The following is a 66,963-nucleotide window of genomic DNA, read 5'->3' as shown; positions in this document are numbered from 1 at the left end:
TAGAGTATTAGCAAGGAACGGGTTTCTTTTTATATTATGTATATATTGAAACAGTTGCCAATCTTGTAGAAATGTTGATTTTTTTAAACTTTGTATTCATACAATAATATACATGTGAATCGTTTGTAGAATCTTGTCATTGAGAACTTTTCAATACTTTAGCATAATATGTAAAGAAATGGTCACAGAGAAATGTAGTGGGAAAAAGGTCACAATAACAGATCAAAAATGATCAGAACAGTGAAGATCTGTCCTAATCTGAGACAGTCCTAACTTAGTATCTATTGTCATTCAGTTATGGTCTGTACATTAGAGTTACCTGTTATTCATCTATTACCTAAAACTGCTATAAATTACTTAGTATCAGCTGAAATTTTAGTCAAGTACCATTTTTACCTGGCTACTTGGCTACTTTTGTTACTTTTTTAGGGTTCCTTCATGCTTGTGATAAAATCGCACAGTTTTTGAGCAATGCGAGAGTGAGTGAAAACGTAGAATTATGAAACCAATGATTTTCAATGGTTTCATTCCCATTTGAGATGTTTTTTAAAATGACGGTATGTCCTATTTTCTGCGTTTAGCGATTTTTCTTTATTACCTTCCATGTTTCCAATGGGGCCTCCTTTTTATTGCATTGCGATTTTCGTGCGATACAATGCGCTTTTAAATTTGAAACTCCTGTTGACTTTCGCGCAAGAAAATCACGGACGGCAGCAATGCGTTGCGAGATTATTCTCAGGAAAAAGCATCGCTGATACTCAAAAATCGTGGGAGCAAAGAGACAATTTTGGTGTGATTTTCTCATGGCGATATCACGATTGCCAGTGTGAAGTAGCCCTTATGTAAAGACTAGTTATATCATACATGCAAATATGGTAAAATATAATATCATTTTGCCATGTAGTCTGTATAAATATTGTAAACGTTTGCATAGTATCATGTTTCACAGAACCTCTCCACAGTCTCTTAGGATGGACTAACTTGGGTGGAGCGGATTCTGCATTGAGGAGGCCCACACCGGACTCCAGCTATGACCCCTCAGGCGACCCTGTGTACCTGAATTTTCTGTAATGTGGATGACCGCCGTTGGTCATGTGCAATACAGCTTTATTCTTTTTAATATTTGTATTTTCGCGGGTACCAGCAGCCCATAATTAATTGCGTATGAGTTGTGGGTCGGACGGCCTCTATTGAATTCAATGGAGGCTGTTGACGCGGAGCCCCCATGGCAATATAAAGCATGCTGCAATTTTTCTTCTGTTTGTGGAATATGCAATTCGTATCTGTGAGTGTGAACAAAAAAGCGAAAGTTCATCCTTTTTAATGGCTGCGTTTTGCTGTGGATCCTCCGCGTGGACATGGATCGTGGATTCCGCAATTGAAATCCGCCTATGTGAGTCTGGCCTTAGAGAAGTACATGCAAGGTGGGTAGTAAGAAAGGGCTTTGGCCTGCTGTCCTTGAAAACAAATAGTTACTAGCAAAAGCTGCCTGAAGATTCACCCGGAGGATGATGGTTGGCTCAAGTTTTTTGTCACAAAACAGTCATGTTCCATTGGAACACTTTGATTCACACATATGAGCAATGACATTTTTATTCTTGATGCAGCTAGATTTGAAGAAATATGCAGAACTTTCTAACACTAAGGTTATGTTCACATGTAGTGGAAATGCGGTGGATTTTCCGCAGAAAAATCTGTTTGGCTAACTTCACTCAAGCAAGCGCGATATGGGGCCCTGAATCACGGCCCGATATCGCGTGTCCCACCAAGTGAATTCCCAGCGGATGTGAGGTGTTTTTATGTCAAAACAGCGTCACATCACTTCGGGGATGCAGGGAACCTCCGCCGCGGCTGTCAGCAGCACCGGAGGATCGCAAAGTTTCTCACATTGCTTTTAATGGGAAAGGGAAACCTCGCATCGCATGCACCTAGCATGTGGGGTGATGCTGCTGCCAGCCCCACTGAGAATAATGGCCACTGCGATTCGAGAGCAGAAAGATAGAACATGCCGTGATTTGTTTCCCGCTAAGCATCACGGTGCCATGCAGGAAAACATCGCTCATGTGTATGGCCTCATTCAAAAGAATGGGGTTCATATTTGTGCAACGCCCGAGAGAAGGCAGCCTCACACAAATATGAAGCCCATTCTTTTGAATAGAGTCATATAAAGGGTGTGGACAAAAATATGGAAACCCCTGACCAATGGAACCATGTTGCTCGGGTAGATGTTCCCTTCTCTGTCATATTACCTCCACTTAAAATTGGTTTCTACTAGAGATGAGCGAGTATACTCGGTAAAGGCAATTGCTCGAGCGAGCATTGCCTTTATCGAGTACCTGCCTGCTCGAGATGAAAGGTTCGGGTGCCGGCGCGGGGGAGCTGTGAGTAGAGGCTGTCAGCAGGAGGGAGCGGGGGGAAGAGAGGGAGAGAGAGATCTCCCCTCCGTTCCTCCCCGCTCTCCCCCGCAGCTTCCTGCCCGCCGCCGGCACCCGAACCTTCAGTCTCGAGCAAGAAGGTACTCGCTAAAGGCAATGCCCGCTCGAGCAATTGCCTTTAGCGAGTATACTCGCTCATCTCTAGTTTCTACATGTCTTATTGATATACTTAAAATTTTCTGCTAGTATTGTGAAATATGATTTCTAATCCCATGTAATTTAAGGCATGCATTTCATGCGGTATTTCCATATCTTTGTCCACCCCTTTTATATGAGTGTCGTTTCGAGGCATGTCCTACCTTTTTGCATTCCTCTGAGTACATCACCCATTGCTTTCCATGGGGCAGCAAAACACATTGCACGGCATGCAATGTGCAAGTGAGTGCGATGCGAGGTTTCCTATTGAAAACAATGGCGATCCTCTAAAGCGCCTGAAAGCCACACCGGAGGATCGCTACTTCACAGAGGTGATGGGAGGCATATTTTTTGCCAGAAAAGTGCCTCACATTGGCGCTTGCCCGTATATAGGTAGTCTAACTTCACCTGCTTTTTTACCCATTGCAACATTTTTGTTCTTTTGAACCTTTCTCAAACAAGCCATAGATTGCTAGAAAGCTTCAAGAGAACTGAAATGTTGCAATGGGTGAATAAAAAGGTCAAGTTACATGAATTTGCAGTCTCTGTGGCCTTCTTGCAGTGATTGGTTTCATCAGAAGTCGTAGATCAGATTTGTTTGGAGACTTGCACCAATATTTTTGAACTTCAGTGCTGCTTTACTGGCTATTTTAATTTTTCAATATAATACTTAGTTCTCCACTGGTATCCAATAGTTATGACCTGTATGCTCCGCTGTATAGTTGTGAATGTGCACTCGTCTGTAACTGGTAATGAGGCATTGTGGGAGATGTAGTTTTTAATGGAAATAAGTGGAAACGTAAGGGAAATTTAGAAAATTTTGCCCAGTCTCCAGAATACTCCTTTTAGTAAATTAAATATCTCACGTAATTGAAAATTGCACGCTCTGCCAAGCTAGAAGCTGTTACTAACTTTGGAAATGAAAGAATCGGATGGCCCAAGTCTTAGGTCAACATGCCTTACCAGAGTATTTGAGAAGAGAATACCTGGAAGTGATTTTATGCTTTCTATCAGCGGTTCTGGTATTTTTCATGGCAAGAGTAGCGTAGTCTGCAGTACTACCCCTAAAATAAGACCCTGTCTTATATTAAATTTTGTACTAAAGGAGGCGCTAGGTCTTATTTTCAGGGGATGTCTTATTATACTTACCTAGCAGGCTCGGTCTGGGTCCCTCCCGCTGCTCTCTGGAACCCTGACACGCTTCTTGCAGTCCTCGGCCACCCACAGAAGATCACTTCCTGGTTACGAGATTCATAAATCCTCCATGAAGCAATGGCTCAAATTGGTTCTCGAGTGCTGCTCAGTCAATCAATGCAGCGCTCGATGAACCAGTGTGATGGCTGTGATTGGCTCATCGAGCGCTGCATTGATTGGTTTTTCAACCGTTGGTCAGCCAATCACAGCCATCGCATTGTGGAGGCAGAATTTATGAATTGGCTGATTGCTAAAATGAAAAATTCCCATAATACAGATCAAAATTTAGACAGATTGCCTATTGGTCATCAGTAATGTCCATGAGAGATCATGAGGTCCAGTTAATGGCAATTGGGGAAAAAACTGTTTAAATTTACAGAGACAAATATAGGCAGAAGGTATCCTCTGCAAGAACAGTATGTGTACCCCTTGCTACCTGTCATAAGTTATAATAGATTTGTAAGTAATTGTGAGCCAACTCAATAATTAACAGACATTTATTTCATGCCCGTAGCCAGATTTGGAGGAGATATTCTGATAGATGTAAAGTCCATCTTTCTCTTTGTGCTGGTCTCATTTATTATTGTGTTCAGGGTAAAGGAGGAGGTCAGTTTCAAGGCCTTTCGCAAGAAATAGGGAAGCATATAGCCTGGTACTTCTAGGTAGAGATACGGAGAGTGATAAACACCAGATGCTTGCTACATTCTTTATCTGTATCCTAGTCATCTATGAGTTTTAGGATTATTATTAGAAATATTCTCTTTTAGACCGCTTTCATAAGAGTGTGGTGCCGGCCTACTTCTATGTGTCCGACCCTGTATTATAGATCTAGAGCTGCTGTTACTTAGCGGCTTTCCACTCTGGCTCATTAATGGTGCTTCTGATCAAGGTCCCAGTTTCTGTCTTAGCATATTGATAGGAGTGAATATTGCATACAACAAGGTTTCCAGAGCATATTTTGAAGCTAGTTAACTGGAGTTTGTGCATATCGCTAAATATTTGAACCCCCAAATCGTGGAGCATTCTGAACCCAAAATAAAATAGCTTAAAATTGCTTCTTTTTATGTTGATTTTCAAAAATTGTAATCCTTTTGACTGAGTGAAATTAAATATTTCACATGTATGGCTATGTCATCCCATGTAGATGTACAGTAGATTATGTTGTAATAAGGTTTATGATATTAGATATGATCATTTTCCATAACTGGATGAAATGGTATAAGACACTCAAAGGATCCTTCAATAACAATAAAAAGTTATATACATTTTACTATTGTAAAAAAGATTTAGCCCACAGAAGCCAATCACTGTCAAATCATCACTTTTTTCTACTTAAAAAGCGTTATACAGTAACTATATCACTTACTGGAGGATAGCTTGAGAAATAGCAATACTGGTTTTCATATAGCCAATAATGAGAAAAATAACCTACACCAAAAATCCACAATTTGTCTGAAACAAGGCTTAAAGGGTTTATATCACAATCTCACTTTTTTTCACCTATCCATAAGTGATCTCAAAGCTGTGATCCTGACAGATCCCAAGAATGGGGGTGCAGTGTCCTCCTCTTCTCATCACTGTGGGCTTGCTGCACCCCTCCACCCAGCCCCATTAAAATGAACTGTGCACTGTGCATGCATGACTGCTGCTCTATTGAATTTAAGATCACTGAGGATGGGTGCATCCAGCCCACAATGATAAGAGGGAGAGACCCCTATTCTCGGAATAGGTGGGGTCTCAGACTTATCACCTATATTATGGATAGGTAAAAAAAGTTAATTGTGCTACACCCCCATTAAGGATAGAATGTGAAATGTCTTGGGTTCAATCTGGGTTGGGGTATTGGAATTGACAATAATATACAATCAATCAAGTGTGGGACATTGAAATTGGCAATAATATGCAAAGAAATCTCTCCAAAGGAACAACTCTTTCATAAAACCAAGCCCCATTTAGACCAGATTTATCTACATATAGTTTACAAATAGAGATGAGCGAGTACCAAAATGCTCAGGTGCTCGTTATTCGAGCCGAGCTTTTTGTAATATTTGAGAGCTCTGTTCGAGTAACAAACCCCATTGAAGTCAATGGGAGACTCGAGCATTTTTGCAATGGACCCGCTGGGTGCCATGTGGTTTTTTTCTCTTTCTCTCTCTGCCTCCCCCAGCCAGACACTGCTGCAGACGTGCGCACGCTGGCACATCACAGCAGGAAGTGGTAAAGCAGGGAGGGGCTCAAAAATTTTCTCAAACACGGCGTGGTACTCGCTCGAGTAACGAGCACCATCGAGTATGCTACAGTACTACTCGAATGAGTATCAAGCTCAGAGAAGCATGCTTGCTCATCTCTATTCACAATTTTTGAGAGGACCACCCCTCCAGAAGACCACTTTTCATGGTAATTCTGGGGGCAATTCAATTATCTATCCAGGTAACCGACTTTCCATAATGACTCATTCCAGAAAGAAGAGCAGCGTAGCCCATTGTTCTCATCACTTTAACATCTAAAAGGTTCATCATAACAGTGTGAAATTTCAAGATGAAATAGTTCTCATGTTTTAGCACGTTCATTGGTTTTAATATTTAAAGATGCAAGCTTATTACTTCTACTGTCACACAAATCTTTTCTCATTGGGTTTTACTGGCTGCGTGAAGCCTGATCTGGCCCACGTGAGGTAGCACTGGACCTGTTGAGATCTGTTATCTAAAGAACTTGGAAGAACATTTCAGCTTCCAAAAAGTTTATCAAGGTTTACTTTTAACTGATGAATACTTCACTGAGGGTAATGAAGGCAACATGGACAGGTCCCAAATACCATCCATTGTTTGCCAAATATATTCTCCATTGTTCTGTTAATCCATTGAGCGATGTGTTTTCGTTTGCCTTTTAAATGAGGATGCCATGAAAGTAATATGGAGCTATTATTTTACACAGAAGGAAACGCCTCTTGCCAATGCTGCTTTCTGGGCCGCTCGTAAAGGAAACCTGGCGTTACTCCAGCTGTTGTTGAACAGTGGCCGTGTCGATGTGGACTGCAGAGACAGTGTATGCCCTTCACTTGTGTATGCCAAGAATTCCTGATCACTATCTTCATCATCAGAATGGCACAGTGGCCAGACAACAGGCCTGTTATTATTCCTTCAGCGTCAATATTATTCAAGGCTCTAGGATACTGTAATAGATTGGTTGTTTGTATGTTAAGAAATGCAAAGTGCAATCTAGTAACTGAATAAGGGAAACGGCTAAAGGAACGTTGAGACAAATGCTGAACATTTTATGTATAGTCCAGGGCATTCCAGAACAGAACGCATGCCATTTTCAATTCCGTTAGTTGCTCCTTATACTGTACTAAAACATGTTTGTTTGCAGTCTGTTTCTAAGAAGCATCTGACAGAATTGTAAATGCCAGCTGTTACTGGGATTTCCAATGAAAATTTGTTACTAAAATCCCAAAAAATTAATACACTATAATCAGAGTCACAAATAATAATTGTATGTTTGAGCAGCCCTGTGGCTGTGTAGCTCTTAAAGGGGTTCTCTGCTTTGGACAATCTCTAGTTAGAAGAGTCCCTTGACTATAAGCTAATCACAAAATGATCTAATGGGACCCCCTGCGATCAGCTGTGGGGAAACCTGTCAGTAAGTGTTCAATTTCCCAGCAGTGAACTACAGGGGAAATGAAAGAGGATGTCTGAGACTTTGTGGAATTTTTCTATTGATGACCTCCCCCAAAATAGGTCATCAATAGATGATCGTCAGGGAGTCGGCCCTCAGTATCTATTACAATCAGCTGATGTTTGGCACCTCTGTCAATGTGGTCAGCAATGGAAGCAGATATCGCTGCCAACATTGCAGCAGTCCAGATTGGGACTGCAGGCACAACTCCCATTGAATTCAATAGGAGCTATACCTGCAATACCACCTTGGGCCACTGAACTACAAACAACGTAATCTGCTATCTGCGTTACCAGTACTGACAGCGGTGCAGGGAATCAGCTGGCGAGTGGGGATCCCAAGTGAAGGACCCCAAAGCCCCAGATAAGCCCTTTAATCTTTACAAAACACTGAATGACATCAGTGAGTTGTCCAAGTAATGAAGGACCTGACATGTCACCTAGTATAAGACACTCTTTATAACCGTTCTCCACTCTAGCCAAAAGTAGAGATTCCAGAACAGAAAACCCTGACATTTAACTCACAATTCCCTAATAGAGTATATGAAACTGTATTTCAAAACTTGACACCCCCTTTAATGCAGGCAGGGGGTATACGTGTACTGATATGATCAATATATTTAAAGAACATATCTGGGTTTAGAAAACCTATTTTTCAAATATCTTATTAAGCCATTCTGTATTAATAGAATGGGATTACATCCACCAATTAGCCAGAGTGTAGCAAGGCTGTAGTTTCTGTATTACTGTACATAGGCACCCAATGATTTCAATCCAACTTTTAAAATTCATATTTATGCTAAGTTTTTAAATAGGTCTTCCTACTGTAGGAAATAGGAAAGGATATGCCACGGCATCCTAATCACTGTCGGTTTAAATGCCAGGACACCCCTCCCAATCTTCCGAATGAAGATAAAGGCTGTGCCTTCTTCATTTCCCTTCTCCTGAACAGTGATGTTCCTTGCCACCCTCTGTGCATGGATCTACAACATGCAGCACTTGAATGGAGCTGTATTGCTATTCCCTTCACAGTGGGTGGCCAGGAACGCCGCTGTGCAGGAGTACTGCCAAATGGACCTCTCTTTCTTTGTGTTCAGATTGGTCCCAGAGCTCAGACCTCCACAAATTACAACCTTATGATATGTCTAGACGACTGGAAATACCCATTTAACTTTACAGTGTGAATATAGTTGCGGCAGGTTTTTTTTTTACATAAAAAACCCCAACAGAACAATGTGAATATGTAATAGCATAGGAAATTCGGAATATTCTCGAACATAACGATCAAATGATTTTCATAGAACGAGACCTGTATGCATGATATAATAGATGCCAGATGCTGCTTAAATCGATGCAACAATCCTATGGCTACATGTGCTATAACACTATTATATGAGATATCTATTTTACACTTACTTTCCCTGTATGGAAACCAGTGGTTATTGATAACAATCATATGGAGCAATGATCAAACATTTCATTACAAATGTCTGACTTTTATACCCTACATATATGCAATCTAGATACACTTCACATTTACAGTATGGTTCTAATAGCTTCTAATCCCAACATAAAAAAGTCTCAGGCTTTTGTTATATGATTCCAGACTCATGTATGTTCCTCAGTAAAATGAGTAGCTTGCAGGATTGCTGGCATGCTCTTACAAACACCTATTGGAAGGGAAAAGGAGAAAGAAAAGTTCTGGCTTAGAACGTGTTTTGCATGAGTCATAAAAGTTCTCTGCCATGGAAACTTTCTCCACCCATCCAATCTCACGTTTTCTTGTTATCATCTCCTGCAGTACATGAGCGAGCTTTACTGGCTGTCTTGTTCCCTCTCTGCAGACTGACAGTAAAGTATCTGTGGAACAATCTCACTGAGCAGGAGAACAAAGTACAGTTGATAATAAATGTCCTGCCCTTCGGGGTTCCCCACAGGAAGTGAGTAGGCAGGAGCCATATCACTCCATGTTCTTTTCATCTTATCCGAAGAAGAATTTTTAGGAGGATCCACAATTCATCATTTATTTTTGTTTTTATTGGAAGCTGTTTTTCAGCTCTTTTTTTTGTATTTCCGTCTTCCCCACAAAATTCAATAACTTATGATTACTGTATTCACTGCTAATTAGCTGCTGTAAAATCCTCTATTACAAAATAGTATATTGCTCTATTTAACATTATTACTATTTTTCTTGAATGTATGATTGTTACATACGGTCAAACTAAAATTCTGGTCAGAAATACCAGATCACTGAAAGTTTAAAGGGTAACCGTCACCGCATCCATGCTGCCCAAACACAGATAGCATGAACCCAGGACGGGTATGCCCATTGCCCCTTGTGTGTGCTATTCTGAAAAGCTGCAGTGTTTTAGTAGAAAAACGTTTTAATGTTTGACTCAGAATGGAGCTCCAAGTCAAAGAGGAGGGGGGCGGCATGGATTTGTTTTATTTCAGGTTCTCTCCTCCAAAAAAGAAGCAGAGAGACGGAACCCTGAACTGAGCGCTAACACAGGTGTGAAAGCAGCCTGAGGGCAAAAATACACAGCCATATGTGCAACTACGCTCGCCATTATAGAGCATGGTTGCGCATAAACATTTTTTTTTCTTGGGCAATTTAAACTCCGTGCCATAGCATGTGAATTTGAGAAGAACAGCAGAAAGATAGGTCCTGCCCTATGTTTGCCGCACATAGTATTAGCTATGTATGGGAAAGATAGGGGCAAGTCCTATCTTTTCTCACCCGTACAATTAACAGGCGAGAATACCGCTAATGAAATCAAAACTATAGAAATTAATGGTTTTGTTTAGCCCCGTTATTTGGCTGAGAGGATCACAGACGCATAACCGGACAAAATCACGCCAATGTGAAGAAGCCCTAAAGCTGCTTTCAGAAGGCCGAGAAAATTGTGCAAGATTTGTGCGTTCCAAGACACACAAAAATATTTTTGAATAGGGTCATATACAGGAGCAATTTTTTTCCTGCATCCCATTAGGCATATCCTATCATTTGGCGTTCCCATGGAATGCCTCGCCCATTGTTTTCAATGGGGCAGGAAAAAACATTGTATGCGTGTGAGGTGCACGCGATATGATGCGTAGGTTCCCATTGAGAACAATGGGAAACACTTGCTGATTCTCAGGTGCGACTTTAAGCTACTTCTCTGAAGTGATGTGGTGTTTTTAACATAAAAATGCCTCACATCCGTGGGGAAATCACATGTTCCCGAGCATGATACCGGGCCAAGCTTCACGGCCTGATATCATGCTCGGCCCATGAGAAATTAGCCTAAGTGAGACTTGCACAAAAAAATGGAAACTTTCCCCCAGAGTCCATGAAGCTTACATATATGCTGTTTTTTGCTGAGCCCTTGGATCACGTAGGACCCTTTTGTACAGGCAGAATATTTTGCCTGTATGAAATTTCGCATTTTGCAGCTAAAAACACAGAAATTCCCGCACCAAAATCTGCATGTATACATACCGCTAATGGGAGTGGAAAAACGCAGCAGCAGATTTAGCTGTGGAATGCAGAAATATTCCAACCATGTGAAAGGCCCCCTAGGTGTTTATCTGCAAGATTGCTATGGCAGAGCTATTTTTTTCTGTTAAGAAACCATAATCAGCACGGACCGCTCTATTACCCCCCGCAAACTGGCAGGCAAAAACATAGCTTTAAAAAAGAAAAAGTTCTTTGTCCACTGCCAACTAGGGTAAACTTTATTTATACAATGATCTAATTTATTCCATTATCACTCAGCAAAGCTTTCCTTAAGTAAATAAGAACTTCATCCGCAAAGTTGAAAAAAATCTGACATTAAAAAATCACAATAGTATGTGCCTTTTTGTTAAATTAACAAGTTTTATATGGTATTCTCTTCTTGTGTATTCTTATATTCACAGACTGGGGCTACAGCTTTGATGGTGGCATCATATTCTGGAAATATGCAATGTGTCCGAGAGCTAGTACTACAAGGAGCAGATATTAATATCCAGAGAGATGTATGTAGATCGTGTGTTTAAAAAACAGAATTGTGAGTCCATATGAGAGGGCTCTAATTAGCTCTTGTGTCTATATATCTATAATTTCTTGCCATTGTTTTGCAGTCTGGGGCTACTGCTTTGTTCTTCGCTGCCCAGCAAGGTCACAATGATATTGTGAAATTCCTTTTTGAATTTGGTGCATCTACAGAATTTATTACTAGGGTAAGAAATATTCTTTTTAAAGACTGAAAATCAAATATATTTAATTCTTTGTGATTCATTAAAAAACTAATGCTATTCTGTAATTAAAAAGTAATTAACAGCAGTAGTGGTAGTTCATAAAGCAAGATGAGCTCTGTGGTATCTTCTGGAATGTTATGAAATCACTGTGGCTGGCAATGTTAAGGGGACACTGGGGCTATAACATTTAATGGGCACTGTGTCTGACAAGGTAATGAGAGAAGTATAGTATGGGTACTGCTGGGGTAAAATGAAAGCCGCACTGTGATTGGTTGTTATGGGCAACAAAACAACTTTTCTTTTAGACAGCTTTTAGATGCTATGGTGATGATGAGTGAGTGTGAGGCATAGCTTGTAGTCACATGATGCATACACATGAGGGCAGAGTTGTTTTGATAACAAACCGCACCAAATCAGGTTAATATATGTATATATTAGATACCCAATCATCGTACTTGTTTATTGTATTCCAAATATTTTCTTTCAGACAGCAGCTTTCATAAGGGTGCAGTGCCTGGCTAGTTTTCCACGGCCCACTCTGTACAACAAACTTTATTAGAATGTTGTTTACTAGGAAATACAGTGTTGCCTTTAGTTAAGAGTTTAATTCGTTCTGTGATGGAGCTCTTAACCCAAAACACTTGTAAGTCAAATCAATTTTCGCCATTGAAATTAATGGAAAAGTCATTAATCTATTCCGGATCACGAAGCTCTCCCACTGATTTCAATGGGGATGGCGTTGCCCCATTGAAAGCAATAGGACACTGTCACTCCCACAGTGATTTTTGGGGAAGGGCTTTAAATATAAGCCCTTCTCTGAAAATCATCCCTAGTTGTAGTAAAAAAATATATATACTCACCTGTCTGCTGGGGTTCAGGCGCGTCTAGCCTCCACTTGTGCTCCCTGCACTGCTCTGAAGCTTTTCAGCAGGTGGAGATTAAAAATGCAGGGAGAACAAGCGTCGGCTAGACACACCTAGCCCCGGCAGTGGCAGACAGGTGAGTAAATATTTTTTACTACAGCTAGGGATGATTTTCAGGGAAGGACTTATATTTAAAGCCCTTCCCCGAAAATCACTGCAGGGGTTGCCAGCAGGCCATTGCTTTCAATGGGGCCAGCAGCAGTGGCCCCATTGAGAGCACGGCTTTTAACCCATGTTTTTGCTCTTTAATCAGAGCAAAAATTCGGGAGAGAGACTGCTCTCAAGTCAAAAAGCTTGTAAGCTGAGGCACTTTTAACCCAAGATATCACTGTATTGTAGTTAAATATGCTAAGAATAAAGGAAAAGCCTGTGGAGGTTTCTGAAAAATTCCGCTAGTTTCTACAAAAGTAGGTCAGTGGGGCAACATGCAAAGGGACCTCCACGTTGGTTTGTCCTGAGTATTTCATGTATTTGGAATAGCTGATGCTTTTGCATTATAACTATTACTCCTAATTCCACTGAATAATTTTCTTGAGCGTGAATATTTACAGTATATATATATATTGCATTCGCTGTCATGGATTGGGCTTTCTACTAGTTCATAATAGAGGAGATTCTCTTCTTATTTCTTTCATATATAATGATAAAAGATTCTAAAAGCAAAATATTTATTACATTCATCCATCTATTCATCACGAAGTATTTGACCTGATCTCTACCCTTTAAAGGGGTTGTCCCGCGGCAGCAAGTGGGTCTATACACTTCTGTATGGCCATATTAATGCACTTTGTAATGTACATTGTGCATTAATTATGAGCCATACAGAAGTTATAAAAAGTTTTATACTTACCTGCTCCGTTGCTGGCGTCCTCGTCTCCATGGTTTCGGACTAATTTTCGGCCTCTAATGGCCAAATTAGCCACGCTTGCGCAGTCCGGGTCTTCTGCTTTCTTCAATGGAGCCTCTCGTGCAGGATGCCGGCTCCGTGTAGCTCCGCCCCATCACGTGCCGATTCCAGCCAATCAGGAGGCTGGAATCGGCAATGGACCGCACAGAAGAGCTGCGGTCCACGGAGGAAGAGGATCCCGGCGGCCATCTTCACCGGTAAGTATAGAAGTCACCGGAGCGCGGGGATTCAGGTAAGCGCTCCGGTAAGCTTTCTTTATGTCCCTGCATCGGGGTTGTCTCGCGCCGAACGGGGGGGGTTGAAAAAAAAAAAAACCCGTTTCGGCGCGGGACAACCCCTTTAATGACCAATCTATTTTAGACCACCATGTAGGTAAGCCATTGTTAGGCCTCCAGGTGCCACAGCAGCCCACTGCATAATGAGAAGCCAGTGGGTTACAACCTCCCTAGGTCAACCTATTAGATGCCACAGTTGCTATTCACCATGATACCTAAGGGGTGACACAGCTGTTATTACAGCTAACTCTGATCCCATCTGTTAGAGCTGAAGCTCAGCTGTCATCAAACAGCTGAGCTTCTGCACCATTGCCAGGTTTTGATGCAGCGTCCTAAAACAGGTATGCATTGAAGAAAATGCAGTAGTGACTTTCTTAAAAACACATATGGGTGGTCACTAGTGGGTTAAACTATTTTTTTTTGATCTGTTAAATAGCATAAAAATATTGACCCCAAATAATGGCATCATTTCAGTTGAAGCTTGGCACATTATTATAACTTTATTTGCTCATTATTTGCTCTTTTTTCGCATGGCTGACGTTATTTTTTCAAGCTCTTATCATCGGTCTAGCGATAAGAACAAGTGTAGCTTTCGTATAGACTTCCTGTTTTCTCACTTATCTACAGTTATATTAGGTTTTTCGCACCATAGACTGGGGGCTCTCTGCTCAGTATACTGGAAATAAGGACATCATTAGACAATACACATATTGTCTGTAAAATGTACTGTGCATTTATGGTAACTTAAGAGGTTTTTCCTTCCCTGTGAGATTAAACTAGTAAAATACACAATGGGTACAGTGTGCTGATACTACTCTTCAGCAAGCCAACCTGTGGCTGGTCATACGTAGTGTCCTTGCTGGAGAAATCATATAACAAGGCTATCACTGAATATTTGGACTGATCTATAAATTATGAAATCTAGAACAGTCCTTAAGTACCCACAACAGTTTACGTATTGAGCATTTCTTTAAGCCCATATAAGTATTGTAATTACTGTTAGTGCATCAGTCATTGCTACTAAATCCCAAAAGCATGACCTATACGCAACACTCGAAGAACACTAATTTGAGGAACACTTATTTGGAAGTTCTGGGCTTGATCACTCTAAGTCTACAAGCTGCAGGCAGCATATGAACCCTGGATGACTATCATTTAGTATGAGCCTTTTTGTTTCTCAGCAGATATCTACTTTTATAGACAAACTATTCTACCGAAAGTATTTGGACACCCCTATCAGTAGAATGGATTGTGACTTATTAGCATGTCATACATCCGAAACCATGCTGCATAAGAAGCAGACCCTTGGAGGTGTTAAACATATTTTGTGACGGGAACGGCATGCTATTGGAAATATGGGTTATGCCTCTGCATATAAGCTATCCATCACAAGGCACAATGCATCGGACCATCTACAATGGTGCAAGGAGCATCGTAATTGGACAGTTGAACAATGAAAGAACATTCTATGGCGTGATGAATCTTCAAATCAGATGGATGTACCTGGATGTGGAGGAGCCTGGGGAACACCTTTTGCCTGAGTGTGTTGTGCCAACAGTTAAGTATAGCGGAGGTTCTATTATGGCCTGGGACTATTTACGTGACATGGTCTTGGCCCGTTGGTTGTAACGGCAAGAACCAGGAATATGGAGATGTACTTTGACATTCTATACAATATTGTGCTGTCAACAATGTGGCAATACGCTGGAAATACTTCCAACAAGACAAGTTGCCTTGTCACAAGTCCAACACATTTTTACATTCGTTTGAGGATATGAATGTTCCACGATTCGACTGGCTGTACAGAGTCCCGGCCTGAACCCTACTGAACATCTTTGGGACAAAATGGAACGTTGTTTCAGGAAATATGAACAGTGTCAATCTTCTTTGAGAGATCTTACAAGACATTTGCTAGATGAATGGAGGGAAATACCAGCTGAAGTGCATCAGATGTTAGTAGAAAGTATGTCATGAAGAATATCCAATGTCATTACGGCAAAAGGAGGCCCTACTAAGTATTAATATATGAAAATAAATACTACTTTTGATTCCTCCGTAGGTGTCCAATTACTATTGGTAGGAGGGTGTATATTCATTACAAGGGACTTTACAGCTCCTAATTTTTACAGTTGTCACAATTTTCTGTTATAATTCCTTAACAGGGCCATTTTCTTGTTTTTTTTTCTGTATGCTTGGTATTATATTCATAGTTTATTATGTATTAAAATAGAGGGAAAGAGGCAGCTTCACAAGATAGGGCAAAATCATGTAGCACTGTGCATGTTTTTTCACCATTTGTCCTCATGTAGCCCCATGCTAAATCAATTCTCCCACCATAAATGCATATACAATACCTCCAAGTGTAATTAAACTAAATAGAATGACCTTACTACCATATACTGAACAGATGAATCAGCAGTCATTCACTGAATTTTTTAGGCCACACTGCATTCGGACAGCTGGGTGCAAGTTATACTTCAGATTCTCAGAAACAACTCGCATTGGACTGCAAACGGACACCCCATCCATGTGCTATCCGATGTGAGGGAGTGTGGACATTGCATGTCCTACTCTCATTTGTGTATTGGACCAGAATAGCACATGCTGGGATATGCTGCAATTCTCTAACACAGACCGTAGGTCTGTGATTAAAAAAAAAAAGTTTTCTTGGTTACAAAGTTGGACAGAACTTTAATAGAAAAAAAATCCCCCATATAAATTGTCTCTTACACTTAGTTGCTTTCAGTTAAAATGTCCTCAAAGCAAGACAACAGATTAGTAAGAAAGTGTTCCAATAAGATTCCATTATAAGATACTGTTGGGTCTAACTCACAAAACAGTGACAGATGCTCTTTAAAATGCATCCAAGAAGACTTTATTATATTTGTTAAATGCATAATTACAACCATCCTTGTCTAACATAAACCTTTAGAAACTTGTCAGAATCACTGGGTGTTGTGATCCTGCTTGAACAAGTCACTAGTGCACGTGGGGTGATGCAGAAAGCCTGTAAAAATAAATAACAGGCTGCCTTGTTCTACGACTTGGTAACAAGTCAATATGTTAAGTGTTATGAAAGGAGATGGAATCCATTTGGTGTTGAATCTGTGCTCAGTGAGAGCCTGGCACCCATTCAGAAAAGTGCTGACTTGGCTCATTGGCACGTTACGGTTTAATGCACACGTTTATTTCCGGACAGTGAAAGGGCATCTGAGGCTGGATTTCAGGTACTAGCATGAAGATATTTACTTCATGCCCAGTGTTTCTTATCCAAGAGAATTGACTAAATGGAACTGCTTTATTTCTTTTGGAAAGACTGTAATTCAATTACCTAGCAAAGCTAAATCTACAAACTATTAGAAGTAGTGGCTAGCCATGCCAGTCCTGTTCCCATGTATGGTAATTGAACTCTTTAAGGGATTATCATTGATACATTATGCAACTTTTCAAAGTTGGTGAAACTTTTCCAAAAAGCCACTCTTTTGAGAAGTCCTGCCCTTTTGTCTGTGATAGATTTTTAGTTTCATCTTGTATTAGTGCCACATAACCAGAGTAGACCGACCAGTACTGCTGTTATTTGTATATTCCGTTTGTATGCACATTTAACAGCCTATATACCTGTAATCAATCTTGTAATATACTTGCATTCATTTTTTTTTCTTTCATCACTGAGAATAAAGTCTGAAGTGCCTGCTACTAGGGATCTCCCTTCCAGCACCATTGCAGTCCATTGCCTGTCATTAGGCATTTAGCTTCTCTAATAACAGGGATATGGGGACACTGCTAGTTGCTACACAAAACAGAGGGGTGGCTGTTTAGTTGCTGCCTTGAAGTGTCTATGAAGTGTGAGAGAGGAAGTCCCGGCCAGCACAGTACAGCAGAAGGGCTGGCTTAGGCCACGTCTTCACCTACAGGTGGATTGTAAACAGCAGTGCAGCAAAAAAATACAAAAATCTACATTGAAAACTGAATTGATAAAGCTCAAACTAGGAGCAAACAGCGGCCAATGAGGACCCGGGGTGCTTTTGAACATTTTTTGAAGGCTCAGGTATGCTTTAGGTCTCAGGACAAATTATATATATATATATATATATATATATATATAAAATTCACCAGTCTATATTGTATGAGACAACTGAACCAGATAGAAATATGGGGTACTTTTAAATAAGTATACATGTTATACATGTTGTTGCAATTGGCAAAAGGAACAGTTTCCAAACTCATGATTATCCTCATAGGTAACACAGGAAGAATGAAACTGGTTTTATCATTATCATTCCAATGGGAGACAATGGGTGACAAAGCTATTCCCATACACATTAGATTGTATGTGAATGGCTAAAATGTGTATGGAACTTCTAATAAATATCTAATATAAATGGCACATTGCAGACCTACACATGTGCCAGCAGGTAGTCATGGTACTAGTGAAAACATCTATTCTACTAATTAGCATTCAGAGAACTGCAAAAGAATTTACCATATATAGCACTGAGAATACAGTAAAAGGAGCAGCCTCTATTGGTCCCTGTGGTCACATGACTGCTCATGTGATAATTAGGATGCAAGTACAGGAGAGTGTAACTAGCCAAGTACAACCGTAATGGTTTATAACACCAATTCCCAAAAAGTTAGGACACTGTATAAAATGTAAATAGATGTAAAGAAAAAAAAGAATGCAAGGTTTTGAAAGTCTCATATAACCATATTTTATTTACAATAGAACACATCAGACATTGAAAAGCCGCCTGCAGACGGCAGGGTCGGATCCCGCTGCGAGAATTCTTGCAGCGGGACCCGACCCACGCCCCTGCAGGGACCAGTGCGGGTCTCACCTTCTCCCGGGGTTCCGGCTCTCTGGTGTGCTGGCTACCGGCCAGCCGGCGCATGCGCAGAGCGGAGCCGGCGGCCCAGGAGTGACATTTCTGTGCGGGCCTCTGCGAGACCCATACAGAAATAGAACATGCCGCGATTTGTTTTTCATGTGTAATTTCACGCGGACAAATCGCGGCTGTCTGCATAGGATTGTGTTTTTTAATGCAATCCTATAGCAGCTTCCACGGACGGAAATTCTACTGGAAATCCCGCCGCAGAATTTTTCCATTTCATTAAAAAAATTAACTGATGTAGACATTGATGGCAGCAACACATCTCACGAAAGTTAGGATAGGGTTAAGCGAAGGCTGGAAAAGTAAGTGGTTCTAATGAAAAACAGCTGGAGGGTCAATTTTCCACTAAGTCACATAACTGTATAGAAAAAGAGCATGTTAAAGAGGCAGAGTCTCTCAGAAGCAAAGACGGTCAGAAGTTCACAACTCTTTGAAAAACAGCATCTAAAAAATGTGGAAACAATTTCAGAAAAATATTCCTCAATGTAAAGTTGTGAGGACTTTGAATATCCCACCATCTACAGAACATAATATCATGAAAATTCATGTGCAAGAGAGACAAGGCCAATGGTCAATATTGGATGTTTAAGATCTATTGGCCCTCAGGCGTCACTGCATTAAAAAAGGCAAATCATTGCATGATGGGCTCAGGAAGACTTCCAGAAATCATTGTTTGTGAACACAGTTTGCCGTGCAATCCGCAAATGCAAGTTAAAGCTGTATCACGCAAAGAAGAAGCCATGTATCAACACAATCCAGAAACGCCGGCATCTTCTCTGAGTCAGAGCTTATTTAAATTCAACTGAGGCAAAATGGAAAACTGTTGTGTGGTCAGATGAAACAAAATTTGAAATTCTTTTTGGAAATCACAGACACAATGTCCTGCAAACTCAAGAGGTCAGGGACCATCCAGCTTGTTATCAGCCAATAGTTCAAAAGCCTGCATCTCTGATGGTATAGGATTGCATTAGTGCCTAAGGCATGGGCAGCTTATATATCCTGAAAGGCACTACCAATGCTGAACAGTATATAGAGGTTTTAGAACAACATATGCTCGCATCCAGACACCAGACAAAAAACACCCAAGACTGTTGAGCAGCTAGAATCCTACATCAGACGAGTGTTACAACATTTCACTCACTAAACTCCAGCAATTGGTTTCCTCACTTTCCAGACATTTAGACTGTTGTAAAAAGAAGGGATGATAAATAGAGGTGAGCGAGTATACTCGCTAAAGGCAATTGTTCGAGCGAGCATTGCCTTTAGCGAGTATCTCCCCCACTCGAGACAGAAGGTTCGGGTGCCGGCGCGGGGGAGCGGTGAGTAGCGGCTGTCAGCAGGAGGGAGCAGGGGGGAGAGAGGGAGAGATCTCCCCTCTGCTCCGCACCGCTCTTCCCCGCAGCTCCGTGCCCGCTGCTGACACCCGAACCTTCGGTCTCGAGCTGGGGAGATACTCGCTCATCTATAATGCTAAACAATGGTACACATGGCTCTTCCAGACTTTTTTGAGATGTGTTGCTGCCATCAATATCTAAACGAGTTAATTTTTAAAAAATGAAATGGAAAAATGTCTCACTTTCAGCTTCTGATATGTGTTCTATGTACTATTGTGAATACAATATGGGTAGATGAGATTTCTAAATGATTGCATTCTTTTTTTCTTTACATTTTACACAGCATCCCAACTTTTTCGGAGGTGGAGTTATAATTATAGGTGCTGGTTTAGTTGTTTCTTTGCTGTTGCTCCTCCTGCTGCAGTGGAAAAGTAGCATTTGGATTACTAAATCTAAAATAAAATCTAGCTGCTAAAAAGCGTATATTAAAAACTGCTATATTTTGCATGGTTATCAAGGCTAAAATCTCCTGATCTTTAGGGCTTAAGATTCATTCAAGGAGCTTCAGTAGTGCTAAATCTTCTTATTTCTCATGACTTAGAGGTGTTTACTACTTTTCCGCTGCACTCGTCTTTGGGAGGGTAATCATAGTACAGTACATATAAAACAATACTGTGTGCAGCAGAATTGGATTCATAAGTTCATTTCTGTCGGTGTATAAAGCCTGCGTTGTTCCTTTACCCTGGCACTAGTAGTTATTGCTGCCTGAGCTGCAGGAAATAACATTTCCAGAGCAACTTTAGGAATTTGTCGGTGTGTATTTAGAATTCAGCAGTGAAAAGTGTCACTTGTAAAAAAGAAAAACGTGAAAATGAGCAATAGAAAGGATGTGAGAAATCTGTTACTGCAGCTTGAAAAGCATTTTTGAAATATCATCTGTTTTTGCTACTAAGTGGGAAAATATATGGAGTGCTTTGCAGGGTGTGTACCCTGATTTATTACATTGTTTTGGCCACCATACAAGTGATCCTTAAAGTCTTGAAACAACCATTTCTTTTCTGTAGAAGTCAGAAACCAGATTGGCACGGCCAATGAAAAGCATTCCTCTATCTAAACAGATACCCGAGAAAGGTTTACCCAAATGGGGTCCCCCTAGCTGACATCTACTGTTCTTCTCCTCTAGGCACAATCCCAAACTTTCTCTTGCTCTAAGACATCTGTGAGCGTGGCCACTTTATCTCTCCTGGGAACTTCCCCCCACTTATTCATCCTTTTTCTTCTCTTTTTTTCTTGCTCTATTAATTTACTTGTTTTGCCCTATTTTGCCCTATTTTTCTCCTGTTTTGGTGGTGTTAGGGTTAGTTCACACACACTTACTGTGGAATTTCGTTTACAGAATAGGGGATGAAATTCCGCAGCAAAGTACAGTACAATGTAAGTGAATGGAGTTTTAACAAACTCCACTTACAGCAGAAACTTCAGCGCCAGAAGATAGCCATGGTGCGGATGTTCAAATTTGCAGCATACTCTATTTCTTGTGGAAATGCTGCAAATTTTCACCACAGAATTCATCCATTGCAATGGAATAATTGAATTTTACAGGAAAGTCTGCACATGGATTTTGTTGTGGGTTCTTCAGCAATGTGTGATCATACCCTTACCTTCCATTGTTTCCATTACATACCCATTTGGGCCCAATCACACATTCTCATAACCCTGATTTCACAATATATTTTTTTTATTTCTAGCTTCTACAAGTTTCTTTCATGTTCTGTTGTAACCGATATATGTTTTAGTCTGCTGCCTATCTTACACGTTTTATTGTAAACCCTGTATCTCACAATACAAATTATAGTTGAAAACAAATATGATGTTTTTTTTTGGTATAAAAAATTTGTATTTGTGAAAATATGTTGCAAATATGGCCGATGAAAATTCACAGAAGTATTATGCTATTATATATAACATACATTTTATTTAGAGAATTTAAAATAATTTATACAAAAGCCTGTTATGTCGTATTCTGTCCCCTATATACTAACCTATTGATGAAACATGTGGGGTACCCGTCCTAACAAGGACAACCACCTGGAACGTAATCCTACCCTAGTATAAAAAGAATTGAGACTTATATATAGTGTCACCAATCAAATATATAAGACATTATTTGGGAACAGTTTTGTCTCCAGGTAACATTGGTGATATTTTGGATGATTGTGTGTGGATATCTGCATTTTTGCAACCACTATCTTCCCCCTTTTTACCGTTTACCCTGACATTAGGGATAAATAGAGTGATTAGGGTTTAGGTTCCAGGCAGAGTCCTCCTTGTCAGGACAGTTACGCAGCATGTTTAGCAGGTTAGTATCTAGGAGACAGAGTACAATCCTAACAGGCTTTGGTGTAAATTTTTTCAAATGATTGAAATTAAATGTAAGTTTTATATTCTATATAAACACAATACTTCTGTGAATTCTCTATATAAAATTTAGTGAGATTGGAAAGTTCTGGCTGGAGACCAATATTTCTAGCAGTTCTGAAATATGGTGGATGGTAAGAGCAAGTAGCAAACAAAGAAAAATAAAACATACAAAATTAGGTAAATTTTTGCATTCTCCCTTATGCCCTGCAGTCAGTGCTGTACTTACTCTTTATGTTGTCCTAAGCACTTTATATGACAAGTATTAGAGATGAGCGAACGTATTCGTCCGAGCTTGATATTCGTGCGAATATTAGGGTGTTCGGGATGTTCGTTATTCGTAACGAACACCATGCGGTGTTCCGGTTACTTTCACTTCCTTCCCTGAGACGTTAGCGCGCTTTTCTGGCCAATTGAAAGACAGGGAAGGCATTACAACTTCCCCCTGTGACGTTCAAGCCCTATACCACCCCCCTGCTGTGAGTGGCTGGGAAGATCAGATGTCACCCGAATATAAAAGTCGGCCCCTCCCGCGGCTCGCCTCAGATGCCTTGTGAGTTAGATGAGGAACAGTGCTGCTGGTACCGGAGCTGCTGTAGGGAGAGAAATAGCAGTTAGTGTAGGCTTCAAGAACCCCAAAGGTCCTTATTAGGGCCAGTAATACCTGTGTGTTGGCTGCTGTTAGCAGTGCCTTTTTTTTTTCTTTCTCAAAATCGCCTCTGCAGAGCGTTGCACCCGGCATTAGGGACAGAAGTGTTGGATAGGCAGGGAGAGTGTTAGGAGTGAGTGTAGCCTTCAAGAACCTCAACGGTCCTTTCTAGGGCCATATTTAACCGTGTGCAGTACTGTGCTGGCTGCTGTTAGCTGTGCTGCATATTTTTTTTTTCCTCAAAATCGCCTCTGCAGAGCATTGCACCCTCCATTGATACTACAGGGAAAGAATTGTGTAGGCAGGGCCACAACACAGTTATTATTCATTGAATATACGCAGTGGGTCCTTTTGGTGTAAAAAAAGGGAAACAAAATCTATTTGTCCTGCCTCTGTCCGTCCTAAGGGCTGTGGACACGTGTGAGCTGCGTGTACAACGTTAAAAAATCAGACGCACCCAGCTACGGTTTACTGCTGGCTTCGCCATTTGCTTTCCTTAATTGGGAAAAAAATACCTGCTCTGCCAGAGTTAATAACTCTGCTACCCTCAAGTTCTGTGACACATTAGCAGGGACACAGCACAGTTATTAAACTTAGATTATTCATTCAATAGAGGCAGTGGGGCCTTTCGTTTTCAAAAAAGGGAAAAAATTATATTTGGCCTGCAGTCTTGCGCCAATTTATTTCCTGCCTGTGAAATCAAATCACTGGTAATACAGCATGCTGAGGGGTAGGGGTAGGCCTAGAGGACGTGGACGCGGCCGAGGACGCAGAGGGCCAAGTCAGGGTGTGGGCACAGGCCGAGCTCCTGATCCAGGTGTGTCGCAGCCGACTGCTGCGCGATTAGGAGAGAGGCACGTTTCTGGCGTCCCCACATTCATCGCCCAATTAATGGGTCCACGCGGGAGACGGTTATTAGAAAATGAGCAGTGTGAGCAGGTCCTGTCCTGGATGGCAGAAAGTGCTTCGAGCAACCTATCGTCCACCCGCAGTTCTGCGCCGTCCACTGCTGCAAATCAGAATCCTCTGTCTGCTGCTCCTCCTTCCTCCCAGCCTCCTCACTCCACTACAATGACACCTGCTCAGGAGCGGGAACACTCCCAGGAACTGTTCTCGGGCCCCTGCTTAGATTGGGCAGGAGTGGTTCCTCTCCCACCAGAGGAGTTTATCGTCACTGATGCCCAACCATTCGAAAGTTCCCGGGGTCCGGGGGAAGAGGCTGGGGACTTCCGCCAACTGTCTCAAGAACTTTCTGTGTGTGAGGAGGACGATGACGATGAGACACAGTTGTCTTGCAGTGAGGTAGTAGTAAGGGCAGTAAGTCCGAGGGAGCAGCGCACAGAGGATTCGGAGGAAGAGCAGCAGGACGATGAGGTGACTGACCCCACCTGGTGTGCAACGCCTACACAGGACAGGTCTTCAGAGGGGGAGGCACGGGCAGCAGCAGGGCAGGTTGCAAGAGGGTTGCCCCAACCTGCCACTGAGATGCAACCCCCCTCTCAGGACACGGGCACTACCGCCTCATGGCCTGCACCCACACCCTCACCTCCGCTGTCCTCGGCCCCATCCACCAGTGTAGTTCAGCGCACCGTCCAGCCGTCGCTTGCGCAACTGTTGGAGCGCAAGCGCAAGTACGCCGCCACGCACCCGCACGCTCAAACGTTAACCGTCCGCATAGCAAAATTCATCAGCCTTGAGATGCTGCCGTATAGGGTTGTGGAAACGGAGTCCTTCAAAAGTATCATGGAGGCGGCGGCCCCGCGCTACTCAGTTCCCAGTCGCCACTACTTTTCCCGATGTGCCGTCCCAGCCCTGCACGACCACGTCTCCCGCAACATTGTACGCGCCCTCACCAACGCGGTTACTGCCACGGTCCACTTAACAACGGACACGTGGACAAGCACAGGCAGGCAGGGCCACTACATCTCCCTGACGGCACATTGGGTGAATTTAGTGGAGGCTGGGACAGAGTCAGAGCCTGGGACCGCTCACGTCCTACCCACCCCCAGAATTGCGGGCCCCAGCTCGGTGGTGGTATCTGCGGAGGTGTATGCTTCCTCCACTAAAGCACCCTCCTCCTCCTCCGCAACCTCTGTCTCGCAATCAAGATGTGTTAGCAGCAGCATGTCGCCAGCAGTCGGTGTCGCGCGGTGTGGCAGCACAGCGGTGGGCAAGCGTCAGCAGGCCGTGCTGAAACTACTCAGCTTAGGAGATAAGAGGCACACGGCCCACGAACTGCTGCAGGGTCTGACACAGCAGACCGACCGCTGGCTTGCGCCGCTGAGCCTCCAACTGGGCATGGTCGTGTGTGACAACGTCCGTAACCTGGTGGCGGCTCTGCAGCTCGGCAGCCTCACGCACGTGCCATGCCTGGCCCACGTCTTTAATTTGGTGGTTCAGCGGTTTCTGAAAAGCTACCCACGCTTGTCAGACCTGCTCGTAAAGGCGCGCCGGCTCTGCGCACATTTCCGCAAGTCCCACACGGACGCTGCCACCCTGTGCACCCTGCAACATCGCTTTAAGCTGCCAGTGCACCGACTGCTGTGCGACGTGCCCACACGGTGGAACTCTACGCTCCACATGTTGGCCAGGCTCTATGAACAGCGTAGAGCTATAGTCGAATTCCAACTCCAACATGGGCGGCGCAGTGGGAGTCAGCCTCCTCAATTCTTTTCAGAAGAGTGGGCCTGGTTGGCAGACATCTGCCATGTCCTTGGTAATTTTGAGGAGTCTACCCAGGTGGTGAGCGGCGATGCTGCAATCATTAGCGTCACCATTCCTCTGCTATGCATCTTGAGAAATTCCCTGCAAAGCATAAAGGCAGCTGCTTTGCGCTCGGAAACGGGTGCGGTGGAAGACAGTATGCCGCTGGATAGTCAGAGCACCCTCCTGTCTATTTCTCAGCGCGTACAGGAGGAGGAGGAGGAGCATGAGGAGGATGAGGAGGAGGGGGAAGAGACAGCTTGGGCCGCTGCTGACGGTACACCGGCTGATTGCCTGTCATCCTTTCAGCGTGTATGGCCTGAGGAGGAGGAGGAGGAGGATCCTGAAAGTGATCTTCCTAGTGAAGACAGCCATGTGTTGCGTACAGGTACCCTGGCATACATGGCTGACTTCATGTTAGGATGCCTTTCTCGTGACCCTCGCGTTGCACGCATTCTGGCCACAACGGATTACTGGGTGTACACACTGCTCGACCCACGCTATAAGGAGAACCTGCCCACTCTCATTCCCGAAGAGGAAAGGGGTTCGAGAGTGTTGCTATTCCACAGGACCCTTGCGGACAAGCTGATGGTAAAATTCCCAGCCGACAGCGCTAGTGGCAGAAGGCGCAGTACCGAGGGCAAGGTAGCAGGGGATGTGCGTAGATCGAGCAGCATGTACATCCCAGGCAGTGCAACAGTCTTTAAGGGCCTGGACAGGTTTATGGCTCCCCACCAAGACTGTGTCACCGCTCCCCAGTCAAGGCTGAGTCGGCGGGAGCACTGTAAAAGGATGGTGAGGGAGTACGTAGCCGATCGCACGACCATCCTCCGTGACGCCTCTGCCACCTACAACTACTGGGTGTCGAAGCTGGACACGTGGCCTGAACTAGCGCTGTATGCCCTGGAGGTGCTTGCTTGTCCTGCGGCTAGCGTCTTGTCGGAGAGGGTGTTTAGTGCGGCTGGGGGAATCATCACAGATAAGCGTAGCCGCTTGTCAACCGACAGTGCCGACAGGCTAACACTCATCAAGATGAACAAAGCCTGGATTTCGCCAGACTTCTCTTCTCCACCAGCGGACAGCAGCGATACGTAAGCAGTACGTAGGCTGCACCCGCGGATGGAAGCATCATTCTCTCTCACCATCCAAAACGGGGACATTTCTGCTTCATCAATCTGTGTCTAATATTCCTCTTCCTCCTCCTGCTCCTCCTCCTGAAACCTCACGTAATCACGCTGAACGGGCAATTTTTCTTAGGGCCACAAGGCTCACTCAAATAATTTTTCTGAACAATTTTTAAAAGTTTCAATGCGCTTAAAAGCGTTGGAACTTTAACTTGAACCAATTTTTCGTTACACTGGGCTGCCTCCAGGCCTAGTTACCACTTAAGCCACATTAACCAAAGCGATTAATGGGTTTCACCTGCCCTCTTGGCTGGCCATGGCCAATTTTTTGGATGTACATTAGTACTGTTGATACAGCAATTTTTGTGGGCCCTCGCCTACAGTGTAATCAAATGAATTTTTAGCCCACCTGCATTACAGCTGACGTTACCTCAGCTGTGTTGGGCAATGCAATGGGATATTTCTATGTACCGCCGGTGGCTTCCTGGCACCCACCCATGCTGTAGGTGCACACTGAGTTTTTACTACATCTGTACACTTGAAAAGAACCCCAGTCAGACTGGGGCATGCAGTGTGGGCCGAAGCCCACCTGTACTATGCACGACATTACTACCTCAGCTGTGTTGGGCAATGCAATGGGATATTTTTGTGTACCGCCGGTGGGTTCCAGGGAGCCACCCATGCTGTGGGTCCACAGGGACTTCACAATAGGGAGTTGTACCTGCCTGTGTCTATGAATTAAAAACCGCGGTCTGACTGGGGCATGCAGAGACACCTTGACAGAATGAATAGTGTGTGGCACATAGGTTCCCCATTGCTATGCCCACGTGTGCAGCTCCTGATGGCGGTGGCACAGGATTCTATTTCTCATTGCTTCTGTACAGCATTGTGGGCTATCGCCCCGCCACTTTTAAAGAGGGTCGCTGCCTAGCCGTGCCAACCTCTGCAGTGTGTGCCTGCGGTCCCTCGTCATGGCAGACGCAATTCTAAATAGACATGAGCGTGGTGTGGCATGAGGGCAGCTGAAGGCTGCGCAGGGACACTTTGGTGTGCGCTGTGGGGGGGAGGGGGGGGCGGTTGGGCAGCATGTAACCCAGGAGAAGTGGCAGCGGAGTGTCATCCAGGCAGTGATTGTGCTTTGTTGTAGGTAGTGTGGTGCTTAGCAAAGGTATGCCATGCTAATGAGGGCTTTTCAGAAGTAAAAGTTGTTGGGAGGGGGGGGCCCCACTCTTGCCGGTATTGTGGCTTAATAGTGGGACCTGTGAACTTGAGATGCAGCCCAACATGTAGCCCCTCGCCTGCCCTATCCGTTGCTGTGTCGTTCCCATCACTTTCTTGAATTGCCCAGATTTTCACACATGAAAACCTTAGCGAGCATCGGCGAAATACAAAAATGCTCCGGTCACCCATTGACTTCAATGGGGTTCGTTACTCGAAACGAACCCTCGAGCATCGCGGGAAGTTCGTTTCGAATAACGAACACCCGAGCATTTTGGTGTTCGCTCATCTCTAACAAGTATCTAAAAAATATTGTAAAATATTGGTGCTCTGTAACATACTTATGTACTTCATTGCCCAAATATTGCTGTTGTTGTTAGCCTAAAGGCGAGCTCCCTTCATGTTTTTCGGTTTTCTACTGCTTCTTTCAGTTGTGTGATATCCATGCCAGTATCTGCTTTGACAGTATCAAGCAGTATCATTGCCCAAACACCCCATTTCATTTATTTTATTTAGAAAATTGTGTGTCCAGTAAAACCCAGTAATCAAATTGAACTGCAGAAAATAAAAAAGATTAATTATGGTACCACATTCTGATTTCTCGTACCACTTAACTGAGAAACCCTAGGCAGATGCCTGGTTTGGCTAGTTAGTAAATATACTATATTTAGGAGTTTTCGGCATAATGAAGAGTGGAGTATGCTATCAGTATGGGTTAAATGAAGCATTTTGTGATTAAATTTTCTGTACTTTAAATATAAAGATCCTATCAGTAAATTGGAGTGAAAGATTATAACTAGAGACGAGTGAACGTACTCGGTTCGGGTGTTTTTGGACTCGAGCACCGCTTTTTCCGAGTAACTGACTCTCTCTCTCTCCCCCCCCACTCCCCTCTGCAATCCCCCGCGCCCCCTGAATATTTTCGTCTGAGTAGTTAGTTACTCGGAAAAAGCGGTGCTCGAGTTCAAAAACACCCGAACAGAGTACGTTCGCTCATCTCTAATTATAACCAACAGACTTCTATGTAAATCCATTCATTGTACCTGTACATCTTACGGTGTGTATACCACTATAACTAGTGTGCATATGTCTATAGATATAGCTTACCATTAACAGATTTCTAAAGCTATTCTTTGTGGTTGTATGGATATGATTTGTGCAGTACCTAAATAACCCGCCATGCAATATTCTGCACTCACTTGCCTTTTGCCTCTCCCTAGGATGGAGGCACAGCATTATTAGCAGCCTGTCAGCACGGACATTGCCCTGTTGTTGAAACCCTGTTAAAAAACGGAGCCAACATCCACGACCAACTTTGTGTATGTATTAATGAAACAATCAACATTGCTATGAATGAATGTGTAGAAAATAGAACAAAGAAATGCCCATCAAAACCATTCTAATTGACAACTGCTTTAGATGAAATCGGAAGGCACTCATTTATGGGGCCCCAATTTTTCTTTTATTACATAAGAAATAAATAATGTAAACAATATATTATGAAGAATAGATAAAAAAATATAAATAAAGCTATGCGGAGTCTTCCATTTATACTGAGCATTAATAATTAAAATAAAAACAAAAACATGTAGTTGACTTCAAAAATAAAGATCTTAAATTTAACCCCTAAACTACAATATTAATATTACCCCAAAGTCATCCCAGGCCTCAAATGCTATTAAAATAAATCCATATTCAGAGGCGTTACTTGAAGTTCCTGGGCCCCAAAGCAAAACCTGTAATAGGGCCCCCAAATATAATGCTTTATTCCTAGTACTGGGTTCTCTATATGGAGAAGAGAGGCCTTATGGGCCTCCTAAGGCTTCTGGGCCCGGGTGCAACCGCATCCCCTACATCTCCTATAGTTACGCCCCTGCAATGGGTCTTAACATTTTGTGTCATGGCCAGCTTCATGAAGCCTATGGACCCCTTATCAGAATATTATATTCTAGTAATAATAGTATTGCACATAAATGACTTTGTAAAAGATATTTGTAACAGCTGCATTCTGATATGAAAATAGCTATATCTTACACAAGGAATTATAGTATAGCCTCATTTCTGCTAGTTGGTTAATGAAGGGGATAGGGGTTACGTTTCACCCGCCAAAACTAGCGTTTTGGCACACGTTTTCCTGCAACTTCGGGTGTGTGTGAACGCAGGAAGCAATTTTGCAAGTTTGAGTAGCTGGAGCGCATCTCCTTGCGCTGCAGCGACCAGAAATTTGTGTTGCTGCAGCGCTCGTTCTTGTGCTCCAGCGGCCGGAAGTGATTTAATCTGCGTGTCATTAGCGTTCCATATGTGGGAAAAGGAGCTCCATAATACACCTGGATGGCATCATAGGGGAAGATATGTGAAATAGAGACCTCTTTGGTTTCACATAGTTTATTTCCCCGTCGGTTCTATAACTGGATAGAAAAGTGCCGTTCTTGTCCCCTCTGGAGCCATTCAGGGTTCATCCTGGTTTCCATCCCTGTGTAGTTTTTTGCATGAAAGCTGGACACCAGGATGGAAGCAATGCTGTAGAGGAAGAACATAATCTGAAAGAAGACTTTGCTGAAGACAGCAGAAGTGATTCTGGGTTAAGCAAACATAAGACTTGTTCATTATGTTAATGAATTCAATATAATTACGTTTATTAGTACTTGATATGAAAAATCAACATGTGAGTTAGAGTTTTAGGCTCCCTCCTATATTGCTGGGAGGCTAGAATTGCTAGCTCCTGTAAAGTACAATGTAGGCTGCAACTTTATGGATACAAATTGTAATAATCAGCTCAAGAACGGGCATGTTTTTCTATGACATATCTTAATTTTATGAAACTGTTGACTCACAAATGATTTTCTCAAAGGAGGAAGAAAGAGAAGTAGAGTATCTAAATGCAACAGATAGAGTACTGGCTCATGTTTCTATCCACTTTACAAATATATATACTACAGTAATAGAAGTGAAGAATACATTTATTTCTGATCAGAGGTATATAGTTTATAGAACAGTGTCTTCACACAGAGTTTAGCAGTCTGCATTCACACACATTACTATGTGATCCCTTTATTTGGCTCCCGTCCCTCCAGGAGGCTAATTGCTACATATATGAACCTAATAAGACTAAGCTGCTTACAAAACATATTGTAATTAGATTTAGTCATTAACTCTGTAGTGCAAAACACATTTTATAATATACAAATACAGTGGGGAAAACTATAATGTGTGTAGAAAATGTAGCTTTAGGGGGCTCATAATGTCAGGGCCGGCTCCAGGTTTATGAAGGCCGCTGGGTGATAGAGCCTTAGTGGGCCTCTGCAGTGTGTCACACAAGTGAGTCATGTGATGAGTGAACCCAAAACACTCTGTACCCCCAGCCTACCTTAATTAGTCCTCCATACTGTAACTTCTGCTGATTGAACGTCTTGCACAACACAATACATGTGTATGCAATGTAGCATTTCTGTTCCTCCCTGAAATCACAATTGCTGCCCTAGGGAGAGTTGGATGACCTTATTTAACCAGAACAACTATTGCTTTTAAAATAAATTGCAATATTAACATGCGTCCGCTAAGGAAACCACTTGGGTGAGGTAGGAGAAGCTTGCCAACTGAACTAATAATCTACCTACACTTGCAGACATCTTTATTCTTAACTGATGAATCCTGTACCAACATGAAGATGGAAAATACTGCTTTGCACAGCTGGGCTGGAAAATAATCTTTTAAAGTGATGATTCAAAGCGTACAATGCAGCCAAAACATAGCATTCATAGGGCCAAAAGTATGTGGACCCATCCGAATTATGGAGTTCAGCTGCTTTAGTCACACCTATTGCAAACTGGGGCATAAAACCAAGCATATTGCCATGGCATCTCTACAGATAAATCTTGGTAGTAGTATCAGTTGTGAACAATAGTTTAGTGGTTTTAACCCCTTTAGGCCCAATGTCCACAGGCAAAATAGAATTAGCAAATCCGTGTGGGTGTCCCGCACAAGTGATCCATGCCCATAGGTAATCATTGGACACCCTCAGGTAATTAAGTACCTGTGGATGTCATTTTTTCCTGATGCGCAAATTGCACGTGTGGGAAAACACCTGTAGCATGCTTCATTTTGTGCAGGTCTTCCGCGGCTTCCATTTAAGCCTATGGAAGCCGTCCGGTCCCGCGGCACACCCGCAGCTGTATTTGTGCTGTGCTGTGGGAGTGCGGGAGAGCAGGAGTTCAAAAAAAAAAAAAAATAGTGTGGACGGCGCATGAGCGTGGCACGCTGCCGTCGTGCCGAGCACATCCGCGAGGCTGAAGAAAGAAGATCCGGCCACGACGGACGGGAGATCTGCAGCGTCCCAACAGGTAAGTATAATCGACTTTGAGGTCTCATGTCTGCAGGGCAAGAGAGACCCGCTGCGGGATTCTGCATGAGAATCCGTGCGGACCCGAATTTCCCCATGGACATTAGGCCTTAGGGCCACCCTTTGTTTTCCTTCTCAGCTTTTCCTCCCCACTTTCAAAAAATTACCCTTATATTTAACCATGGAGGTAGATGTCTGTGGGCTTGTTTTTTTTTTAACAGGACAAGTTGTGTTTTCAATGGTATTATTTAATGTATTATAGAATGTACTGAAAAAGTTTTTAAAAATTCTAAATGTAGTGAAGTAGAAAAGAAATAATGCAATCTTTGGGCAGGATTTGTTTTTACTAATCACTGTAGCAGAAAATTCCAAACTAAACTCTAAAAGTACTTCACTGGATGGATACTTCCTTCCTAAAATATAACTTTTAATGTATTTATTAAAATTGCCCTAGGCCTGGACAAACAGACACACACACAAAACCACCACTCCAAAGTGGGCGTTTTCAAAAGCAGTCATCCATTGTTGGTTAAATAACCATCCCTTGTGACACAAAGGGATATTAAATTGATGACTCAAATACAAAAAGATTCCTTAATCATATCAATTTGAAATCCAAGATGATTTTCTATTAGAGATGAGTGAACGTACTCGTTAAGGGCGATTTCGCAATCGAGCATCGCTATTTTCGAGTACCTGGCCACTCAGGTGAAAAGATTCGGGGGACGCCGGGGGCGGCGTGGGGGGGGGGGGGGAGGGTAGCACTGGGGAACAGGGGGGAGCTCTCTCCCCCCTACTCCCCTCTGCAACCCCCCGTTCACCCCCGGTGCACCCAAGTAGTCAGGTACTTGAAAATAGCGATGCTCGATTGCGAAATCGCCCTTAACAAGTACGTTCGCTCATCTCTATCTTCTATCTTTTTATTGTCACAGCTAGTGGATGTAATGGTTCTAACGGTTAAGGTTCAACGTGTTTCGCTGTAATACCATAACCTCATCAGGAATCACTGACCCTACCGGCTCAGACAATTAAAAATAAATTTTCCAAGTCTCTATAAGATAATGACTTTAAATATTCAAGTAATGTAGGGGAGTGGTGCAATAACTAAAGCTAGATTGACCATAGCCAAAGGTTCAGGAAAAATATCACCTAACCTTATGTAGGGAATTTTAGGTTAGGTGCTATTTTTCCTGAACCCTTGTGCATTCAAAAACATTATTTGGAGCACTAGAATTATCTTTGGTTGCAGTTTGATGACTGTAATTATTATCAGAACGATTCTTGACATCCTCCTCTGATGTTTGTATCTAATGTTTTTCACTCCATTTTCCCATGCCAATGTGGACTCGCACTGAAACTGATCCCCAGAAAACTTGTTCGTTTGACTTTATGCTGCACTCCGGGGTCACGTGTCTAATTGCTATACAGGGAAGCTAGGAAATGGCAAGTGTCTCGAATTAAGTGGCCATTCAATGTAGATAAATCACAAATGTCAAAATAAATCCTTTTGTTTGTGTTTCTTTCCATTACCAATCCATTATTAACGGCTGAAGTAACAGTTAAATCTCTTTTATGCCTGGGGTATTCATAACAAAGACTGAAACATTTTCTCGGACATGCATATGCAAAATTAATATGTATAATAAGTACTGAAAGCAAATGTCAGAGCAATTATGGATTTATGAAACTGACCACGGGCCTTACATATTAATAAGTCTGCTTAGAGATACTTTTTTCTCCTTTCAAACTCGGAGGAATAGACTCGAAAATGATCTTATACTCAGATATTGTACTCTGTATTACTTTTAAAGGGGTTTTTCATTTTTTTTTAAAGGAGGCAATCTGGAAAAAATTAACAGAACATATAAGCACTCGTCCCGGACCCCTGTAGCTCCAGTGCCAGATCTCCTGTTCACCCGCCGATCTGCTTCCAAGGTACAGTCATTCTGTATATGGAACAATGACAGACAGCTGCAGACAATCACAGGCCTCCACGGCGGTGTACTCTGAGTGGCTACAGCTGTCTGGGACGTTCTGTATACTGAGTGACTGCTGCTTGTAAACAGACCTGGCATAGAGAAGGGGAAATGTGGCACTGTGGGTATCCAGGATTGCTATGTACAGTCATTGACGAAAAAAAATATGCACACAGATAGAAATGGATTGCTGGAAAACTTTGCATGCAGTTATACTGTATCACTGGCAGATATGTAAATTCTTATAGTTCTGGTCTAATTAGATACTGGGTCTTACCACTGGAGGCCTTAAAAGTGCTTTCCTCATTGCCCTATAAAAAGTCTCTAAGAGGCTACTTTTGTGTAGTGTACCTCTTGTTGAGAGATGGTTGACTGCTAGACATGACTCTACAAAACATTTAAAGACTCTTTGCCCAGTTAAGAGACTTTGAGAGGGGGCGCATCATTGAAATGAAAGAAACAAGAAGATCATTTCGATGAATTGCCTGCCATCTAGGCTGTTCTGACCAAGGTGTTGGAAGTGTTCGGAGCAGTGGTTACGTGAGGGCACACGCACAGCGCGGAGGCTCTGGCCGGCCCAGACAGACTACCACAAGAGAAGATCATTTGATCACCCAACAAACACAAGCAGATTCAACAGTTTCATTGTCTGCCATTCAGATATAAGTGGCACATTTATTACAGACCATTGTCTCTGACCCATGGGCGTAACTATAGGGGGTGCAGGGGATGCGGTTGCACCCGGGCCCAGGAACCTTAGGGGGCCCATAAGGCCTCTCTTCTACATATTGGGAGCCCAGTACTATGACAAAAGCATAATAGTTGGGGGCCCTGTTACAGATTTTGCACTGGGGCCCAGACGCTTCATGTTACGCCTCTGCTCTGACCATTTCTAGGCACTTAGCAGAAGAAAATTTGGTATCAAGGCGCCCATTAGATGTTCTGCCATTATCACCCCAATACCAGCACCTTCGTTTGCAGTGGTACCGTAAATGTGAAACCTAGACTGCTATGGATGGGAATCATATGGTCTTTAACAATGAATCCAGATTCTGTTTGGGAGCCAACGAAGGTCGTGTTCAAGTATGGGGGCCCCGTGGGGAGCTCTTCAACCTTGCCTTTGTGGAGTGGCCCCCTGCCCCAACTGCTGGTGTGATGATCTAGGAAACCATCTGATATGACAGTTGGTCACCCCTAGTAGTGATCAAAGGGCAATAACAGCTCAGCAATACATGTAGGAAATCTTGTAGCCACATGTGTTTCCTATCATGGCAGGGCTTCCAAGAGGCATTTTTCAGCAGAATAATGCTCGCTCACACACAGCAAGGGTTTGCCAGGAATGCCTCCGCAAGGTTGCCACACATTTTTGTCCTGCCCATTCGGCAGATTTATCACCAATCAAGCATTTATAGGACCAGCTTCGGCAACCTACAAGTGTGCAGGATCTAGAGGTTGAGTTGCAACATTTACCGCAAGATAACATACGAAGAATATATGCCTCCATGCTCAACCAAATCTCATCCTGTATGCAAGGTGGAGGCGGCCCAGCATGCCACTAGAACCTCGTTGGAGTTGTACAGTTTTTCCAAATAAACTTATCCTTTCACTCTAATATTGTAGTCACTTACATATATTTTCATTACGTTCACAAATATAAAGGTTCATCCAGAGGTGTAACTAAAGGCTAAGGGGCCCAGGTGCAAAAGTTCAGCTGGGGTCCCCCCTCCTTCCCCTCCTTCTGTACCCATACCCAGAGGCATAACTTGAAGATTTGGGGCCCCAATGCTTTATTCATACTACTAGGCTCCCTATATGGAGAAGATAGGCCTTATGGGCCCCCTAAGGGTCTTGGGCCTGGGTGCAACCGCATCCCCTGCATCCCCTATAGTTACACCACTGCGTTCATCCGATTGCAACAATGTCTTTTTGGTGCTTTTTTTTCTTTTCAATGACTGTATTATGTTCTTTTAATAGTTTTTCCCCAATTGCATACTGTTTCTTTTTTAGTAAAATAACTTGGAAAACCCCTTTAATACCAGGGAGAGTAGCGAGAGTCTGAGATACTGTCAAGAGACTCTTTACACAGTGGTTGGACTAGCTTTATGATCCTTTTACACACCACAGTTTTTGAACCCTGTGAAAAAATATTGGCAGTTTACTGTCGCAAGAGCCGGTCTTTTATATTTACCCATAACAGGAAACCTTTAGTTTAGTTGCTTACATCTATATGTACGTTATTGGCATTGAGTTTAAGAATACTTCATGATTTACATGATTTTCAGGTCTGGGTCTGTGGAGATAAATCTTTGATGTCTTTTTTTTTTGTCAGGATGGGGCAACTCCACTCTTTCTTGCAGCCCAGGGAGGCTTTGTGGATGTAGTTCGATTGTTGCTGACATTTGGAGCAAAGGCAAATCAACCACGACAGGTGACCATATACTTACAGTTCTTCTCCGCCCTTCATCTACAGTCATCATAACCTGTTTAGACGGTGTACTTTTCATCTCCACTCTCCCTTGGTCATATAAGTTTAATGTTTCACAGAGAAGGGCATTTCTGTGTCAGCTACAAAGCAAAGACAGATTTATGAACTGGTTCCAAGGATATCGATTGTTTAAGCTGAGCAAAGGGCAGCTGATTATTATGAGATAACCTCTACCACCTATTCAAATTATGGCATTTCACAGCTATACTTGACTGTGACATCTGATTTGCTTGAAGTCATTACATGAAGATCTTGTAATTTCTTAACAATTTTCATGGAAATTTGTACCTTTTAGAATTTTCCTTACAAAGTTCTGTCACCTGACTCTAGGTTTTTGCACAAATTAGACCTATATACAGGGTGTCCCTGTTAATGTTGTGACAGGGCAAATGGTGAGGCAGATATCTGCCAGGTCCTTGGAAACTTTGAGGAGTCTACTCAGATGGTGAGTGGCGATGCGGCAATCATTAGCGTTACCATCCCGCTGCTGTCGTGTAATGCTAGGTAGCTATCAATATGGAAAAGCAAGGTGAAAATTAAGGTTTTTATTTGCATGATTTAAGTGCAGGAAGGGCAAATAGTATACATCAACAAGTTCTCAATGGGTCCTCCTTCTACTAAAATGCAAAGCTGTGTGAGAAGGATACATTGATACTCAGCAGCAATTAATTTGTCTGGGGTCAATTGTCCAATTGCACTCATTATTCTTTGACACAGGGTGATGATGATGTTCACAAGTGTAGTATAAACTGTCTGCTTCAGTTTCCCCCAAATGCAAAAATCAAGTGGTGTGTGTTCTGCTTAACAAACTGGCCATGGAGTTTAACCCCCATGCCATGCGATGACTGGGTCCATAAATGCATCATTTAGCCAGTCTCAAATTGGTTGCACCATTGTGTTGCAAGTATGGCCTATGAAACTGCGCGATGACTAATTCTTCAATAAAAGCAGCGATTTGTTGCTGAATGAGCTGTTGTGGCTTACCCTAAAGGCCCATAGGTTCCATCTTGCCAAAACATGTTGAATTATTCATGTTGAGCACCCCATCTCTGTTGAATTTGGACTTATTAGTCCATATGATGAAGGTTATAAAATCCGGATCCTGTTCCGCCTTACATAACAGCCAGTCACAGTAAATTATGTGATGCCCTGCATCTCTAGGATAAACTTGCTGCTGTAAGGTTTTATGATATGGATAAAGATTGTTCCTCTTCAGAATCTGATGCATTTTGAATTTAGTCAAAAAAAGGTCAAAACTGTAGCTTCTATTATTGTATCTTGAGTGGTTTCCAGCATGGTATGGAAGAACTTGTTCAGATTAGTCGGTTGATAAACATCTGTAATATTCTTAGATGATTCGGGTACTTTTCTCCAAACACTTGTTGCCTTTTTGGAATTTCATCCACGGTCACCATAAATTATTAGGAGATTGTATAACTCTGTGTTCGTATACGTCATTGTTTACTACTTGTCACAGCCCTCACCACTCTACCAGACAGCAGAGCACACACCCTGAAAAGAGCGATCCCACCAGGATGTGTCAGTAGTAGTTGCCAACTGATGACCAGACCTCGAGGGACAAAGTGAGCCAGTAAGCTACTTGAATTAACAACTCAATGGTTTCAGCAATGTGGTGAAGCCTACCTCACCGTTTGTCACAACATTAACTGGGATACCCTGTATAGTTCACACAGGGTCTACCATTCACAAGAGATGATGATCACAGCTCACCTCTTCACCCTCCCTGCACAATGACCTCTTCACAGGTCACAGGGCATGCCTAAACAGTTTCCCATATAAGTCTCCTCCTGTCCATTCCAATTTATATATATATATATATATATATATATATATATATATATATATATATATATATATATATAATGTTCGGATCCCCATTGATGCTCTCTATTGGATGTCTAGAGGGCCAGGGCTTGTAAATCAACAATATTGCACACTAGGATTGTAGACATACAGACATGTATATGTAAATAAACGCATGCTATCACTAATGCCAGCTTCTTATGTAATTGTACTGATCCTGCAGTACAGACTTGCACTAGTGTGGCATGCCTGCAAAGTCAATGCTAAGCGGGCTATGCCACCTTCACCTTCTTAGTGGTCTTATTATCTGTCCAGTATTCTAAAATACAACTGATGAAGTTGAGTAGCTGATGTTGAGACATAAGTAATAGTAATGCAACTCTAGAAATTGTGGATGGGAATACTTTCCTGGACCAGGGATCTTTAGCAATCAGGCCAGGGGTAAGACACGTTTTCTTTGTGCCCAAGGTACGAGTCTCGGTATTAATTTCCACTCTTGATCTCCTACGTTTGCCATGATAGCTGCTGGATAGAGATGAGCGAGCGTACTCGGAAAAGCACTACTCGCTCGAGTAATTTGCTTTATCCGAGTATCGCTGTGCTCGGGTCTGAAGATTCGGGTGCCGGCACGGAGCGGGGAGCTGCAGGGGAGAGCGGGGAGGAACGGAGGGGAGATCTTTCTCTCCCTCTCTCCCGCCCGCTCTCCCCTGCTCCCCGCTGCGACTCACCTGTCAGCTGCAGCGGCACCGAATCTTCAGGGACGAGCACAGCGATACTCGGATAAAGCAAATTACTCGAACGAGTAGTGCTTTTCCGAGTACGCTCGCTCATCTCTAGTGCTGGAGACTCATAAATTGAATTATCTCATGTCACATCCTCCTTTTCCATCCAGCCCTATCCCCTCAATACAGGTTTAGTTTTCAAAGCCAGACAAGCTGCCTGCCCCACTTATAACAGTAACAGGGTCTGTTGGCTCCATCCCTTACATCTATCTTTCATTTCCCTAAGGGCTTTTTTAATAGCCAAATCCGCCCCACCCACACATTTGCACCCTATTCCACCTAAACCTCATTGCATTGCTGGGAAATCTATGCAGAAATTGGTTGAATAGTTGCCATTTGTGGCTATTTAGCATATGCACTTGAGAAGCTATATCGAAGGATCCCTGGTCTTGTGAGCGGCTGCTTCTGAAGCTGCAGCGTCTTCTCTGCTTGGTAGAAAAATGCTGAGCAAGTGATCATGGAGTGAGACAGAGTTACTGCAAATGCAGAGCTTAAGAAAAAGCCAGATCCCTCCACATACCCAGTGGAGCAGAAATAGAAGTAGGACTGATCATGTGTGACCTCCTTGGAACTACTGAGGTGAACACAGAATGGAGACAACAGGTGGCGCTATTCTACTATTAGTCACAGAATATCTGGTGACAGTACAAACGTTTTTTTTGGAATTATGGGCTGGATTTAACTCTAAGGCCTCAGTCAGACGGGCGTTTTTTTGCGTGATTTGCGCATGCGTCCGGCGATTTTATAAAACCATTGCTTTGCAATGGTATCGGACACATGAGCGCTTTTTATGCGCTCGTCCGATAAATTATAGAACAGAAATCGCAGATCGCACCTATCTGCGATCTGCGATTCCTGTTCTCTTCTCTATATGCGCTAAATGGGGCCGGCGACAGCAGCGCCGACCCCATTGAGAAAATATACTAGACAAATCAATTTCCTTTGCCACAGCTGTAACAGCTGTGGCAGAGAAGAATGATGTTTTCCCATTGAATTCAATGGAGCCGGCAACACAGCCGGCTCCATTGAAAGCAATGGGCTGCGGCGATCGCACAATGAATTTTCGGGAAGGGCTTAAAAATATAAGTGAATACTACTGCTGCTGAATACTACTCAGAGCAGTTCAGGAGAACTGCCGGCCGCCGCGGCTGAACTCTGTCTGCCGGGACCAGGTGAGTATATATTTTTTTTTATATTTTTACACATTTCTGGATGAATTTCCGGGAAGGGCTTATATTTTTAAGCCCTTCCCAAAAATTAATCGTGAGATCGCCTGCAGCCCATTGCTTTCAATGGAGCCGGCTGTATTGCCGGCTCCATTGAATTCAATGCGCTGGACATCTCCGGCCCGTTTCTAATGAAACACGGCTAGGAGCAGTTTTTTCGGGCGATTTTTCGGCCCCGGTTACGCGATTTGCGGGTGCGCATCCGTCATGCGATCCGCAAATCGCTGGAAAAAACGCCCGTGTGACTAAGGCCTAAATGATATTTTTTATGAGGCAACCCCTTTTAGAAGAACAAACTTAAAGCTTTGTTCAGACAAGCAGCACTTGTTTTTTCCCACAATCACTAGATGTTACATAGCTGTGAATCTGCGCAGTGTAAGGTCTTATTCACATGAGCATTTTTACACGGCTAATTTATTCAAAAGACCGATTTTCAGCCTCATGAAAATGTCGCGCTAGCAATTATAGGACATCGTCGACCGAATATCGCGGCCGGGAGAGTTAGGTCTTGCACTATCTTCCGGGCCGATATATGCTGGCGGCTCCCATAGACTCCTATGGAAACTGCAAAAAAAAGGGGGGGAAGGGAGTTTAGCAGCGTCCAACGCAGGGAAAACATTTCAGCTGGCTCTAGTTACACCTTAGAAGCTATGCCAATGATTTATGCCGACCAAGGGTTTTCTGCACTGCGACGTACATATGCCGCAGCTGCTCGTGTGATGAGCTGAGAAAACGTGAATTTTGGCCGCGTCTCAATTGCGGCTTTTTCTCGTTCATGTGTTTTTGGGCCGTAAAAAAAAAAAACATTGCTCGTGTGAAAGACGCCTAACACAGATCCTTGCCCTTAAGAACTTGATGTACGTACAGTACGTTTTTGTTGTGTTTCTTGGATCAGCCTTTCTGCCATACATCTGAATTAGACCTAACAGTGAGATCATAGTGAGGTACATTATAGTAAAGAGCACATCGCCACCTGCTGATAATTTTAAAGTAGTACTTCAAATATATTTGAAGCAATATGGCACAATCACATCAAGATAATGCTGATGGTAAGTACGCTGGTTGCGACACAAAGCCTACCTAGTGTATGTCTGGTCTGCTAAATAGTAAAACTAAGGAGCATCTGTCACCTACAGGATCTAGGATGTTTAGGGCATTGAAAAGATGCCTTACAAAGGATGTTTAGAAAACACCTATTAAACAATAACTGACTCTCTACTTGCAAGCTTTGATGCCCATTGTATATATGCCCACATGGTGGTAGCCTATTACTGTATAGATTTCAGTTACATCTGCAGGGACTCTTGTAGAACTCATATGTTGCCCCAAATTCACCAGTTTTAGCAGGTGAGAGATGCCCAGATTTTAAGTACAGTAGCTAAGGCATATGCCCATAGAAGAATATGAGGCTGGTGTACTGTACATGCCCATGTTATACCAGGCTCAACATATTGTAACAAATGTGATATTTCAGACACCATTTTCATAATGTAAATCAATCTACTTTCCAACCAGGATGGAACGACGGCGCTGTGGATAGCGGCACAGCTGGGATACAGTGAGGTGGTGAGAGTCCTTCTGCTGCGAGGAGCCGATCGGGATGCTGTGCGGACTGTAAGACCACAGTGAATTGTCAGTAGTAAACAGTTATCAAATCTGTAGCTCTAGGGTTTTACAAATATTAGGTACAGCAGAGATCTGTCAAAGGATGCCTTTACACGGGCGAATGTGACATTGGTCTAAGAAAATCGGATCAACATCACACTTGCAATCCTGTGATTTTTCTTTAACGTGAGTGTGATGCGTTTTGCGAGAAAAACATTGTATCGCATTGTTGCACTTGAAATTCTTCATGTGAAAAAAGCGCATGAATATTGCATGTTTTTCCAATAGGAAAAAAAAGCCGCATCACACTCATAGTTACCTGCACATGCAATGCAATTTTTTTCTTTTTGTTCCCACAGAGAAGAATTAGGAATTTTTTAACAGAACCCCCCTGAAAATAAGATAAGCAGCAATATTTCTATTTGCAGCATTGCTGCAAGAGAAAAATCGCCTGTGTAAATGCACCTTATTCTTGCACGGCCTTGTTTAGGAACAATCCACCAGAACAAAGGAAGAAGAGGTTTCTGCATTCACTAAAATCACGGCTTTATTTTCAAGAAGGTTAAAATCGCACAGCGGACTCCGGCTCTGACCCCGTCCAGCGACCCCGCTGCGTACCTCTCTTCTTTCTTCATTATCTGTATTGCAGATGGTCCGGATGGCTCACTGTCGGACATGTGCAATGCAGACTTTTTTAAAATGTTTGTTTTTCCCTTGCTGGTGCTAAGCGATGACACGGGTACCCGCGACCTATCCGCAATCTCAATTGCGGAAGGGCCGCAGATCAGACGGCTTCCATTGACATGTATGGAAGCTATCTGTGTGGAATCCGCACTAAAATGGAACATCCTGTGATTTTTCCTCCGCGAAAATCTCAATTGGTTTCCGCTCGTGTGCAGGAAGAATCACTTTTCCACAGCATGTTACGAACGGTATTTGCTGCTGACTTCCGCCAACAATTCCACAATGCAAATCTGCTTGTGTGCAGCCGGCCTAAGAGCTGCATGACAGCTTGAAATGCATTAGTTGCCAGGTCTTGTCTTTCCTGATGGGATTTCAGCCTTCTTGAAAATAGAGCTATGATTTTAGTGGATGCTGGATTCTTTTCTTCTTTTGATTATTTTTAACATGACCCAGTGTTAAACAAAAATCAATATATTGTTGGTACTACTTCATAGCAACTAAGCTATGTCAAGTTTCAAGGCGCTGCCTTCATCCCATGCGCCAGCCCCATTGAAAGCAATGGGATAGCATCATGCTCCTCTGTGACAGCTGTGGCAGGAGATCCTTTCATCCCCGCTAAGGCCTAAACAGACAAGCGCATGGGCTAATACACTCGCCGCTGCAGAGCGTATATGAGCATGAATCAATCTTTTATTTTTTGACTATTCAAACTCCATGATATCGCGGGAGTTTGAAAAGTGGTAAGATTGGTCCTGCCCTATTTTTCTCGCACATAGAAAAACTATGAAAAACTCTTATCTTTTCTTGCATGTAGTATTAACACACAAGAATCCCGATAGTGAAAATGAAACCATTAAAGTCAATGGCTGCATTTTGTTCCGTTTTACGGCCGTAATTTTCATGGTCATCTGAAGAAGCCGTAAAGAACAGCTTAGTAGCAAGTGATTGTACTAATTCAGCTCTAATAGGGTTGTCTTCTGCGTATCTTTTTGGGCCCATTATTGTGTCGGAGCCTGGGCCACCTGACAATCCTCTACAAGACTGACCCCGTACTGAGATATATGCCAATCCGCATGACATAGGTGCGCCAATATTAATTCCATGTCTTGTGTTATCCAATTCCTGGCAGGATGGCACCACTGCTCTGTTCAAAGCTGCATCTAAAGGCTACAATGACGTAATAGAAGAGCTGCTCAAGTTTTCCCCCACACTTGGTGTTTTAAAGGTAAAAAATCCCAATACTTCTAGAGGCATAGATCACAGCAGGTTGCGTAAGAATAGTGACAGCAAAGTGCTGAAAAGCTCAAAATATTAAAACTGGGCCTCAACTGTGATGGCAGCACAATCCCAGAACCCATAAGAAATGAATGCATATTGCTACTAGAATCATGGGCACCAAGTAGATTATGCTATAACACAGTTTGCTGATAGATACTTTTTAGACCAACCAATTTGAGTATTGCATGGTGAGATAAGTATCTGCCAGATGCAGTGCTCACCGCTCATCTCTGAGGGCAACAAATACATGAGACTGGAGAAAATTTAATTCTACCCCAAGGCCTCCTTCATACAGGCGTTTTATTTCAGGGTTTAACGCTGCGTTTTCAGTGCTGTGCTAAACGCTGTACAACGCTGCCATTCATTTCAATGAGGTTTCTCAGACAAGCCTAATTGCAGCGTTTTTAACTCTGTGATTTTAAAGCGGTCTGTTTTATATTTGGGTGCTTCAGCATTTTTAAACGCTGTGTGTCGCTTATTGCAATGACACAACTGGTTGATTGGCACAACTTGGTACCGCGTTTTTGACAGCGTTAAGCGCACCTTTAATTTTCAGGGAGGGGAGGATGAAATATAAGCCCTACCCTGAAAATAAGCCCTAGCTACACTAGGTCAAAAAATGCTCACCTAGCTGGCACCGTCCAGGTCCCTCCCACTGCTCCCCGGAGCTCCGGGCAGGCTTCTGTGCAGTTGTCAGCACCAACAGAGCATCTCTTGATGTAACAGGGATTGACCAATCTAGCAAGAGATTGCTCTGATTGGTTCTCGAGTGCTATGGCTCAGCCAATCAAAACCAGCGCTCGATGAACCAATCACAGTAATTCAATGAATGATTGCGATTGGTGCATCGAGCGCTGGCTCTGATAAGTCCTTGAGCACTGGCTCAGCCAATCAGACCAATCTCTTGCTGGAGGCGGGGTTTTCAATCCCCATTACCAGCAAGAGATGCACTGTCAGTGCTGACAACTGCACTGGAGCCTTCAGGAGTTCCGGAGACCAGCGGGAAGGACCCTGACGGCGCCTGCTAGGTGAGTATTGCTTTCTTTATTTTCAGCTTCCTTGGCTGCGTTTTTAGCTGTGCTAAAAACGCAGCCAAAGAGCTGGCAAAACGCATGCCAACGCTGCTGAAACTGCAGTAAACTCAGCTTTGAAAAAGGGAACATTTTTGCAAACGCCTGTGTGAGGGAAGCCTTAGGCTGTGCGTTCGGCCTTGACTAGGTAGCCTAAGGCCTCATGTCCACGGGGAAAATCAGGCCCGCTACGGACTCTCCATGGAGAATCCGTAGCGGGTCCCTCCTGCCCCGCGGACATGAGGGCTGAAAATAAGAATAATGTGCGCATGCGCCGGGAACATCCGCTGGGCTGAACAAAGAAGTTTTCAGCAGCGAAGGAAGGAAGATCTGCATCGCCCGGAGCAGGTGAGTTTAATTCAGGCGTGGGTCTCCTGCGGATCCGGACGGCTTCCATAGGCTTCAATAGAAGCCTGCGGGTGTCTAATGAATCCCTATGGGGCGCGGATCTGCGTGCAGAAAAAACGCTGCGGATTTAAAATGTTAATTGTACCGTGGCCATGAGGCCTAAGGCTCTGCTCACATCTGTGTTCCAGCATTTTGTTCTTCTATTCCTTCACAGAGACAGAAAAATGGAAACAAATGTCTGATTTCAGTAGAGGTTTTAGGGCTCTCAATTTGTCTCAGTTAGTGTCCATTGTATCCGGTTTCTGTTTTTTACCACAGAAACAATAACATAGTCTGCTGCGCAATTTTTTTCCCTCCAAAAAATGGAGACCCCACGGAAAGTAGCATTTCTTTTGTTTTTACATTCTTGTCAATAGAGAACGGATGGAAATGGAAAGCCCTTTGTTAGCATTTATTATTCAGTCAATATAATGGATCCATTTTTCTTTTGCGCATGCTCACAAGGAAACCAAAAATATTTACACTAAAAAACGGATCTATTAATGAATGCAAAAGGGCGTCAGACTGAAACAGACGGTTGTCAATGTTTCTGTTTTTAAATGGATCTAATTGATTTGTCAAGAAAAAATACCTTCGTTTCCATTTGTTTAGTTTGGCATTTATATTTCAATTCATTTATGCATTATACACCATTATAAGGGCGCCCACCCACTGGCGTTTTTTTTTCCCTGCGAAATTCGCAGCATTTTTTTTCTCCTGGGGGTCTATGGGACTTGTAATGTTAAAATCGCGATCGCGCAAAATCGCAATTTACCGCGAATCGCGGTAAATTGTGATTTTGCGCGATTGCGATTTTAACATTACAAGTCCCATAGACCCCTGCAGAAAAAAAATGCTGCGAATTTCGCAGGGAAAAAAAAACGCCAGTGGGTGGGCGCCATAAACCGGAAACCCTAACGCCGATATGAATAGGGCATTAGTAGACGGGATAAATGACGCTGATTACTCCACTATTCATGTGATAATAAATCTCGTTTCCCCTAGAATGGATCCACAGCCCTCCATGCTGCAGTTCTGGGTGGGAACCTGAAATCAGTTTCTCTTCTTTTAGAAGCCGGAGCCAGCCCTTCCATTAGAAATAAAGTGAGTTACTGCTTTAGGGCGAGCACCCACTGGCGTTTTTTTACCTGCGTTTTGCGTTTTGCGTTTTTCCTGCACAGGCATAGAGATAACATGTGTTCCTGTCCACTGGCGTTTTTTTTGCGTTGCGTTTGCGTTTTTAACATAGGAACTGTCAGTTGCATATGTGTCCTTATTTTTCTCCATGGAAATTAATGGAAAAGCCGCGAAAACGCCGCGAAAAACGCGCGGAAAAATCGCGGGAAACGTGGCGAAAACGCTGCGTTTTTTCCCCGCGAAAAACGCAAACGCCAGTGGGTGCTCGCCCTTTGAATTCATTTAACTTGCATCTAAACACTTTGGATGTGATTCACAGAATGTCAGTTCTAATAGTAAGGCTGCCTTATCAGGAGCGTAAGCGTTTTTACGGTCACCTGCATGCGCCGTAAAATCATGTGAATGAAGAAAAACCACGACCGAGTTCCAATCTTAATGTTTTCTAGCCCATTTACACTAGCGACCGTGGCGTCCTGACGAAAAAATACGCTGCTGCCCGAAAATCCCTTGATTGACAGAAATCCTCAGAATGACTTCTAATGATTAAATGGAGCCATCCGTGTTCTTTTCCCAGTGCTGGACGCAGCTAAACTCCCTCCTACTCCCTTTTTTCCCAGCTCCTATTGGAGTGTATGGCAACTGCCAGCTCATATCGACTGAAAGATAGGGCAAAACCTATCTTTTCCAGCAGTGTATAAATTTGGTCGCCGATTTTGGTAGCGTATGTCCAATTTTTTCCAGCACGACGTTTGTATGCGGCTAAAAATTGGTCATCTGAACGAATACATTCGAAACCAATGCTTCGCAATTTCCGGTGATGTATAAATGTGGCTAAATGTCCACGTAAAACTGCTTGTGTGAATAAGGCCTAACAGAACTTGAAGATACCTCTGCTAACATATTAGTGACTTGCATTAGTCCTATCACTCCCGGCAGTTGGATTTAAAATTCCCCTTACTTTCTCATAGGTGACCATTGAACTACTGACCGTTGTAGAATACTTTATAGCTTGCATCCTATTCAAATGAATGGGACAAAGATGCAATACCCAGTTGCTACTAAATGTATGGCATGCGCCTTCACACAGCTGATTGAACCCCGACCAATCTAATAATGATGACCTAATCTAAGGATCAGTCATCAATATTTAAAAGGCTATGTAAACCTTTGGGGGCAATTTTTTTCACTTAGGCCTAATTCACACGAGCGTTTTTGCAGGGCTATTTTGACGCAATAAGACGTCGGCCGAAAATCGCGATCATGTGAAGCATTGGATTCCAATGCATTCATTAACGACTGTTAAAACATCCACTCGCCGACCAGTTTCGTTTGCCGTTTTTTCATACTTCTTCAAAAGATAGGTCTTCAAAACGTAAGGAAAACAGCAGCACTTCCTGGGAGACCACAAATAGTGAGAGGTGAAATTGGCATGCGGCACTCAGACAAAGGACCTGACTCCTAGGTCCCAAGTAACATACACATAATGAGCAGCATAGCTTGGGCCACATCACATTTACCCAACATTAAATACACAGTATAAGCCAATCACCATAAAGCAATTAAAAAACTCCCTCCTGTTTCAGGTGTGAGTACTTACTCCAAGAAGAGCAGCAGGTGTGGGGCAGGGGGTGGCACTGGCGTATACATCATTTTCTTGGGTTACACCCCAGCACAGCGTTTTAATGCACAGCCGCATTGCCAAAATGATTGTCAGCCCAGAATACATACATTTAAGAAAAAAATTACCCTCAAAGGTGTCCATAGGCTTTTTAGTCCTAGATAACGCCCTTAATAGGAATCATATCCTTTATGCTGCCCACCCTCCACAATTGACAGCTTTCTAGCGATTGCAATGTATAGCTACAAAAGCAGTCAGTCAATCACAAGAGGTAGAGTTGCTGGGCGATTATTTTTCTGGCCCCGGGCTCCTGTAGAAATAAGTAAGTTATAAAACACAGGACTTTATCCCATAAGTGACAGATTGTTGGTACCTTATGAGGACAGCATAAAGGATAGGACAGGTTCCCTTTAAGGTCCTCAAAAGGACCAACTAGGTTTCATCACCAACACAGAAAGGGGTTCTTTACTGTAAGAGCAGTTAGACTGTGGAACTCTCTACCGGAGGAAGTGGTGATGGCAAAATCCATAGAGGAGTTTAAAAGGGTACTTGATGTCTTTCTGGAGAAGGATATTACAGGATATAAATATTAGGTGAAGTGTCAATCCGGGTATACAGGCAGGTAGGAACTATTAGGGGTTGATCCAGGGAACAGTCTGATTGCCATTAGGGAGTCGGGAAGGAATTTTTTCCCCAAAAAGGGCTAATTGGCTTATGGCCTTGGGGTTTTTTGCCTTCCCCTGGATCAACACAGTAGGATAGACAGGCTGGACTAGATGGACAATGTCTTCATTCGGCCTTACATACTATGTTACTATGCTCTCCCCATTATCTCAAATGGAGTATTTGCAATAAATATTTCCTCTCTTCACAACCCTTCATTGGGAGGTGTGTAGTATGCGGACAGGCTTTTAGAGTAACACAAAGGAATCTGTAAATTCCCTATGACATCCCTGCTCCATGCCTCATGCACCAGGAGTGATTAGACATGCAGTAAATATAATATTTCAGGAAAGAACCCTCTAAGCCAGAAATATACAATGTTTTAAGGCTAACTTTGCTTGGAGGAGCGCAATATGGGGCCGTGAATCCTGCCCCCATATCACAGTCCCCACCATGTGAAATCCCCAAGGATGCGAGGTGTGTTCATGCCAAAACATCGCCTCGCATCACTTCTGGAAAGAAGGAACTCCTCCGCTGCGGCTGACAGCCATGGTAGAGGATTGTGGAGCTTCTCCCATTGTTTTCAGTGGGAAATTGCGCATTGCATCGTGTGCACCTAGCATGTGGTGCCAAGCTGCTGCCGGCCCCATTGAAAACAATGGATGCTGCAATGTGAGGGCACACACAAAATAGAAACATGCCGCCATTTTGTTTCCCGCATCGTGGGTGCCATGCGTGAAAACATCGCTCATGTGTATGACCCCATTCAAAAGAATGAGGTTCATATTTGGGCATCTCGCAAGGAACAAATCTTGCGCATTTTTAACGCCAGTATAAGGTCGCCCTAAGGGTACATTCATGCACAACATTTTTTGTGGAACGCCACATTTTTGCTACAACTTTCCTTTTTTGTTGCCATACGTCTCTAACTGCTTCAGCCAGATATTTGCTGTATGTCAATCGGGAATTATGAAATGCATTGCAACATTTTCTTTTAACCCATTTAGGACCAGCCACTGTATATATACGGCGGCTGGTCCTGGGCTTAGAGGACCGCCGATAGTAAAAATACGGCGGTGCTCTAAGTCTCCTGGCTCTGCAATCAGTCAGAGGCAGGAACGGGTTATCATTATCAGCTGTTAGTGACAGCTGATAACCCGGAGCAGAAGGCAGGAGGAGTTTTTAACCCTTCCTGCCTTCTGCTTCCCCGATATACACTACTCAATGAGCACTGTATGGGCAAAGAGAAAGTAAGAAGTACTTTCACTAGGGGAGCCTCGGGGGGTCATGTGACCTCCTGGGATTCCCTGCTATGCAGAGCTGGAGGGTCAGACTTAGACCCTGGCAGCTCTGCAGGTAACTAATGTCACCACAGGGGTTGCTTTCCCCTATAACTGAGGCTCCTATGGACGCCCAGATACAGTGGGAAAGTGTCAAATAAAGAAAAAAACAAATATGTGAATGTCCCCCAGAGGTCTTATATGACGTCATGGGGGACATAGATAGTAAAAAACACAATTACAGCGTATATTTACATGAATTAATTTTTGACCCGATTGAGTCCCGAACTTAATTAGCGTATTTAAAGCCGATCACCCGGGGCGCTGCTGCGTGTATGTTAAACACACTAAAGCGATGGCAAGCTGTCTCTTTTTCCCAGCGTTGTACGCAGTGTAACTCCCTCTCCCTCCCTTTTTTCCAGCTGCCATAGAAGTCTATGGGAGCTTGCTGTGTATCACAGCAAAAGATAGAACCTATTTTTTTACGTGCCATATAAAAAAGATGTCCGAAAAAAAACCTTGATTATGTCCTATTTTTCTCAAGCGAATATTTTGCGCAGAAAAAATTGTTCATCTGAACAAAGCAATTAAAATTCAATGCATCAAATAGTTGCATTTTTTGTATGACTACTTTACACACTAAAATACCTGCGTAAATACTGAATCTGAATAAACCCTCAAACACATAAAAAGGGCATGAATTCATGATAGGTGAGTGAGAGCTGCCTCTGATTGGCTGAGGGCTGTGACCAATCAGAGGCAGCCCATTCAGCAGGCAGGGATTTTAAATCCCCACCTGCTGAATACCACAGAAAGCAGTTCAGGAGAAGAGCCGGCTGGACGCGGCTGATCTCCGGCAGCTGCAAAAAGGTGAGTATATATATTTTTACATTTTTTACAATTTTTTTGGATGCTTTTCAGGGAAGGGCTTATATTTAAAGTCCTTCCCTGAAAATTAAGACGGCGCTTGCCGAAAGCCCATTGCTTTCAATGGAGCCAGCTGTATAGCCGGCTCCATTGAATTCAATAGGAGAACATCGTTCTTCTCTGCCACAGCAGTTACAGCTGTGGCAGAGAAGAACGATCTTTACTATATGTTCTCAATGGGTTCGGCGGCCGCATATACAAGAACAACGATTGCGCAGAACACAGTTACATGCGATCTGCGAATTGTTGTGTCATATAATTTTCGGCACATCCGCAAAAAAACCGGACATGTGACCGATCCCATTGTAAAGCATTGGGTATATATATGTATGCGGATCGCAATCGCATCTGCAAATTGGTCCAAAAAACGCCCGCGTGACTAAGCCCAAAGTCTGCGGAAAGGAACGTAAGAAATTCAGCAAGGCATTCCGCACTTAAAAACGCAACAAAATCCACACTAGTTGATAAAATTTGCACCCATCCCATGTGAAAAATATCTAAAGGGGAAATGAGTTCACTCACTCCTCAATGCAGAAACATTACATAACAGCAGGATGTAATTTACTCTTCATTTTTCATTGCAGGCCAATGAGCGACCAGCAGATCTCACCAAAAATGAGCGAATTTTACGTGCCCTAAAAACAGCAGAAGCAATCAAGAGTTCCTTGCCTTAAGATACATTATCTACTCTGTTTGATTTAATATAACATATTTTGCCCTGTTTTACTGCTGCAAGCCTAATACTAAGCCGGCTCCGTATAGTGTGCTAAATTATATTATGTAGAAGGATATTACAAGTCTAGATTTTAAAATCAGAGTTTCATGTGACCCATAATGCCTTTACCAGCCAAGTCTTAAGACAGTTTTATTGTAAATACTGAGCCATGCATACTTAGTATATGTGCCAGCATGTTAGGTAGTCCCAGGTGGAGAAGATATCAGGGAAAACAAATTAAGCCGTTTATAAGCCGTTCAGTTCACAACACTTAGTTACATATTAACCCTGCATTCATTTACTGCAATAACTTCACATCTTCTTTTAAAATAGTTTTGTTTAGTTTAAACTTTTTCAAAGTATTTTTGAAGTTAACACACAACCAACAAATGTTCAATTTAGGAAAAATGTGTATTCTACACTCCAGACTGCTGTTATAGATGGAGATCGAGACTACACAACCAGACTGTTGATATAGAAAGAGGCTGCTTCTATAGGTGGTGGTCCAGACGACACAACCAGAATGTTGTTAGAGGGGGTGGTGATACTACACATCCAGACAGCAGGTATAGGTTGAGGTCCAGACTACACAACCAGACTATTGTTATAGGGGTGGTCCAGACTATACATCCAGACTGCTCTTATATAGATTAATATAACACATTTCTGGTAGATTATTACCATTTTTAATAGATTATCACAAACACAATGACTGTGTAACATATAATAATCCAATAACCCGATCATATCAACTTTTCAGTATATAATTTTGGTGCTGATGCATATGCGCTTCACAGAGTACTGTTAGTGTTTAGTGCACTCACAAGAACTAGGTCCAGCAAAACCTGCAGACTCAAAGAAAACATTGAGTTAGAATCTAGGAAATACTGTATAGGTGTAAATGCACTATTACTAATCACTATGTCTAGAAACTCCTGTTAACCCTAACTTATATGGTATATTGTTTGAAAAGCTGCATAGGGCTTTTGGAATATGCAGAAATACTGTAACACAGGCTTCTTTGCATGATTTAGAGTAAAACTAAATAAAGATATTTCTATGCAATGATAGATTTGAACAAGCTTTACCAACTGGGCAGTAGTCCAGGCATTCTAATGGTACAGTGATGGGGATTGCTCTTTAAGCAGTATAATATTTGCATATGTGAATTTGCCTGATGTAATGGAAATATGGGTGCTATCCCCGTTTCTGCTTACAAATAAACTGTTTACCTGGATATTACTTGAATTTTTCTGAAATGAAGACATTTTTTCTAAAAGTTATTTCCCATTCAGCTGAATGTATTCAATAAATATAAGTATTTCAGTTTCAAAAATATCGGTTGGAAACCATAATATGAGCCATGTGTGTCATTACAGTTACCAAAAGGCAGGGCCTAAAAAAATAGTTGGCACCATAGGAAACTACTAAAAGGTCCCCCCCAGAGCAGTCATTGAGTCAGGCTAACCTCTGCTATATACAGTTGTAATCAAACTTATTTAACCCCAATTGCAAATTAGTTTGTAAATTTGGCAAATAAACCTATCAGCTGTTTGCCAAAAATTAAAACAATGAAGTAACTAGTGATGAGCAATTAGTGAAATAACCAGTTTGTGTCAGCATTGGGTCAATTTCATGCCATCCAGTGTACAATACATCTTATGCCATGTATGCAGTACCTGAACAGCCAGTTGAGTATGAATACTGCTGTACAAGATGAGAGCATTTTGCGCATTTCATGGAATCATAGAATGGTAGAGTTGGAAGGGACCTCCAGGATCATTGGGTCCAACTCTCTGCTCAGTGCAGGATTCATTTGGAAACCCAGACGCTGGGTCTAAATGCACAGCTTGCAACACTAAGATCCATTGGCAACATGGAAAGGAGTTTGCTGCTCACTGTGAGCAGGCACTTGCTGAGGCACATGTGGGGGTGGATGGTAGTTTGAGAGAGCAGGATGATCAGGCAGCAAGCTGGGTGACAGAGGGAGATGTAGAGGGAAGAAAACCAGGCAGGCCAGTCTTGAACTGGCACACCCCAACAAGTTGGCAAAGTTGGCAGATGAAAGGAATGCCATTAGAGGATTAGCACTGCTGCAGCTTGACATGCCCTCTGACCGCCATGGGGATGTCTGCTCCAGTAAGAAGAGGAATAGTAGCACAGGGCAGGATAGACAGGTCCTGGTAGTGGGAAACTCTATTAGAGGGACAGACAGAGCAATATGGCACAAAGACTGGGATCATTGAACAGTGTGTTGTCTTCCTGGAATTCGAGTTTGACGCATTGTAGCTCGGAAGGAAATGTTATCAGGGAGCTAGAAAAATACTAAACCTTAGGAAGGCAAAGTTCGATGAGCTCTGAGATGCCCTTAACCCTAATGACAATGTCCTCAAAAATAAGAGTACAGACCATAAATGGGAAATGTTTAAAAAAACATTGTAAATACTTACTCTGAGTGGTTAGAGGAATAAAGGAATTAAGAAAAGGAGTAAATCAATGTGGCTCAATAAAGATATAAAGGGGGCAATAAACAAACAAGCATTTAAACTACTAAAAGAAAAAGGCAGCGAAGAAGTCTAGAAGGAAAAAAATAAATGATGTAAAAAGTAGGTAAAAGCAGCAAAGGTGGAGACAGAGAGACTCATTGTTTAGAAGAGTAAAACTAACCCTAAACTGTTCTTCGATTATTATATAAATAGTAAAAGGATTAATGCTGAAAGTGTTGACTCTTTGATAAATATAGGAAACATTGTAGAGAGTGATGAGGAGAAAACAAAACTATTAAATAGTTGATTCACAGAGGAAAATTGAAATGCAAGATGAGATGCAGAGTGATAAAGTAAACTCTCCACTAAATGTCACGAGTCTAACCCAGAAAGAAGTGCAAAGCCACCTTAAAAAAAGATTAAAACTGACAAATCGCTGTGTTTCGATTGCTTAATTGCCTTAGAACTAGGGGGTGTATGCCATAATATTTAAAGACACTACCATGATGAAATTTGTTCCACTGGATTGGTGCATAGCCAATGTGGTTCCAATATTCAAAAAGGGGTTGAAAAGTGAACCTAGAAACTACAGGTCAGTAAGTCGTACTTAAATTGTGGGTAAAATGTTTGGAGGGTTTCTAAGAGATGCTATCCTGGAGGACCTTAAGGAAAATAGCTGTATAACTCCATATCAGCAAGGGTTTGTGAAAAATCGCTCCCGTCAAACCAATCTGATCAGCTCCTATGAGGAGGTAAGTTATAGAGTGGAACCGGGGAGAGTCATTGGATCTTGTGTATCTGGACTTTTCTAAAGCTTTAGATACTGTGCCACAATAAAAGTTGGTATATAAAATGAGAATGCTTGTGTAAGTGGGTAAGTAATTGGTTCAATGATAGAAAGCAGAGGGTGGTCATAAATGGTACACTCTGATTGGGTCACTGTTACTAGTGGGGTACCACAGGGGGCAGTATTGGGCCCTATTCTTTTTAATATATTTATTAATAACCTGGTGGAAAGATTGTGCAGTAAAATAGCAATATTTGCTGATGATACAAAACTATGTATAGAAATTAACACAAGGAAGGTCGGAATGCAGTTACAAATGGTTCTGGATAAGTTGGGGGCTTGGGCAGAAAAGTGCAAATGAGATTTAACATTAATAAATGTAAGGTTCTGCACATGGGCGGGGAAATACATGTCACCATTACACACTAAACGGGAAACCACTGGGCAAAACTGACATGGAAAAAGACGTGGGGATTTTAATTAGCTGTAAGCTTAACTGGAGCAACCAGTGCCAGGCAGCTGCTGCCAAGGCAAATAGGATCATGGGGGCATCAAAAGACGTCTGGGGCACATGACAAGAACATTTGTCTTTCTCTTTACAAGTCACTGGTCAGACCACACATGGAATATTGTGTAGAGTTTTGGGCACCCTTTTTCAAGAGGGATATATCAGAGCTTGAGTGGGTACAAAGGTGGGCAAATAAAGTAATAAATGAAATGGAATGGGTGGACTACAATACCCAGAGAGGTCATCAAAATTGGAGTTATTTAGTTTAGAAAAAAAACACGTCTGAGGGGTGACCTAGTGACTGCGTATAAATATATTAGGGGATAATAAAGGGATCTCTCCCATTATCTATGTATACCCTGGACTGTGACTAACAAGGGGGCACCCTCTGCATCTTGTTTTAAAAGCAATTTCATAAATTTTATCAGGAGACATTCTGCAGGATGAACACAAATCTCAAGCACGGGCCTACTCCAATGAACATCCCTACACAAGACATCAAGTGTGCAGCTTCTTTTAAAAGCAATGACATTCGATTTACAAGGAGAATTCTGCCAAATGAACACAACACTCAAGCAGGGGCCTCCACCTCCTCCTCCAAGGAAAAGCAATAGAGTTACCAAAAGTTATACCAAGGGAAACATCAGGGGTGCTGCTTGTTTGAAAAGGAATATCATAATATTTGCAGAGGACAAATTCTACCAGGTGAACAGAACGGCCAAGCATTTGCCCTCCCCAAGAAAACGCTGTAAAGGTACAGCTGTTTCTTATGCTTTAGAATATTTTTTAATTTGGGAGAAGGAGGAGAGGGGTGAGGAGGGGACAGACAAGGTTGATTGCCCCACAACTGTTGGGGGTACCATGAAATGTAGACCACCATTTTTTAACCCACAGATTTTGCATCACTGTATCCATAACTACCTATACAATAAATTGAACGCACTATTTATCCTGCAGGGAAAACTGTAAAAAAAACCTGAGGCTTATTTTGTTCATTTTGTGTCTGAAAACAATGCACTAAAAGTGATCAAAAAAGCAATATGTGCCCCAACATGGTTCAAATAAAAACCATCCCTCACAGAGTTCTGTCGATGGAAAAATGAAAAAAATCATGGGACTTTGAAAGCAGTGATGCAAAAATAAAACATTCCAGAGAAAAGGTTTTTATTGTGCAAAAGTGGAAAAACTCTCAGTTAGTTATCAGCTCTGAAAAGAAAAAAATGTGATTCATGTTTTTCAAGGAGTCATCTATGTTAAACCAGTCCTCTAATTTAACTCCTTCATGACTGCCGATAGTAAATTTCTCTCCGGGTGGTCATGAAGAGTGTATGGAACAGGCTTGTGCACAGCCACCTGGAGGGTTGATGCCCCCTTCCGCACCCCACCGTCCCCTCTGCAAAGCAAAGGGGAGTGCGGATGTACTATCTTAGCAACCTGGAGCCTAGTGAAGGCTGCCATGCTTATCAAGACAACATCAAAAATTGCTATACGCGGCAATACTGATGTATTGCAGTATGTGGTACAAGTGATCAAATGATCACAAGTTCAAGTGTAAAAAAAAAGTGTAAGAAAAATTTTTAAGTTTACCAATTAAATAATTTTTAAAAGCTCAAAACCCCCACTTTTGCAGTTTTCCACCTTAAAAATCAAATCAATTAAAAAATACTTACACATACTTAGTATGAACGTGTTCATAAAAGTTCAAACTATTAAAACATCACAATATTTGTCCCACATGGTGAAGGCCATACAAAAATAAATAAGTTATAAAAAAATAGGACGGAATCCCAGAATAACAATTTTTAAAAATCCTGGCTGCCAAAAAATTGAATAAAAGGTGATCAAATAGATATTTGTTTCTTAAAATGGTACTAATAAAGACTGCAACTGACCCCCCAAAAAACAAACCCTAACAGACCAATTGACAACAAAATAAAAAAGTTACAGATCTCAGAACGGTGACAGAAAGTAAACTAAATTTTTGTTTAACCCCTTAGTGACCAAGCCTGTTTGCGCCTTGATGGAGCCAAACTTTCGAAATCTGACATGTGTCTCTTTAACATAGAATAACTCTGTAAAGGTTTTGCATATCCAAGTGATTCTGACATTGTTTTTTCGCCACATGTTGTACTTCATTTAGGTGGTAAAAATGGACCAATAGAATTTGCGAATATTTATTAAAAGTGACAAAATTGGGAAAATTTGTATTTTTTCACATTTCAACTGTAATATCTCAAATATGTACAAACATACTGTACAAATGTTTGATAAGATATATATATTTCCATCTGTTTACTTTGTTCTGGTGCACATTTGAAAAACGTAGATTTTTTTTTAACCATTTAGGAGACGTACAAATTTAATAGTACTTATCAACATTTTGAGGAACACTTTGTTTTCCTGCACCAAGCCAAGACTGCAAAGGCTAATGATAGATACCCCCACAAATATACCCATTGTGGCTCTAATCTTCTATCTGGCTGCACAACGGGGCCCAAACCGAAAGGAGCATTTACGTTCGACTTTTTTTAACTTTTATGTGTTTGCCATTATCGGTTGGATAACAGCAATCACGTGACCTGTGATCGCTCATCGCGGCCCTGAGTCACTGCTCTATGCTCTCCGCTACCTTTAGTAGTCAGGAGCCAGGAGATTTTAAATTTCCCCGGACCCTCCACAGCTTCTGTGCTTGCATCCCCCATTTTGCAGACGTGTGCATGTGCCAAAGTTGGGTAAAAGGTCAACAGATAAAGATCCTGTCGGGGACATCACCAGAGGCCTTAGGATTCATTGAATAGCACTCGTTGCATTGCTGGAGACTGGGAAGGGGGGGGGGGCTCGGGATGACAGCTCCAGGTTGTCGGCTACTTCTGGTAACCGACAGCATAGAGCTGTCATGTCCAGAGCCTGCAGGGCTTTAATCCTCATGAGATGCATGTTTTTATGTCCCTGAGGACTGAAGCCCACTTAGGCAGGACGTAAAAAGGCAATAAGGCCATCACTAAGAGCTTAAGAAAAATGTATTTACTTTTTACTAATAGAAAAACATAAAAAAACCTACCGAAATTTGGTATCACAGTAAAAGCTAAACCTCCCAATAATGTCACAATTGCATATTCTTTAAAATTTCTTCCCACTTTTTAAATTTTTTAAAGTCTGTCCGTACATTATATGGCATATTTAATAGCACCATTAAAAAATACAACTTGTCTTATAAAAAAGAAGCTGTCATAGTTTTATGTCAATGGAAAAATTAAAAAGTTGTGACTCTTGGGAGGTGAGGCCGAAAAAACGAAAATTAAAAAAATGAAAAATTTCTGTTCCTGAAGGGGTGAAAGGACTGCTGTAATGACAGAATCTTTTAAGAAATCAAGTCTGCATCATATGACGCCTTTCAGTTCTCAGGGGGCTAATGAGGAGAGGAGCATATGTGGAAGGATATAATACGGCTTTTTAACAGCAACTTTGTAAGACCATTTAGAAAGCTTTGTCACAGTGCAAATGACTACGTCCGTGCAACAGATCATTCCATCAGATGGCTTGAAACATGCGGTATTGACAGATATGATCATGTTTCCATCAAAGTCTGTAAACGTTCAAGTTTGCTACACATTAATTTAAAAAAAATGATCTTATACTGGAGAAAACAAAGTTGCTGCAATCAATCACATTGTGATTGTAACATTGCTAGTGATGCTTCCAATAATAATTTTCTACCTACTCCAAGTAAGGCCACATGCACACGGCTGGGTCAGATTCTGCAGCAAAATCCAACCCTGTGTTGGCCACTGACCTCCACGTACCTGTCTTGGATGCGCGCTGCCGCACATGTGCAGTGCAGAGAATGACGCGCCGTTGCGCTAGTGATGAGGCAGATCCACGGCGATTTCGAAATTGACATTTCAGAATTGCCGCAGAACAGACGGTTTCTATTGACTGCAATGGAAGCCGTCCATGCGAGTCTCGTACAAAAATAGAGCATGCTACGATTCTTCCTACGCGAGCGAAAATCACAAGTGATTTCCACTCATGTGCATGGAAGAATTATTTACATTGCATGCTATAGACGGATATTGCTGTGGAATTCGCAGCAGGCATCTGGCCACAAATTCCGCAGCAAAAATCTGTCCATGTGGATTGGGCCTTATATTAATATTAGAAGTCACCAAGAAGTCTTGTAACCATATAAAGCACAAAGCTGCAGGCTGACTGTTTTATACAAGGAACTCGGAAATTACTTTTAATATTATTAATTTTTAAAACGTTATTAATTCCACGGCGCTGTACACTGAAGAATACAGTTAAACTACAGTGCACTACATTTAGGCCCCCTGTCCACGGCGAATCACGCCGGCCGAAGCTTTCAATAGCATTGCCATGGAAAGCGCTGGCACCTGTCCACGAGCGGAGAATCATTGCAATTCTCCGCTCACGGCGGGCAATTCGCAGCATGCAAGGAACGCAGCATGCTGCGAATTACCCCAATTCTCCGCGGTCAGCCTATCTATTAGAGGCGGTGGCTCTGGCGGCAGAGCTTCGCCGCGGGATACCACAACGCCCATGGACAGCTGGCCATAAGCTGCAGATACTACTACATATGTAGCTACCTTACATATAAAAACAGGAACAGTAAACAGCCACTAAATTACTAACAAATAGATAGAGGGCTCTTGTGAAGACCGGAGGTTTCGAGTAGGGAGGTAGCAGGAGATTAGGTCAGAGATGTATGAAGAAGACAGTTGTGGAAGCCTTGAATGTCATTGATAATCACTTCAACCAGATTATCTTGATAATAAGGAGCCAGTGAAGGGATTGGCAAAGGGGAGAGACAGGAGTAACAGTGAGAGAGGTGGATAAGCCGGGCAGCAGAGTTGAGGATGTATTGGAGGGGTACAAGAGCATTGGATGGGAGGCCACAGAGGAGAACATTGCAGTAGTCTGGATGGGAGATGAGGGCATGCACTAGCATTTTTGTTGACTCGGGGTTCAGGAAAGATCGTATCCTAAAGATGTTTTTTGAGCTGGAGGTGGCAGGAGGCAGCGAGGGTTTGTATGTGTGGTTTGAAAGACAGGGTAGAGTCAAATGTAACACCCAGACAATGGACTTGTGGAACTGGTGAAAGTATGGTGCCACTGATAGTAATTGATAAGTCTGATGATAGTGTAGAGTGAGGTGGAAGAAAGATGATGAGTTGATATTCTTTGTAATTTATGATAAGGGGTGTGTCAGATGCTGCAGAGCCTCTTTCTAAAGACTAAGGGAAGCATCTCTGTTCACCATTGTTTTATTGATACAAAATGCCCTCATATTTAAATATATATATATATATATATATATATATATATATACACACACACACACACACATTATATATATATATATATATATTTTCTGCAGATGGATAAACCTACAGAATTAATGCAATCAGAACCAAAAACAAAGGACACAGAATGAGCTCTTCTTTACTACATAGATAACGACACAAGAAATTATAGCTTTGAGCACACATACATATGTAATTAGGAATGTTTAAGTCATTCTGATTATGTGCCTCTGAAACAGCGCAGAATACGCCGTGTACTTTTGGAAGTATCTTGGAAAGAGCCGTAGAATTTCTTGGCTTATGTGAATTTCCCAGAGGATTTATAAAAACTAAATTAAAAACACACAGGTAAGATCTGTGCATGTTTGGACTATACAGAAATAGAAACCATCTTTCATGTAGCAGTATATACCCACCAAATAGTGCTACTAATCTGATCGTCATGCATCCAATGCATAATGTAATTCTTTTGGCAGGTGTTAAAGTGTAATGTGGAAGTTTATAGTATAGCTATGGAAAACTTCTGCGTGGATTAAATGGCTTTTTATAGTAGATTACCATTGAAGAATATTTCCTGATTTCTTCAGTTATTGCGTATATATCACACTTTGTTTTAGAGCTACATACAAAATGCATATAATTTTGAAATGTGATATTAAAGGAAACCTGTCACCTGCCTAAAGCACCATAAACTAAGTACTGTATTTTTCATACTCACCCATTTTCTGGTTCCCATGGCGCCCGCCTGCAAAGTTAGTGCGCCAGCCAAAAATCTCTTTTCAAAGTCCCATGTGCGCTCTCTTCCATAGACTTGTATAGGAGAGCGTGCATACAGGATTCTGAAAAGAGTCAGATTTTCAGCCAACACACGGACTGGCACCATGGGAACCAGAAAGTGGGTGAGAATAAAAAATAGAGCACCTAGATCCCTGTCACCTGCCCTAACAGCACCATAACAGTATAGGCAAGTCAAAAAAACACAAGATTTCTTCCAGCACTCATTTGAAGTTTAAAACAAAACTTTTATTCTAGCATCCCTGAAAACGTCCCTGAAAAAAAGAGAAACAATTGGGTGTGGGTGAGCTGGTTTCATTTTTTTTCTATTGCCTGGTAACAGGCAGGTGACAGGTTCTCATTAACGCATTGGATTTTTTTATTCCCATGTATATGCAGAGTCCAGGCATCCCCTGACTCATACAGTAGGAGCTGGCAAGCCTGTGCCTTAACGGTGTCGCCATTCTTGTATTAGTCACCCGGAAAAGTGTTCCTAGATGCCAATTACAGGAAGTGTCAGGCAGAAGGGGCCATTATCTGGTGACCTACGCCTACTTGACAGTGAACATTGCAGCGTGTGTAGGTAGGGCAGCTCCAATGTCGGAAAACGTCCGGCAGAGTATTCTTACTGTATATTACTGACCGCTCTGTTGTTGGGGGCCTCTCCAGCATGTCACATACCGCAGTACTGGCTCTATCCAGCAGATAGCGCCATTGTATAATGGCAGAAAGAGAAAACCCCCTAGGAAACCCTGGATCCAAAATTGGGTTGCAAAGGGTTAAGCCTCAATAAATTTTGCATCATAACAGGACTACTCCAAGGCATGGCCAAAAGCCAAGCAAAAGAATTAGAGTGTGTGTACTGTGATTGGAGGAAGCCAGTGATCGTGCCTACAAGCCAACAGAACGAAATAATACTGAACCATAAAATCAGTCTGTAGTTATCACCCTCCTGCAAGTAATAATCAGGTCAAGAAGTAGTATGAGTCAAGTGGTAGAAATAGCAAAGTTACTGTCAAGCAGAACTGTGTGCAGTATGTAAAGTATAAATTACAATGCTACTTTGTAAGAGGCGGAGATCAGCGCAGTGATTACATATCGTGCCCATTTTCACAAGCCAATATTTGCCATGATTTGCTCATTTTTGGGTGATTGTAGGAACAATTGCCCAGTATTCATAAATAAGATGACTAGCAATAAACAAATCATTATTTGCCTTTAATCTTCATCAATCATGCTGCATACATAAGGTCCCAGAACCAAGCTTGCTACATAAGAAACACTATGGGCAGCACCTTGATTTGGAATCCATAAATAGCAACGAACCTATAAAATTTTAGACTCACCAGGGGCCAATGCAATGCACCCTATATACACTAATGGGGACCAACAAAAATGGAGTCTGCACCCCTTCAGTTTATCTGAAATAAAGCAATTGATGCAAAATGAAAATGAAGTCTTAAAAAAACACTTACTTGAGTAGGGATCTCCTAGTGTGGAGACCCCGCAAAGATGTAGTATGCCTGTAGGTAAGATGCCACCGGATAGGTTTTCTGCCGGACTGGATCTCTCACGGATACCTGATAGTCAGGACACGTTCACAAATCTTCTTGTTGGAGATTTAATGATGCAATGACATAGAAATCAAACAAACAAAATACAGACCCGATGGACATGGGGTCTGCCGAGCATTGCAACGAACATTGCAGAAGGGTTGCGGGACCCACGTCATCGCCTAGCGACAGTGTGGGAAAATCTGTACTGCACATGTCTGACAGCTCGCCGTCCGGACCATCCACAGTACAGAAGGTTGCCTGCACACAAATACAAATGACAGGTACACGGGCGGGGTCACCGACCGAACATAAGGTTAGATTCCGCTGCGGGATCCTGCATCCGAAATCCGACCTGTTTGTGTGCAGCCGGCCTTACATACATAACCTACAGGCAGCACATCTTACAAACACATAACATACTAATACACCTGTCCTGTAGGTATATGTTTGCCCAGATATTAACAAACTGAATGAGCTTTACATATACATACACACAGGTAAACTTTCACATGTATGGATGCAATCAAAGTTATTCAAACACAATTGAAAATTAGATTTAGGGCTTAGTCACACGGGCGAATCAGCACCCGTACACCGGCGCCGATGCACCCGTGTGACTGAGCCCTTACTGCAGGAAGAAGACGACCGTACTTCAGGACGGACAACTCCCCGCAGCGCTGAAGGAAGAACACATGACCGGCAATGAGGCCGGTCACATGTTCTTTCTTCCAGCGCTGCAGAGAGACGTCCGTCCTGAAGTGCGTCCGTCTGCTACCTGCAGTAACACGGGCGCCGATGCACCCGTGTCACTAAGTCCTTATTTGCCAAATTTACAGATTTTCAACTGTTTGTAAAGAAAATCAAACAAGAACATTTTGACATGGTGACAGAGTCTGTCACCATGTTTTTGCACCCCTCTCTGAGAGCAGAATAGTGTAGTGCCAGTTACACTGATTGCACTGATACGTCTGCTGGTTGGATCTGTGCAGCAGTTTTGGAGAAAATTACATTTTACTAGTAGCAGCACATGCAAAGAGGACTACTTAAAGTAATCCCAGAATATTCATAAGCTGAAGGCTAGCTACACCCACCCCGACCTCCAGCCACTGATTGACTGTTGTCTGCCTATTACTGTGCATAGAGTGAGAGAGCTGCCAATCATTGGCTGGAGGGTACAGTGGGCGTGGCTAGCCAGCAGCTCATGAATATTCAGGACTAGTTCTAATAAAAGGCAAATTTCTCCAAAGCACAGATACTCATAGCAGACATATCACTGTAATCAGTGTGACTATCACTACCCTATACTGCTCTCAGTGAGGGCCTCAAAAGATGGTATCAGGATCCCTTTAAATATTTCAACACTACTAATATAACCAGTGGTTGACACTTGTAATGACTACTGCAATCTCAGAATTATTAATCCTTTCATGACAAGGAACTTTAATACCTAATAGAGCACCTTTTGCTGTTCTGACCTGCAGCGAATATGATGCATATCCAGACAGCAGCTTCTGGCAGCACTCCTGAGAAATCTTTGCCCATTCTTCATGGGCTATGACTGACAGCCACTATGGAATCTTCCAGGACTTCCTCGGAAACCAAGCCTTAGTGGACTTTGAAGCATGCTTGGGATTGTTGCTTTGTTCAAATGTCAATTGATGACAACGCTTTAGCTCCCTCACAGAAGACTTTATGTTTTCTCCTAGGCTTTCCTGATACTTGATTGAATCCATCTTGCCCTCCACATGCTGCGGGTTTCCAGTGCCAAGGGAAATAAAGCAGCCTCAGAGTATCACCGAGCCACCCTCATGTTTTACTGTAGGCAGGGTGTATGTTTCAGCACATGCTTCAGTCTTCCTCCAGACATACTGCTCATCCACAGCCCCCAAAATTTCCAGTTTTGTTTCATCTCTCCACAGAACAGAATCCCCAAACTTCTGTGGCTTATTTATATGGTTTCATCATATTGGAGTCAACTATTCTTGTGCTTTTGGGCTCAAGCATTAAGACCTTTAGTGTTTAGTATACACCTTACTGTGCAAATGGAAAGCTCAGTGCCTCATGCCACCAAATCTCATAGCAAGTCTTGTGCAGACACTCAAGGGTATTGGACCACCTACCTCTCAGGAATTTATTGGCGGCCAGTGATGGCTTCCTCTTACTGCCAAATCCAGGTAGTGAAATTAGTGTTCCTTCAACTTTGAACTTATGAACTTCCAAGTGTGTCTCTAGGCACAGTCAGTGCCTTTGCTTTCTTTTTGTATCCTTTTCCTGATTTGCGCAAGGCAACGATCTCTTCTCTTAACTTTCTGGGCCAGTCTCTTCACTTTTATATGTTTCTAATGTGTAATCAAACATCACAGTCAACAGTCCAGGAATTTGATGTTTTATCTCAAGCACGTCTGATGCAACTAATGAAGCCCTTCATTAGTTGCATGACGTTTGCTTGAGACACCTGATTTGCAAATATGTGCTCTTTTGTGAAATTCCTTTTTTTTGTTTAAACAATCCTCTTTTACTGAGTATGGCCGCCTGCAGACGGCCGGGTCGGATCCGGCTGCTAGAATTCTCACAGCGGGACCCGACCCGCGCCCCTGCAGGGACCAGCACGGCACTCACCTGCTCCCGCGGCTCCGGCTCTGTGATGTGCCGGCTGCAGCCAAGCTGGCGCATGCGCAGAGTGGAGCCAGCGGCCGGGGAGTGACATCTCTGTGCGGGGCTCTGAAAGCCCTGCACAGAAATAGAGCATGCAGCGGCCATCTGCATAGGATTGTGTTTTCTAATGCAATCCTATGGCAGCTTCCACGGGCGGAAATTCTGCGGGAAATCCTGCCGCGGAATTTCCGCCCGTGTGCAGGGGGCCTATATTACAGAATCAAAATACAGGTTACATTAATTCAGATTAAAAGACCTGGAAGGGGCAATAAAGAATGGGGCACACAGGTCCCTAACAGAAATGATACGTTTAATCACTTGTTAACATAGCGTTGCAATTAGATTTGTATTATTTAGGTCTGCTGCACACGGGCGGATTACGAAATCCAGAGCAAGATTCTGCCTCTGGACTCCGCAGCAAATCCAGCCCATAGCATGCTATGGCAATACGTGATTTCCTGCCCATGAGTGGAAATCGATTGTGATTTACCGCTCGCAGGAAAGAAATTGCAGCATGCTGCGATTTCGTGCAGGATGCACACAGCTGGCTTTTATTGAAGTCAATGAAAGCCATCCGTCCAATCATTGCAGAATAGTTGCGGCAGCCACGGCATCGCCATAACGACGGTGCAGCGTCCTTTGTACTGCACATGTGGCACATCACAGCAGATGAGAAGACGCCGGGACAGATAACACTAGGGTCACCGGCCGGGCATCGGGTCGAACTCCACTGCGGGAATCCTGCATGCGGGGTCCGACCCGCCCTTGTGAAGGC

At 42.7% G+C, this 66,963-nt stretch overlaps 1 protein-coding gene across 1 annotated transcript; it reads left to right on the top strand.

The window, feature by feature from the left end:
* Positions 1 to 6,665: 6,665 nt before the first annotated feature.
* Positions 6,666 to 53,287, top strand: ANKRD29 (ankyrin repeat domain 29). Its single transcript, XM_066578857.1, has 9 exons — positions 6,666 to 6,809; positions 11,339 to 11,437; positions 11,543 to 11,641; positions 29,323 to 29,421; positions 36,747 to 36,845; positions 42,250 to 42,348; positions 44,153 to 44,248; positions 46,764 to 46,862; positions 51,968 to 53,287. The coding sequence occupies exons 1-9, from the start codon at positions 6,666 to 6,668 to the stop codon at positions 52,055 to 52,057; spliced, it is 924 nt and encodes a 307-aa protein (XP_066434954.1). The 3' UTR covers positions 52,058 to 53,287.
* Positions 53,288 to 66,963: the final 13,676 nt, after the last annotated feature.

The sequence above is a fragment of the Eleutherodactylus coqui genome, chromosome 9 (genome assembly GCF_035609145.1).
Source record: "Eleutherodactylus coqui strain aEleCoq1 chromosome 9, aEleCoq1.hap1, whole genome shotgun sequence".
In the NCBI taxonomy this organism is placed as follows: domain Eukaryota; kingdom Metazoa; phylum Chordata; class Amphibia; order Anura; family Eleutherodactylidae; genus Eleutherodactylus; species Eleutherodactylus coqui.
Note: the sequence above shows the minus strand (reverse complement) of the source record. Positions and strands in the feature narration are given on the sequence as shown.

Excerpts from the sequence above, each read along its gene's own strand:
- ANKRD29 (XM_066578857.1), top strand. The coding sequence starts at position 6,666 with ATGAAAGTAATATGGAGCTATTATTTTACACAGAAGGAAACGCCTCTT. Across the intron at positions 29,422-36,746 it reads ACATCCACGACCAACTTTGT|GATGGGGCAACTCCACTCTT; the intron begins GTATGTATTAAT and ends TTTTTTTGTCAG. Across the intron at positions 36,846-42,249 it reads AGGCAAATCAACCACGACAG|GATGGAACGACGGCGCTGTG; the intron begins GTGACCATATAC and ends CTTTCCAACCAG.